At 45.6% G+C, this 72089-nt stretch overlaps 2 protein-coding genes across 3 annotated transcripts; both read left to right on the top strand.

The window, feature by feature from the left end:
* The first annotated feature begins 17868 nt into the window (after positions 1–17868).
* LOC120998211 lies at positions 17869–19523 on the top strand. Its single transcript, XM_040428831.1, has 3 exons — positions 17869–18457; positions 18546–18707; positions 19249–19523. Exons 1-3 carry the CDS (start codon positions 18085–18087, stop codon positions 19521–19523), a joined length of 810 nt encoding a protein of 269 aa, XP_040284765.1. The 5' UTR covers positions 17869–18084.
* Positions 19524–36779: 17256 nt separating this feature from the next.
* SNX19 (sorting nexin 19) lies at positions 36780–68573 on the top strand. Of its 2 annotated transcripts, XM_040432173.1 has the most exons (13): positions 36780–36899; positions 40029–40184; positions 46057–47612; positions 48584–48722; positions 53309–53409; positions 53499–53618; positions 54842–54972; positions 56341–56437; positions 57156–57300; positions 57524–57653; positions 58962–59146; positions 59220–59307; positions 65756–68573. In XM_040432173.1, exons 2-13 carry the CDS (start codon positions 40148–40150, stop codon positions 65817–65819), a joined length of 2793 nt encoding a protein of 930 aa, XP_040288107.1. In that variant the 5' UTR covers positions 36780–36899; positions 40029–40147; the 3' UTR covers positions 65820–68573. The 2 variants fall into 2 exon arrangements, with proteins under 2 accessions (XP_040288107.1, XP_040288116.1); XM_040432182.1 differs by lacking the exon at positions 58962–59146.
* Positions 68574–72089: the final 3516 nt, after the last annotated feature.

The following is a 72089-nucleotide window of genomic DNA, read 5'->3' as shown; positions in this document are numbered from 1 at the left end:
ATATAAACTGGGGAAAAAAGGGGGTGAAGTATTTAGGTCAAGTATTTGAGGAAGATAAACTGAAGGATTTTAATACCCTGGTTAGGGAGTTTGGGATCCCCCAAAAGGATATCTATAAATATTTTCAGCTTAAAGAGGACCTTTCACCGATTCTTACCCTATGAACTAAGTATACAGACATGTGGAGCGGCGCCCGGGGATCTCTCTGCACTTACTATTATCCCCGGGCGCCGCTCCGTTCTCCTGCTATGCCCTCCGGTATCTCCGTTCCCTAAGTTATGGTAGGCGGAGTCTGCCCTAGCGCTGGCCAATCGCATTGCAGAGCTCACAGCCTGGGAGAAAATAACCTCCCAGGCTGTGAGCTCTGCGCTGCAATTGGCCAGCGCTAGGGAAGACTCCGCCTACCATAACTTAGGGACTGGTATCTCCGCCTACTATAACTTAGTGAGCGGAGATACCGGAGGGCATAGCAGGAGAACGGAGCGGCGCCCGGGGATAATAGTAAGTGCAGTGAGATCCCCGGGCACCGCTCTACATATCTGTATAGTTAGTTCATAGGGTAAGAATCGGTGAAAGGTCCTCTTTAAGAACGCTTTGATGACAGTGGTGCATATAGATAAATATAGAAAGGAACAATCAGATAGATTACACAAATTTACCAATGGAGGAGAAAAAAGAGGAATAACTGCAAAAAGATATGGGTTTTTGATGGAGGGGGAAAAAAAACGGATTACATTACTTGCCAGGGGAAAATGGGAAAAAGAACTTCAGTCTTTACGGATAGGGGTTCACATAAGATATCAGTTTTTTATAGTGCATAGGCTACACCGATCTCCTTGGATGTTTAAGAGAATGGGTGTGAGAACTTCAGATAAGTGCCCAAAATGTAGGGGAGAGAATGCAGATCTTATTCACTCTTTTTGGAGATGCCCTAGACTTTTTAGATATTGGAAGGAAATAGCAGAGATAGTATTAGTATTTTTGGAGGTTCAAGTTTTTCAAGACCCAGTAGTCTGTATATTAGGGGCAACTGAACATCTGAAGATAAATAAAGAGATACGATTGGTTTTGGGTAAAGTACTATTTCAGGCTAGACTCCTTATACTTAGGAAATGGGTAAAGGAAGATCCCCCCACAGTGGGACAGTGGCGAGAAGCAGTTGTCAACCTGATTAAAGTGGAACGGGTGACTGAGAGCTATATTAAAAAAATCCGAAAAAATTGACGAAATATGGAAAAAATGGTTATACTAGGGCCGGATGCCTAATTTTTTTTTTTTTCTTTTCCCGTCCCTCTCCCTCTCTCCAAGGGTGGTGGGTGGGTATCTGGGATAAATGAAAAAAGTCATATTTATTAATTTGTAATATGGACTTTAGGATTGTTGAATTGATGTGATTTGTGTATAAGTTTTTATAACATTGAAATAAAGATATAATAAAATAAAATTAAAATTGTGGAATTAGAAAGTGCAACTTGTCCCGCAAAAAAGAAGCCCTTATACGGCCATGTGAACATAAAAATAAAAAAGTTATGGCCTCGGAAAGTAAGGTGATGTAAGGAAAAGTGTCTAACATGTCTAGCAAGATGTACTAAATCTATCTACATCTTGAGCCATGGTGATAAATTTAGCTCATCTTATGCCTGGTTTAGTTATGTCCTAATTATAAATCTCAAATGACGGAAGACGATGTAGACTGTATTCCTGTAGTGAGACGTGACATGAATCTCTGATACACTGACATGACACACTGCCAGACATCTGTGTATCCAGACATAGAGAACACTGACATCAGGTGCTGGAGACCCAAATACAAGAAGAGGATCACAGCAGAGGAGATTACACTCCGTAGCTGCGCAACTTCTGAAACACTGTGGTGAAAAGTAGTGGCTCCTGGTGCTGCTGACACAATCTTATTAGTTACGGCTATTGTCCACAGGCTGCAACTTGTAAACGATTCATCATATCTCAGCTTCTCCTGCAGTCAGTGGTGTGGCCATGGGAGGGGTTGGGGCCACATTGTTACCCGAGCAGTAGACACCCATCTACTAATAGGAGAAGTCAAGGTGGCCAGTTGCTTGGCACAGCTGTTCTGCCTGCCAGAGTTCACCTTCCTGGAGAGCCTGGACACTCCTGGCTCTGTGACCTCATTCTCCATTGACCGGCTGTCTGCTCTGAAGGACAGAGTTTTACAGGTGAGTACTGCGCTCTTTACCAGTTCCGATCTCACTTGTTATGGTGCTGCATCGTGCTATGACCTCATCTTCTGATACCTCCTGGTTTTCTGCAGCCCCATTATAGATAGCATCTCTGAGGGGGATATGTTTGTCTTTCACAGAATCTGAAGTGATCTCAGTTTTCTCCCAAGTAAACACTGACACAATCTCAGAAATCTCCACCACAGGGAGTGGTCGACCACCACCTTAAAGGTGATCACATGACAACTGCACAAAAAATGTACTCCAACCCCCTATGATAAATGTCATGTTAACTTCTCTGCTGCACAATCACTGCAACTGAAAATTAGGGAAAACTCTGCCATGCCAGGGCTGGACTTCCCATATGGCAATTAAGGCAAATGCCAGATAGGCTGGTGCTGGGATCGGGCAGCCTGCTGGGGCGTAGCTAGGCCAAAGCTTTTGCAAAGGGCCTGAAAGTAGTGGTCGTGTTAGTTAACACTGAATTGCCATCCTCTAAATGGTGCATACTGTGGCAGGGCACGTGAAGCAGTGTATTCTGTTTTCATGTCAATTTTGGGCCAATACAGGGGGGCATCATTACTACTGTGGACATTTCACGGCCACACTATTGAGGGCACTACACGAGAACATAAGTACAAGGGCAATATAGCAGGGCATTAAAACTACTGGAGGCACTAAAGGGGAGTATTATAACTACTGGAGGCACTACAGGGAAACATAACTACTGGAGCACTTTAGGGGATCTCATTACTAGTAAGGACACTATGGGGCATCATTCCTACTGGTAGTGATGTGAGGAGACATTACCATTATTAGGCACAATATTTAGAGTGTTACTTATTTTTGGGGAGAATTATCAGGTAGTAACTGTAGGGGGCATTATTAATAATGGGAGCACTCTGGGAGAGAATGTTAGGCACACAAACATTTATCCAGACATGTATAATCTCCAGACCAACATGTTATCGAGACCTATGTAGTGCAGTATGCTGTCCGCCCACTACATAAAGGGCAAAAGTTTCTTTTGAGCTATGTACTGTAATATGTATCGTTCTGCCTAGAGCAGTGGTTCTCAACCTTTCTAAAGCCGTGACCCCTTAATACAGTTCCTCATGTTGTGGTGACCCCCAACCATTACATTTTTTTCCTTGCTACGTCATAACTAATTTTGCTACTGTTATGATGACCCACCAAAAACACGCACAGACACCAATTCACCAAATGTTAATTCAAATACACAAGTATTCATTCATAACCACAGAACTTTAGCATAAATACAAAATATTTGTAAACCAAATAAATAACTTTAAAATAAATAATAAACAACAAATACCCCCTAAAAAATAAATCTGTGGTGCGCACAGTACCCCTCAAATAAATTACACAGTGGTGCTCACAGTACCACCCCCCCAAAAAAATTTAAATAAATCAGTGGTGCTCAGGGTACCCCTCAAATAAATAAATCAGTGGTGCTTCAAGTCCCACCCAAATAAATAAATCAGAAGTGCTCAGGGTCCCCCAAATAAATAAATCAGTGGTGCATCAGGTTTCCCCCAAATAAATAAATCAATGGTGCTCAGGGTCCCCCAAATAAATAAATCAGCGGTGCTTCATGTCCCCCCAAATAAATTAAGCCTTGCTCAGCCAAATAATTAAAATAAAATTAGCCAGGCTCAATTAAATCATTGGTGGCAGTGGTGCTCAGCGGCGGTGTCATTAACGAAAAAACTCGGACCTCAGCAGACAGGCGGCCCGACTTACCCGTCCAGACGTCAGGCTCCTTCAAGCACAGGCAGTGATAGGACATCACTTCCTGTGCGCGAGGATAAGGGGCCGCTGCAGTTGTGCGGGCGACCCACAATAGGAAGCCTCAGGCGACCCCCCGGAAAGGGCCGATCGACCCCCAAAGGGGTCGCGACCCCTAGGTTGAGAACCGCTGGTCTAGAGGTTACATATGGGGATAAGCCCAACCTCTTAGAGACAGTTGCAAGGCCGAGCTGCTATATCTTCCCCATTAGGAGTGGTTTAGACTTGGTAGTGAAGTTAACTGTGACTGAGGCAGTAGAGAGAGAATGCAAGAAAACAAACCTGGGAGAATCCTCAGCCAGTAAGGGAAATTAACTTATGCCAACCTCTAAGGAAGCAAGTGAGACACCTTCTGCACTGTATAGTATAGTAGCCATCAGAAAAGTGTGTGCTACAAAGACTGCGCAGATAACCCGCGTAAAGCTTTTTGACTCCATAACACAATTGTCTGGAGGATTTGAGAGCTCAAGTACCAAGGCATATTTTAGAAGCAGATTGGGCATCTCCTACAGGACTACAGCTCCCAGCTGGACATTGTAGGTCTGTAAGAGGCAGCCCTGAATCATTCAGCAGCATTTCTAGCACTTACAGTCAGGTCCATAAATATTGGGACATCGACACAATTCTAATATTTTTGTCTCTATACACCACCACAATGGATTTGAAATGAAACGAACAAGATGTGCTTCAACTGCAGACTGTCAGCTTTAATTTGAGGGTGTTTACATCCAAATCAGGTGAGCGATATAGGAATTACAACAGTTTGCATATGTGCCTCCCACTTGTTAAGGGACCAAAAGTAAATGGGACAGTATAATAATCATAAATCCAACTTTCACTTTTTAATACTTGGTTGCAAATCCTTTGCAGGCAATTACAGCCTGAAGTCTGGAACGCATAGACATCACCAGACGCTGGGTTTCATCCCTGGTGATGCTCTGCCAGGCCTCTACTGCAACTGTCTTCAGTTCCTGCTTGTTCTTGGGGCATTTTCCCTTCAGTTTTGTCTTCAGCAAGTGAAATACATGCTCAATCGGATTCAGGTCAGGTGATTGACTTGGACATTGCATAACATTCCACTTCTTTCCCTTAAAAAACTCTAGTTGCTTTTGCAGTATGCTTTGAGTCATTGTCCATCTGCACTGTGAAGCGCCGTCCAGTGAGTTCTGAAGCATTTGGCTGAATATGAGCAGATAATATTGCCCGAAACACTTCAGAATTCATCCTGCTGCTTTTGTCAGCAGTCACATCATCAATAAATACAAGGGAACCAGTTCCATTGGCAACCATACATGCCCACGCCATGACACTACCACCACCATGCTTCACTGATGAGGTGGTATGCTTAGGATCATGAGCAGTTCCTTTCCTTCTCCATACTCTTCTCTTCCCATCATTCTGGCACAAGTTGATTTTGGTCTAATCTGTCCATAGGATGTTGTTCCAGAACTGTGAGGGCTTTTTTATATGTCGTTTGGCAAACTCTAATCTGGCCTTCCTGTTTTTGAGGCTCACCAATGGTTTACATCTTGTGGTGAACCCTCTGTATTCACTCTGGTGAAGTCTTCTCTTGATTGTTGACTTTGACACACATACACCTACCTCCTGGAGAGTGTACTTGATCTGGCCAACTGTTGTGAAGGGTGTTTTCTTCACCAGGGAAAGAATTCTTCGGTCATCTACCACAGTTGTTTTCCGTGGTCTTCCGGTTCTTTTGGTGTTGCTGAGCTCACCGGTGCGTTCCTTCTTTTTAAGAATGATCCAAACAGTTGTTTTGGCCATGCCTAATGTTTTTGCCATCTCTCTGATTGGTTTGTTTTGTTTTTTCAGCCTAATGATGGCTTGCTTCACTGTTAGTGACAGCTCTTTGGATCTCATCTTGAGAGTTGACAGCAACAGATTCCAAATGCAAATAGCACACAAAAAAATGAACTCTGGACCTTTTATCTGCTCATTGTAATTCGGATAATGAGGAAATAACACACACCTGGCCATGGGACAGCTGAGAAGCCAATTATCCCATTACTTTTGGTCCCTAAACAAGTGGGAGGCACATATGCAAACTGTTGTAATTCCTACACCGTTCACCTGATTTGGATGTAAATACCCTCAAATTGAAGCTGAAAGTCTGCAAAACACATCCTGTTTGTTTCATTCCAAATCCATTGTGGTGGTGTATAGAGCCAAAAATTTTAAAATTGTGTCGATGTCCCAATATTTATGGACCTGACTGTATATCTATGTAGACTGTCATGTTTCCCTCCGGCCACCAGAGGCCACTGTGACTGAGCAGGAACCTGAGTTGTGCTGGCCAGAGGCTAAGAAAGAGTTAAGAAGTTTTTCCCGAACTGTTCTAGAAGTTGCTGGGGGCTTGCTGAGATAACAGGGAGAGATGGACTGCTGAGAGACAACAGTAAAAAGACTGGAGCAGCAAGAGGCTACAATAGCTGAGTTTTCCCTGACAGCTGTGGAGCAGCATACAGAGGACTGTACTGTACATTGTGTTCCAGAGGAGTGGGACCGTGTCATACTGGGATCAGAGACAAGCCGGATTGTTCCTGCCAGAGCTGGAATTAGATGAAGACCCGCCTCTGCTGTCATCCAACCAAAGAGAGAAAGACAGACAAGCAAGCGACTGGACCTGGAAGCAGACTGCACGTTCCATCACTTACCAGATCAAGGAGAATCTGCAGAACTGTGAGTGGCACCAGTGCTTATCTGTGATAGGTTATAGAGTCAGGGACTTAGTCAGTGCGCTGTAGAAGCGTCCCCTGGGTAGCAGGGCTAGATAGGTAATTGGTAGTGAGAGTAGCTTGTAAGCTGACTGCTGTTTGGTTCATTCTGTGTCTATGCAAAATCTCATTACCATTGTTGTTGAATTATGTACACCTGTTTATACCATTCCTGTCATTGACCCATTGCGCCTCTGGTGAGGTGGTACTGTACTGTTGATCAGATTTTCCAGCAGTTTCATTTTGTTCCTTAATAAAGCCGGTTTTTGCTTCAGTCTCCTTGTCCGCTGTACTGTACTTGAATCCTGCCTTGCGGTCTCTACCTCCTCTGACCGCTACAAGTCTACATTTTGAAAGACGAGATAATGAGAGAGATAAAGCAACAGCAAGAGATGTTGCACCTTTTTGGCTGAAATAGAGATGGAAAGTACAGATACTGGAAGATCAACTCAGAGAACAGAGGGCCTGTTAACTCCAAATTTTCAGCCTCTAGAACTGTAAGAACTGTGGAAATTGCAACACATGTAAGATCTGCCAGTCCAGGTATTATCAGACTTGTGATTACTGCTGTGAGAAAGTCCTGTTCACTTTGTCAGCCTTATTGTCAGTAAAGGATTGTTGTTTTTGTTCCAAATCAAGCACCAACACCTGCATTGCTGCAGTATTGTATTGTCTGCCACCAGTCGGGACCCCTGCCTTGCACCTTAAAACCCACTTGGGCTACTTTCAGACCAGCATTTTTGCTGGCTCCATCATGGATCAGCAAAAACGCTTCTGTTCTGATAATACAACCGTCTGCATCCGTTATGAACGGATCCGGTTGTATTATCTTTAAAATAGCCATGACGGATCTGTCATGAACACCATTGAAAGTCAGTGGGGGACGGATCAGTTTTCTATTGTGTCAGGGAAAACGGATCCGCCACTGTTGACTTACATTGTGAGTCATGACGGATCCTTCTTAGTCCGCACCACATTGCGGACAGAAAAACGCTGCTTGCAGTGTTACTCTATCCGTGATGAGGACGCAACAAAACGGAATGCATTCTGGTGCACTCCATTTCATTCAGTTTTGCCTCTATTGACAATAAATGGGGACAAAACAGAAGCATTTCCCCCCGCTATTGAGATCCTATGACAGATCTCAATAACGGAAAGGGAAAGCGCAGATGTGAAAGTAGCCTTACACCAAGGGCATCCCATCTACCACCAGGCAGGAGTCCTCAAACCAGGGTGTGCCATGAGGGGGAGATAGAGTATGCCCCTCCCCATAAGCGTGAGCATCCCTGGTAGCCACGGCAAAGTAACACCACTGTAAGTACCAGCTCCATTCTCACCGCAGCCACCATTCCCATCCTCTCTGCCCAGTCAAGGACAGATTGGGAACTTAAAGTGGCCCTGGAAAAAAAACTAAAAGTGGTCCCATATTTTATTCAAATCCAAACTGATTAAAGGCATGGAAAGACAAGTAGGCAGGGATAACAGAAATAGGCTGGGCCAGCAAAACCAGTGCAGCACAAAATACAGCCCCAGAACTAATTACCACGGTGTAGCACAAAATACTGCCTCAGCAGTACCACAGTGCAGCACAAAATACTGCCACAGTATTTTGCTATATCACCTTCCTGAGCACAATAATACAGTTGAATTCAGGAAGGAACCGGCATCTGCCGGTCAGGTGCATACTGTATGTACCTGGTGCTCCTAGCATTAAGTAACGTTGAGAACATCAGATTGATATTTACAAAGCTGGCGGCAGTGAGGGGGGCTCAGGCGGCTGCATGGGCGTCAGCCCATCGGGAAATTTCCGTGTAGGGTATATGACCAGTCCGACCCTGCGCCCAATGCCATCCTTGCGGCCCGCTCCTGTGCATCCTAAGTCTTAACGAGATCTCTCTGATGAACGTCACAGCATACAGGTAAATGTATAGGGTTGGATAAAGCGGCATTTTCTGATACCCATGAGCTCACAATCTAATTTCTTGAAATCATATGAGAACACAAGGAGAAACGCCAACTGTAGACCATGTCACTGGTCACCTTCTCACCTATAGACCACAAGGACAGTGAGGGTAGCTCCATATCCTCCCACTGTGCAATCACATGTAGGTGATGGGGATACTAATAAGAAGTGCCGTCTTTATGACTTACACTCTGATAAGGTTGCTTGTGCTTACGGGAGTTACTAGCTTTCCTTGAAGAGATCAAGGTGTATGGAACTTGCCGCTCATAATGATGGCGAAGGATTGTGGCTGATTGAGTGAGATGTCTTGGAGGTAGCTTAGTGTAAGTACTGGCCTTCTAAAAGGAGACCAGCTGTGTGTGAAGACTTAGTGCCAGTGCTCTATGGGAAAGTAATATGTAAAGAGGCATCTCCCAGAGAAAGGAAACCATCTCATTAATGCCACTAGTGGATCCCTATGAGTGAATGTTTGATATTTTGTGGTGATGAATTATTAGTTTCATTACTGCACAGCCACATGGGTTAGTAATAACAGAAACATAATGTTATGTGGAAATTCTTCCCACCCATTGTCATATAATCACAATCTAGATCTTCTTTTTCCACAGAAATGCTGCATGGAACTTGGGGTGGGATTCCGAGTAATATGTTAAACCATAAATGACTTAAGATCTCAGATCAGAACCAAAAAGATCCAAACATAAATCCCACAAATCCATTTGCTAAAAATTGTGCACCAGTAAGGTGACAGCGACCAGTCACAGCCCCCATGGTCTATGTGCATTTATGATAATACAGTATAATGTGAAATATGATACAGTACAATGTAACACTCCTCCTACACTCTGCTCTATGCAGCCAGGCTCAGTTCTACAGAATTGTTGTGTATTTCGGTGGCAGTGATGCTGTTTCTGAGCACTGACTCCATCCCCCTCATGTAACATAGTAACATAGTACATAAGGCCGAAAAAAGACATTTGTCCATCCAGTTCGGCCTGTTATCCTGCAAGTTGATCCAGAGGAAGGCAAAAAAAACCTGTGAGGTAGAAGCCAATTTTCCTCACTTTAGGGGAATAAAAAATTCCTTCCCGACTCCAATCAGGCAATCAGAATAACTCCCTGGATCAACGACCCCTCTCTAGTAGCTATAGCCTGTAATATTATTACGCTCTAGAAACACATCCAGGCCCCTCTTGAATTCCTTTATTGTACTCACCATCACCACCTCCTCAGGCAGAGAGTTCCATAGTCTCACTGCTCTTACCGTAAAGAATCCTCTTCTATGTTTGTGTACAAACCTTCTTTCCTCCAAACGCAGAGGATGTCCCCTCGTCACAGTTAAAGTCCTGGGGATGGGATAGATCTCTGTACTGACCCCTGATATATTTATACATAGTAATTAGATCTCCCCTCAGTCGTCTTTTTTCTAACGTGAATAACCCTAATTTTGATAATCTTTCAGGGTACTGTAGTTGCCCCATTCCAGTTATTACTTTAGTTGCCCTCCTCTGGACCCTCTCCAGCTCTGCTATGTCTGCTTTGTTCACTGGAGCCCAGAACTGTACACAGTACTCCATGTGTGGTCTGACTAGCGATTTGTAAAGTGGTAGGACTATGTTCTTATCACGGGCATCTATGCCCCTTCTGATGCAACCCATTATCTTATTGGCCTTGGCAGCAGCTGCCTGACACTGGTTTTTGCAGCTTAGTTTGCTGTTTATTAAAATTCCTAGATCCTTTTCCATGTCAGTGTTACCGAGTGTTTTACCATTTAGTATGTACGGGTGACTTGCATTATTCCTTCCCATGTGCATAACTTTACATTTGTCAGTGTTAAACCTCATCTGCCACTTATCTGCCCAAGCCTCCAATCTATCCAGATCCCTCTGTCTGCAGAGTGTTCTCGGTGAGCCCTTGTTCCAGACTCCCTCCCCTCGTCAGACCTGTATAATGGTCACATATCTTCTCAGGACTCATCTGTGGAGCAGCTGATGAGCCTGGGACCTGACAACTCAATGTCCATGTCAGATCAGCAATGGGCTCCTTCTCCCTGTCACAGAGAGATGCCATCTCCAAGACACCCATGTGAATCACAGACATGTTAGGTGATAAACCCTAAACCCCAACAGAAAAATGGGTGGTTGAGATCACACTGCTTCTGTCCAATCATCTATATTTCTCAGAGAAAACCTGATCCGAGGTGACAAATAAAATTCATCACTGCGGTCACATAATTTCTGGAAAAATTACATTGAGGATGATGGTGTTTATATCCACTCCCCTTCGCCCAACATATAGAACATCTGTAGTCTTTGTTGCGCCAGTCCCTGTAACTCTCCCAACATCTCCTTGCACAGCTTGGCGGCCTCATCTCTGGTGAATTTGACTGTACACAGGTTCCATGCACTTCTTCTTCATCACCATTATCTGCCACTATCTTCATGAGCTGTGCAGAGAGACGACGTGGAACCTATTGTGGGGTGGAAGAGTGGTCTTCTGCAGATCCTTTGTGAACACTGGCGGACTACTGCATTCATCATTGTCTACTTGTCTGATTTTTCTCCCTTTCTGTGTTTTGCCCACAGATGAACACTTTCATCTAGAGCCTATAGGGTGGTAGTGGTGGGGTCCTCCTTCAGGACTTGCCATAGATCACTGCCACCATAGTTTTAAGCTACAGATGCAGCATTATGATTGGTGATAATTATAGGGTAATTATTTATCATAGATTTATCTTATCATTTATAGTCTCTGTGTCCATGCACAATGCTTTGCTCAACAGCACCACCCTATCTGGAAGATACATATAGGTGTGTTCATCCTGTTCCTCTTGGTTCATGAATAGAATACAAGGACTACAGTGAATACTGACACACAGACTGATATGATGGGATCTGTGTTGGGTGACAACCTGCATTGGCCGTGTCCAGGGTCTGTAATCGGCGTGGGGTGAGTCTGAACAGAATATTCTATGCAGAAATTTCCACCCTTCACATCTGACTCCATTTCTTGCTGCATTTTCAGGGCTCCAGCAGAAGCCACGTCGGTGAGTGGTGCCACCAATCAGCGTATCAGGCCTGTCACATGGTAATTAGAGGCGATCTGTCGCGCTGAATTTGCATTTGCTTCTGCAGAGACCATTGCCGGGGAGACGTGAGGGGTGCAGCTGTCGGGCCTCATTCAGCGACAGATCTGAATCTTCTCTGCTCATAAAATATTTAAGGTTTCTAAGAATGAACATAAGACGCCGCAATTCTGCACTCGTTCTCCCTGCTGAAATTCCCCCCCAATGAGAGGCGGCGGTGAAGAACACAGCGTTTTCATGTGCAATCTTCTGCTGATTTGTCAAAAATACAGAAGGATCAATTTTCCCATCACAGGCTCATTTACATGCGAGCGCTGGCATCCAGCAGGCGCCGTGGTGTTATCACATGTTATTATTCCACCGACTCATGTGACGGCTTTGACAAATTTTAGCTTCTTCCTAGAATTTGCCGCTGCAGCCGCACAGTCACTATGAGTTATACTGACAGATACGGAATGAAAAGAGTTTAAGATGTTTTTGCCTATTGCTAATTTTCTTAAGAGCGAAGCGCGGGGATAGCGATCTGATGATTTATGTCAAATTAGTGCAGGTGACACATTCAGTGGCAATTTACATATGATGCAACTGGGTCATGGCGCTGGGATAAGATTTTAAAATTAAACCTCTTGAAAAACCAAACCTAAAAAATTCACAAAACTGTCTATAATTTGTGGCGTCATCCCGACTGATCATGACATCTCACTGCCAAGCCAGGTCACGGCTGCCCCTGGCATCACCCTCACTCTGCAGCTGAGCCCAATTTTAGAGCTAGCTGTGCCCATCTGCTTATCACCCTGACCAACCTTCATGACTACCCAGGCCAATCCAATTAGGGATCCGCCACGTATTTTGTGTCCACCCAGTGATGTGCTGCTGTTGGTCAGTAAGATAGTGGTATGCCCATTGTGGCTTATAAACTGAAAACCACTTCGTCTTGCCACCAAAAAAACTGAGCTCCCCAACTGCCCCTCTTTTTTCCCCCCCCCCCCCCACTTGCACAACACAAATGGCCACTGATTCTTGGCTCTGAGAATAAAACATTGTTACGAAAATTCCTAAAACGCCCAAACAAGCCCTCAACTTCCATCTGCCAAGCCAATGTATTGATTTCTCATCCTACCCACTCTCAAGCTGCTCTTTCCGCAGCCTGCCTGATTGTGGACACGTGGGATTCAGTCTCCATATGGCCCCCTCTCCCAGCGCTGCATGTCTCAGCACTTCACTAAACTGAACTCCTGTCCCTATGTACTAAAAAGTAATCCCAAACCACAATCGAAGGGCATAAGCCTCCCTGTTCACCTGCGTACTGTCACCCAGGCACTTCTCCCATTTTAATTACTTTTAGATCCCTGACACTCTCCTTGCCATGATTAATGTAAAAAATGAAAATCAGACATCATATAGTACATGTCAGTCTCTAAAAAAAAAAAGGCTAGAATCAGCCCTGTTCCTCACATGGATACAGAGATCTCCCCATTCATTGCTCCAGTTGCTCTGTTATGTTTACTTCAAACTGGCAGCTTGGGACGTGCCCTTTCTGCTGCAGCTCTCTATTTATTACAGCTCAGGAGGTGTGTTCATTTACAAGAGGCGGGTCCTTTCTGCTGCAGCTCTCTATTTATTACAGCTCAGGAGGTGTGTTCATTTACAAGAGGCGGGTCCTTTCTGCTGCAGCTCTCTATTTATTACAGCTCAGGAGGTGTGTTCTTTTACAAGAGGCGGGTCCTTTCTGCTGCAGCTCTCTATTTATTACAGCTCAGGAGGTGTGTTCTTTTACAAGAGGCGGGTCCTTTCTTCTGCAGATCTCTCCTTGTAATTGTCACAGCTCCTTACTATAGATACAAGCTATAGAATGGAAATGAGCATGTGCGCCCACCTCAGCCACAGGACAGAGAAGTAAGGAAAACAAATAGAAGGTGGCACTATACAGATACATTTACTTTATAATGCCTCATTCACACGTCAGTAATTTCCATCAGTGACTGTGAGCCAAAACCAGGATTGGAGACTCCACAGAGATAAGGTATAAGGAAAAGATCGGCACCTGTTCTGTGTTTAGAGCCGCACCTGGTTTTGGCTCAACATCACTGATGGAAATCACTGACCGAACACTGACTGTGTGAATGAGGCATAACTCAGTGGCTACACTAACTTTTCAACTCCTTCAAATAAAACCATCACCATATATTAATCCTTTTATGCACTCTCCAAACCCCAGCCTTATTGATTCAATCGGTTCCTTCCTTTATGTCTTCCAATCTACCTTGGGCTGTCTGACCTTTACAAGGTTCTCCATATTACAAATTTAGTAGAAGAGTTTTAGAGGTGGGGAGCATACCTCTCAACTTTTGAAAAGACGGAAGAGGGACATTATATGCGTCACGCAAAGCGTGCCATGGAAATCTTTTCCTACTAGGCCACGCCTCTAACTCCGCCCAAAATATAACTATACACCTAATCCCACTCAGTCCCCTAAATGCCCCCACATAGTCATTATTCCCCCTTTATGATAAAACACAGTAGTTATGCCAACATTGTGCCCCCTTCACAGGTTATGCCCAGATATGTGCCCCCTCACAGTACTTATGCTAACATGTGCCCCCTTCATAGTAGTGAGACCCAGATATGTGCCTCTGTAATGCCCCCGAGTGGCATTACCACTCCTACGCCCTGCTTCTATCTGTGAATGCTAATATAATGTTATCTTATGCATTTTTTTTCGGGTCCCTTGACACTGTGCATTTATAATAATGTTATATAATTGTTTATGTAATGTGCTTGGTGCACCAGCAGGTGGCAGCAACTATGGCAGAGCTACACTTAGAGAGAATGGAACTCACCATTCCATTTTCCCCTCTTTTCAGAAATTGGCCAGTCCTGTTTGCTAAAAGGAGGAGGTAGGGAGTTCTGGTTGAGACTCCATGTTGGAGCTTCCAGGATTCTAACCTATTACCTGGCATAATCCAGAGTCAGACTACAGAGAGAAGTTTCAGCATTCTGCAGAAGCAGAGATTCCCTTTAAAGAAGACCTTTCATCTGTTTTACTTATAGGAGCTAAATACCCTTACTTGTGCCACCCAGTTTTTTTTAAACCTCGCCCCTCTACCCCTGCTGCGCCCGCCTGAAGTTTTCGTGCTCAGTATGTAAATACTGAGCATCGGTACAGTTTCTCAATGGGCGTCTCCTTCTCCCTGCCTGTAGCGCTGTCCAATCACAGAGGAGAGCGTCACAGCCAGGGAGATTTTTTCTCACTGTCACTCTACATGCAGTCTCTCTGCTGTCGCTCTACATGCAGTCTCTCTGCTGTCGCTCTACATGCAGTCTCTCTGCTGTCGCTCTACATGCAGTCTCTCTGCTGTCGCTCTACATGCAGTCTCTCTGCTGTCGCTCTACATGCAGTCTCTCTGCTGTCGCTCTACATGCAGTCTCTCTGCTGTCGCTCTACATGCAGTCTCTCTGCTGTCGCTCTACATGCAGTCTCTCTGCTGTCGCTCTACATGCAGTCTCTCTGCTGTCGCTCTACATGCAGTCTCTCTGCTGTCGCTCTACATGCAGTCTCTCTGCTGTCGCTCTACATGCAGTCTCTCTGCTGTCGCTCTACATGCAGTCTCTCTGCTGCCGCTTTACATGCAGTCTCTCTGCTGTCGCTCTACATGCAGTCTCTCTGCTGTCGCTCTACATGCAGTCTCTCTCTGCTGCCCCTCTACATGCAGTCTCTCTCAGCTGTCACTCTACATGCAGTCTCTCTCAGCTGTCACTCTACATGCAGTCTCTCTCAGCTGTCACTCTACATGCAGTCTCTCTCAGCTGTCACTCTACATGCAGTCTCTCTCAGCTGTCACTCTACAGTCTCTCTCTCCCTGTCACTCTACATGCAGTCTCTCTGCTGTCACTCTACATGAAGTCTCTCTGCTGTTACTCTATATGCAGTCTCTCTGCTGTCACTCTACAGATACCAGTAGAGTGGAATGAAGAGAAAGAAGCCGCTTTCCAACTGTTAAAAGAAAAACGTACAGAGCCCCCAGTCCTGGGCTACCCTGACTGTAGCCTGCCATTCTGCCTCTATACTGACGCCAGTAAGAAAGGTTTAGGAGCCGTACTATCTCAGACGAAAGACGGAACTGAGAGAGTCATCGCCTATGCCAGCAGGTCTTCACGAGAGGCGGAGCGGAATGACCAGAATTATAGCTCTTTCAAATTGGAGTTCCTAGCCTTGGTATGGGCTGTAACTGAGAAATTTAAGGATTATCTAGTGGCCACGCCTTTCACTGTCTACACTGATAATAATCCGCTGGCTCACTTGAACACTGCGCGTCTGGGAGCTCTGAAGCAAAGATGGGACTCTAGACTGGCAAACTTCTACTTCACCATTAAGTACCGGACTGCCAAAACTAATGACAATGCCGACGCCTTGTCCAGGCTACCTGCCCAGAAGGAACAGATTTCTAAAGATGATCAGTGGGAAGATGTGGAAATGCCAATGTTCTACTCCCGATTTGCCCGGCAGGAAGCTCTACACACTAAGCACCAGGTCTCCAAAGCTACTAGTTCTCCAAAGACCTGTGGTCCCTCACCACCAGTTGAGAAAGAGCTCTACCTCAAACTACAAGCAGAGAGTAGAGTCATCAGAGAACTGTTGGATTATTTTTCCAGTGGGTGCGTACCGGAGAGAATCCGGCAGCGGAGAGCCGACTCGGAGCTAGTTCGCCTCTGGCGACAACAGAAACTGCTCTTCCTACAAAGAGATCGGCTCCTCAGGAGAACGCTTGATCCAGTCACCTGTGAGCTCCTCCATCAGATAGTGGTGCCCCGAATAGATGCTAAGATGGTTATGGACATGTACCATAACAGGTCTGGTTATTTTGGAACCCGAAAAAACAGAAGCCACCATCAGGAGGCATTTCTACTGGATTAGCATGAGAAGTGATATTGAAACCTGGTCCCGGGAGTGTCCCACCTGTGCTGTGGCTAGAGGAGAAAGACATAATCAATGAGCCCCCTTCATTCAATAGTGAGTAGGAGTCCTCTAGAAATTGTGGCTATCGACCACGTGAAACTGGAACCCAGCAGATCCGGGTACACCTATGCTATGACAATCATTGACCACTACAACAAGTTTGTCGTGGATGTACCTGTAAAGGACTTAACTGCTAAAACTACAGCAGCTGCTATGTGGAAAAGCTTCATTTTGCCGTATGGGTGTCCTGACAAAATACTCACTCATCAAGGATCCGCATTCGAGTCGCAGTTGTTCTATGAACTTTGTGCCTTGTACAACTGCAAAAAACTGAGGACCACCGCATATCACCTCAGGGGAATGGGCTGTGCGAGAAGATTAACCAGACACTGATCAATATGCTAAAGGATGCAGCCAGAAGTGGATAAGTCACCCAAACTACCATTGTCTCTAGAAACCAAGACTTTAACAGAGTTACCTTTCATGCTTGACCCCCTTCAGTGGTTTTTCCAGCCTCAAATCCGAGTTTTGATGCCAGTTGCTAAGATTACTCCATCTACAGAACCAAGTCTTATTTCTGAACCCCCCAGACTCTATCTTGGCCCCCGGAGACTCTGAACTGTCCTTGCGGAGATCCCAACGGACCACTAAAAGTCAGCCGCCTGTCCGTTATAGGGACTTTCAGTGCCAGCAGCAGCGGCCAAGGCGAAGACTTTTTGTAAGTGAACCAGTGCTGTGAGAAAGCCATCCATTCGACTACTGGAGCCAGAACAGGGACTGCTTCTAAAGAGTGAGAGAATTGTTGTTTTTTTCCCCGCTTTGTTGCCCTGTTTTACCTCTTGCCCAGAAAAGCACAGATTGTTAAGACTCCATCCATCAGCGAAAAAACTATCTCCAGCTTTTGCACATTGGCTTCATACCTCAAATAAAAATTTTTCCTTTTTGCATTATATGTTCCAGTTTTGCACGTTACAAGCCTGCACCCAAAGAAAGGACTCATATGTGTACCTGAGCTCTTGGTGATTTTTATTGTGACAATTTTTGCACTAAAGTTCTAATGCCTCGTTTCCACTGAGCGGATCGGTTCGGTACGGTTCGGTACGGTACGCTATTTTGGGTGTTTCCATTATGAAAGCGTGCCATAAAACCGAACCGTACCGCGCCATTCAGGGTCCTGCTTCTCATGTGGGTCCATAGAAAATGGAACGGTACGGTTAGGGCGGAGCTACTGGCGTCACACAGTACTTTCCACTGATTGGTGGTCAGAAAACATCAATGCTGACGTCAAAGCAAAGCGCCAAACAATCACCACGTCGCCTTATTAGTCCATATAAAGGAGAAGGATGCCAGCAAACAACAGCAGGGTCTGGTTATCTGAGGAACTATCTACGTTCTTAGCAATCATCGGCGATGGCGTTATTCAGAGTGAGCTTGATGGATCAGTGAGAAATGAAAAGGTCTATAAAGATATTTCGCAGCGGATGGCAGCCGAGGGATTTGAACGGACGTCGGGCCAGTGTAGGGCAAAGCTTAAAAAGCTTAAAGCACAATATAAAAAAATTAAGGACGCCAACAGCCGTAGTGGAAACTGTCCAACTGCTTGGAGGTGGTACGACGCCATGGACGCCATTTACGGTCATCGGCCAGCAAACCAAGGCAGGGAGGGAGGTCTGGACTCTGCAACTGTAATTCTCGAATCCATGGTAGACCCCTTTGGTAAGTTTTTTTTTTTTTAAAACTTCGCTTAGAATATCGCTCTGCTTACCATTTAAAATATAATATCTAACCATATGTTTATTTTCAGAAACAGTTGATGTACTCTCCACTGATGCATCAAACTTATCAGAAGATGGACCTTCAATGTCTTTCAGCAGCAACAGCAGCAGTATTTCCTCAAGCCAACCACAGAGTAGCCAACCACAGAGTAGCCAACTACAGAGTACTCCCAATGCACCAAGGCACAATGGTAAGACATGATGATAAAAAAGAAATTTTTAACTGTGCATTTTCTTAAACTAAAACAGCAGTGGGGCAGATGTGCAGGAGGTACAGTGTTGGAATAGATAAGAAGGGGGAGATCAGCTGTGGGGGAGATGTGCAGGAGGTATAGTGGTGGAAGAGATGAGAAGGGGGGGATTAGCAGGAGGTACAGTGGTGGAAGAGATAAGAAGGGGGGGATTAGCAGGAGGTATAGTGGTGGAAGAGATGAGAAGGGGGGGATTAGCAGGAGGTACAGTTGTGGAAGAGATAAGAAGGGGGGGATTAGCAGGAGGTACAGTGTTGGAAGAGATGAGAAGGGGGGGATTAGCAGCAGGTACAGTGGTGGAAGAGATGAGAAGGGGGTTCAGCAGTGGGCAGATGAGCAGTGCTGTGTATTGGTGTAGCAGATGAGCAGGGGGAACAGAGGTGTGGCAGTGAATCAGTGTGGGGCAGATGAGAAAGGAGCTTACAGTATTGGTTTGGCAGATGTTACCAAAAGCAATATTTAGGTCTTTTGTATATTACAGGTGAAAGGAGAAGGTTACAGTTGGATCTGCGCACAGTCATGGAGGATATGCGGGCAGCAGAAGAAAGGCAGCTGGAAAGAATGGATAACCTTTCTGAGAGGCGGTTTCAAGCAGTACGTCAGGATGCACAGGAAGCTATGCGCCAGGAGGCAGAAATTGCCCGGCAGCAGATGGAGCAGTTGGCTACCTTCAACCAGGCCTTCCTCGGTGTCCTTGGTCAGCTTGTTCAAGTGATTGGAGCCAATCGTCAACCCAGGTCACCACCCAGACATTAGTGCCTTTCATGCAGCACAGGACCTGTACCCATGTTTACGTTTAAAAATATATAATTAGAGTGGGTTTTAAAGGTTAGATTTTTTTTTTTTTTTAATAGGCTCCTTTGAGCCATCAGCGATCACACAAGATTGGACACATTTGCTCCTTGCTGCACATGGCTTTCTTTGTGCTGCTGCTTTGATTCCCTTCTGCCTCCTTTGCGTTATCACCCCCCTTGGACGGTGGAGCCTGGATTTCAACAAAGGGCACCCCCGATCGCTTAATTTCTTCTCATTTTTGCATTGTAGATGTAATTGCGAATATACTTGGCATTTTTGGTTTACCTTTTCCTTTAATTTCCTTTTTAGATGTTTTTTTTCTTGGTCTGAATTTCTCACTTCCTGTTCCTTCTCAGTAAACCAGACAACATCATCTGAGCTGTGTTTAGTCAGTCAGCACAGCTTATTGAACAGCTTACTGAGGAGGAACAGGAAGTTAGAAATTCATACAAAGAAAACAAAAAAAAAACATTTATTGGAAGTGAAATTGAAGAAAAAAACAACAATGCAATAGCTTAGGGATATGCAATTAGTGGATATCCAACTGTTTCAGAACTACAATTCCCATGTGGCATAGCAAGACTCTGACAGTCACAAGCATGACACCCAGAGGCAAAAGCATGATGGGACTTGTAGTTCTGCAAAACAGCTGGATTTCCGCTAATTGCATATCCCTGCACTAGCTTAATAAAAAACAAACCTTTACAAGCTCTTTATTGTAAACAATGTTTCTACATTATCAAAATTTTGCCTTTACAAAATATGTAGGAAGATGATTTTTTTGGTGGAATAAAAAACAAGAACGACTTCTCTGAGTATGTCTGATTTTATTTAGCATTTAGCAAAAAGTAATTAAAGATTTTAATTATTCACGGTAACAACGTTAACGTTAAGGTGCCTCATCAGAGCCTGACGTATTTCACTGCACTCTTCTTCCATATCCTGTGCTGCTATTACTGGTACTGGCTCTTCTGGAGATGTATTCCAATCCTGGTCAAAGTCTTCTCCATGACTTTCACAAAGATTGTGAAGAGCACAGCACGTTAGGACCATGGATTTGGTTAGTTGTATGTCACTGTCATTCCTCTTCATAAGACACCTCCATCTACCCTTAAGTCTTCCAAACGCATTTTCCACTACAACACGTGCCCTGGATGTTTTCTTGTTGTAGATTTGCTGCTCTGTTGTTAGGCGCCCATTGTCTGGAAATGGTTTCAGGAGCCAATTTTGTAAAGGATAGGCAGAGTCCCCAAGCACATAATAGCCAACATTCACCCCACAAATGTTCTTAGTGCTAACAGGGTACAGGCCTCCCTGGCCAACCCAATCCCAAAATGTTGACAATCGGAGAACCCGAGCATCATGCAAACTCCCAGGCTTTCCTACATTCACATTCCAGAATAGTCCCTTGCCATCCACTACTCCCTGGAGGATGATGGAATGCCAGCCTTTTCGGTTGAAGTAGTCAGTGTGGTATTCTTGTGGTGCTATTATTGGTATGTGTGAGCCATCAATAGCACCAACACACTGTGGAAGGCCCCACCTGTTCTCAAAGTACTCAGCCATGTCTTTGAGCTTTTCCCTGTTAGGAAAATGAACAATTTCAGGCGCTAGCAATGTGCACACAGACTTACAGAAGTCCTGCACACACCGGCACACTGATGATTTGCTGACACCAAAAAGATGACCTATACTCCTGTATTCACTGTTGGTAGCCAGCTTCCACAGTGCAATGGCAATTCTTTTCCTTACAGGCAAACAGGCTCTGAAGTTGGTGCTTTTCTTTTCCATCACTGGACGTAGCTTTGCACAAAGGAATGAGAAGGTTTCCTCTGACATCCTTAAATTCTGCACCCACTGTCTGTGGGTGAATCCTGGGACGGTCACATTCCACCACTCATTGGCACGAGGGAAAGCCCAAATCACTGGTCGGCGGCGCTGCTTTGCCAAAAGGAGAAGCATCTGTAAAAAATGCAGTGTGTCAGTGTGTATAGGTCAGTGTGTGTGTCAGTGTGTGTGTGTAGGTCAGTGTATGTGTGTGTATAGGTCAGTGTGTATAGGTCAGTGTGAGTGTGTCAGTGTGTATAGGTCAGGGTGTGTGGGTCAGTGTGTGTGTCAGTGTGTGTATAGGTCAGGGTGTGTGGGTCAGTGAGTGTGTCTGTGTGTCAGTGTGTGTATAGGTCAGTGTGTATCAGTGTGTGTGTGTGTCAGTGTGTGTATAGGTCAGTGTGTGTATAGGTCAGTGTGTGTGTCAGTGTGTGTGTCAGTGTGTGTATAGGTCAGTGTGTGTGTGTCAGTGTGTGTGTGTAGGTCAGTGTGTGTGTAGGTCAGTGTGTGTTTCAGTGTGTCAGTGTATGTGTGTGTGTGTGTTTCAGGTAAGTCAGTCAGTTGTGCTTACCCTATAGCACTGCCGTCTTTGTCTTAGCAGCACAAATGTATACTTCTCCTCCCGGCTACACATCCAAGCTAAAAGTTTTCTTCTCTTTTCGGCTGTGTTTCTCATTGCCGCTCGCAACCTTCTCTCATACAGTGCGGTATGAATTTTGCCTATTACGAACCAAAAGGCTAGCAGAGAAAAGACGAGCTGCTGAATGACCTCCATTGGTTGTTGTTGTTGTTTGGCTGACGCTGAGTGACGCTGCATCACGTTTCTCGTCGCACTAGTGTGACATCATGAGAGGCATTTTTTCTAAAACCTGTATGGCCCCGGCGGTCCGATTTGCAGTGGAAACGCTCACCAGAATAGACCGGACCATTCAAACCCGTTCCATTCTAAACGACCCGAACCGATCCGCTCAGTGGAAACGAGGTATAAGGCTCTGCAACGTTCAAGCACTTTAGCCCATTGTATGGACTCTGTTATGGGTACAACAATGTGACCTCTTATACACTTTTTGAATAGACTTTGGACTTTATATTGTTAGCCATATAGCTAGCATTCTTGCTTCATTGCTCATACGGACTGCCTCTGAGGACGCTGAATACTAATGGTCCCACTTTGTCTTGTGTTAGTTCAGAAAGCCTAGGTATTATATTGTATGATTTGCATATGCCCTTAACCTTGTTTTCTACTCAGACTGGTATGTCCTGTGTCTTTGGGATCATGTGCTATTTCTACACAGGGAGGACCAAGTGGTAAAGTCACAAGCATTCTTAACATCTTTAAAGGGTAACCCCGCTGCTAAAATACAGTATATGTTCCTAAGTGCCCTAAGGCACTGTGCAACATCTTAGAAAAAAAAAACAACAACTCACCATTCCATTCTCCCCTCTTTTCTTGGTCAGAAGTGGGCCAGTCCTATTTTGCTACCAGAAGGAGGTAGGGAGTTCTGGTTGAGACTCCATGTTGGAGCTGCCAGGATTTTAACCTATTCCCTGGCATAATACAGAGTCAGACTACAGAGAGAAGTTGCAGCATCCTGCAGAAGCAGAGATTCCATTTAAGTCTGTTAGTACAGCAGAACCAAAGAGAAACCGATGTAGCAGAGTTGAGATTGTTTGCCTGCCAGAGTTAATAAAAGCTGCCATTGTACTTCATCACAAGGTCTGGACTCAAATATTTCTTCAAATCCCTCAATTGTTCACCCTATTTGTCTGCTTCAGAACCAAAGCCTGGGGTTCCAGCATATCCAGGTAGGAGCACCGCGACACGTGCACAAAAAAAAAATTAGGTGACATTATAGGCCACCCTATACCATTCGGCCACTCCTACACCTGGGTACCAACACAATTTCTTAAAGGGACTCCGTCCCGTTTTTGCTTCATTGCAACTGGCGTCACAAAGCACTTATCTCATCTTAAAAGGGACCCCTTGCGGACCGCTGCTGTTGCACCTCTTCCACAGTACCTATGCCCAGATGTGCTCCCTTCAGAGTACTTATGTCCAGATGTGTGCCCCCTCACAGTAGTTATGCCCAGATATATGCCCCCTCACAATAGTTATGCCCAGATATGTGCCCCCTCACAATAGTTATGCCCTGATATGCACTTACACACCTACTGGCTTTCACACCTTGGCAAGCTATTATTGTGGTTATTAATGGTTGTCTGAGGAATGTTCTGCCATGTTGAATGCACTTATGCACACAAATCATCAAGATACTCTGCTGGCAGCTCCTTTTGCAATTGCCAACCAATGTCGTCCTGAATGAGTTCAATGGGAGACAAGTCTGGAAACACTCCAGGTGATGGTAGCACATTTAGCCCATGCAGGCTGCTCACCGTAGCATGAGCATCATACAGCCTGGCACTGTCCTGTTAAAAAATGGCTCCAGGGACACTTTGGATAATTGGGCGTAGAGCTGGTTCCCTGACCAAATCAATGTAACATGAGCTCTTAGGGTACCTGAAATGAAGACTAGAATGTTCTGGTTACTGTACATTATGCCACCCCACACCCATAATCTCAAGACTAGGGACCGGTGTGATGTTCCCTTATGAAGGCCTCTTTGTGGTGTTGTCCACATGGTCTCCAGACCAATCTATGGCTAACATTGCATCTGAGACAAAAGCAGGACCCATCACTGAAGAGAACTGTAATGGCAGCCACATTGTCCACCACCCAGCTTTCCCAGAAACAGAAATAGGGAGGTAGAACTGTAAATACCAGAATGTGTGAGCTTCTACCCACTGGGGATCATGGATCACAGATCTTATCACAGAGGGATTCATATTATTTCAGTGCGGCTGCAGACAGAACAATACAGAAAGAAGCGACAATGTAAAGCAAATACCAAGATTCCTGCAGGGAGCCGCTGTGTCTGAGGGTCATTGAGGTAGATGAGTGCCTCTTATTCACACCTTTAGTGTTCTGGTCAGTGTTTTGCGTCAGTGCATGTTATTCAAAACCAGGAGTGGATCCTCCACCAAGATACGGTAACATCATGGAAAAATTTGCTCAGGTTTTATGTTTTGGATAACAAGCACTGATGTGTGAATAAAGGCATTTTTAGCTGCGAGGAGAAATCGATTGACATAAAGGAAGTGTTCCTTCCAGACAACCGAATGCCTACGTTTACATGCAGCAATATCCTCCACAGTATAAGGACGAGCGATGGCTGCTGCTGTCACTCCTGCCCATATAAAATGATTGCTCCTGGGCACCAGAGGCGGTTTAGACCACACGATCTGCTGCCCATGAACAAACAATGAGGTGTCTGCACCTCAGATCATTTCACCCCATGAACAAATGTTTCGGTCATTCATTTGGTGATATAGGAATGTTGTTCCAGATAATTGGCCTGAACATCGGGCTTTGTAAATGCAGCTTCTGTCGCCCCCCAAACAGCAATTTTCAGTTTTGGACTTAATATATTTGCTAATGTACGCAGATTCCATATATACCCCTCTTACCTCTGGCTGTGCTGTAATTTCAGTAAAAATCGTACTTTTATGATATGTAAATTACTTCACTACCAGCAAGTAGGGCGGACTTGCTGGTAGCCGCCACATCCTCTGTCTGAAAAGACACCCCCTCCTCCACTTGATTGACAGGGCCAGCGAGCGCTCTCATCCTCCAGATGGCCCTGCCTGCAGCCTCAAATCCCGCGCCGTACCGGTCCTCATTCGGCGCAGGCGCTCTGAGAGAAGGAGCAGTCAAGCGAGCGTCCTTCTCTCAGAGAGCCTGCGCCGAATGAGGACCGGTACGGCGCAGGCGCGGGATTTGAGCTGCAGGCAGGGCCAGCTGGAGGATGAGAGCGCTTGCTGGCCCTGTCAATCAAGTGGAGGAGGGGGTGTTTTTTCAGACAGAGGATGTGGCGGCTACCAGCAAGTCCGCCCAACTTGCTGGTAGTGAAATAATTTACATATCATAAAAGTTGTGTACACGATGGGGGACATTTTTTAAGACTGATGCATTACAACGCTGGTGTCAGATGTGCCTCAGGTATTAAGACGTGCAGGCCCCTTAATAATTGTACCACCTCTGTGCAGGGACGCACCTTTAATGAGGCAAGGTGAGGCGGCGCCATCTAGGGGAAGGTGGGGGGAGGCATGTGAAACAGTAGTTTACAGTGACAGAGCAGTACTCTATGCGCTGTCACTGTGGTGGAAGAACAGCCTCCCTATCAAGACATGCCACAAAGACTATTGAGGAGCGGGCAGCAGTCCCTGCTTCCTCCTGACAGCTACCTGGCTGCACTGCACAGAGCACAGCCAGCGCTCTTCTCCACATCCATAGAGCGCTTTCGTACAGAGCACCGACAGTGAATGACAACCCCTGACCCCACATGATCTTCCTGTAGGGTCACAGGCTATAATTTACTGCCTGTGCCTGCAAGCAGTGACGATCGTGAGGAAGCACTGAAAAACAGCTTAGGCTACTTTCACACTGCCGTTTCTGGGTCCGCTTGTGAGATCTGTTTCAGGGCTCTCACAAGCGGCCCAAAACGGATCAGTTAAGCCCCAATGCATTCTGAATGGATAAGAATCCGTTCAGAATGCATCAATTTGGCGGCATTTGGTCTCCGTTGTGTTTTTTAGATGGTCACTTAAACGCAGCTTGCAGCGTTTGGTGACAGTCTGACTGTGCGGAGCCAAACGGATCAGTCTAGACTTACAATGTAAGTCAATGGGGATGGATCCGTTTTTCACTGACACAATATGGTGCAATTGAAAACGGATCCGTTTTGACTTAGACTTTTTTTTTAATGACTAATGCAAACGGATCCGTTATTAACGGATACACGCGTTTGCATTATTGGTGCGGATCCGTCTGTGCAGATACAAGACGGATCCGCACAAAACGTGAGTGTGAAAGTAGCCTTTCCTGCTCCAGGTTAACCCCCAGGATGCCTGTAAGTGACTATGTGTGTGTGTATATGTACTGTATATAGTGTATACAGTATATATGTGTGTATGTACTAGGGATCGACCGATATTGATTTTTTAGGGCCGATACCGATACCGATAATTTGTGAACTTTCAGGCCGATAGCCGATAATTTATACCGATATTCTGGGAATTTTCATTTTTGAGAAAAAAAAAAAATTCCTACACAAATCTGCTGAAAATTAATATGTTTATTGTTAATGTGTATTTTTTTTGTTTATTGTTAATGTGTATTTTTTTTTTATAAATCTTTTTCATTTATACTTAATATTTTTGTGTTTTTTTTTTTACTAACTTTTAACCCCCTTAGGGACTAGAACCCTTGTCCTATTCCCCCTGATAGATCTCTATCAGGGTGAATAGGATCTCACACTGTCCCTGCTGCTCTGTGCATAGTGCACACAGCAGCATGGAGCTGAACATGGCAGCCAGGGCTTCAATAGCGTCCTGGCTGCCATGGCAACCGATCGGAGCCCCAGGCTTACACAGCTGGGGCTCCGATCGGAGGAGCAGGGGAGAGGGGATCCTGTGGCCACTGCCACCAATGATTAATACTGGGGGGGGGGGGGGGGGGCGCACTGCGCCACCAATGATTAATACTGGGGGGCTTGGGGGGGCGCACTGCGCCACCAATGAAGATAAGTCTATCGATCATTCATATACAGGAGGCGGGAGCTGGCTGCAGAATCACATAGCCGGCTCCCGACCTCTATCAGCGGTAGCTGCGATCCGCGGCACCTGAGGAGTTAACTACCGCGGACCGCAGCTAGTACCGCTCATAGAGGTCGGGAGCCGGCTATGTGATTCTGCAGCCAGCTCCCGCCTCCTCTATATGAATGAATGAAAGGCTTATCTTCATTGGTGGCGCAGCGGCCACAGCCCCGCCCCTCCTCTATGTTCTCTCCTCTCATTGGCGGCAGCGGCAGCAGCAGCACAGGGGGAGGAGACACTGCTTCCTTCTCCCCTGTGCTGCGGAGGGAACACAGAGAGCGCTGTCAGCAGCGCGTTCTGTGTTCCCCATACGTTATCGGTATATCGGCAAAATAGATGCCGATACCGATAACGTTCAAAATCCTCAATATCGGCCGATATCGGCCAAACCGATAATCGGTCGATCCCTAGTATGTACTGTAAATACACTGTATACAGTAAATATGTGTGCATATACTGTACATACTTGTGTATACACTGTATACACCATATAGAGGTGAAACTCAAAAAATTAGAATATTGTGCAAAGTTCATTTATTTCAGTAATGCAACTTAGGCTACTTTCACACCTGCGTTAGGTGCGGATCCGTCTGGTATCTGCACAGACGGATCCGCACCCATAATGCAAACGCTTGTATCCGTTCAGAACGGATCCGTTTGCATTACCATGAACAAAAAAACAAAAAAACTTTATTTTTTTGTTCATGATAATGCAAACGGATCCGTTTTGACTTACACTGAAAGTCAATGGGAGGCGGATCAGTTTTCAATTGCACCATATTGTGTCAGTGAAAACGGATCCGTCCCCATTGACTTACATTGTAAGTCAGGACGGATCCGTTTGGCTCTGCATCGTCAGGCGGACTTCAAAACGCTGAAAGCAGCGTTTTGGTGTCCACCTCCAGAGCGGAATGGAGGCTGAACGGAGGCAAACTGATACATTCTGAACGGATCCTTATCCATTCAGAATGCATTGGGGCTAAACTGATCCGTTTTGGGCCGCTTGTGAGAGCCCTGGAACGGATCTCACAAGCGGACCCAGAAACGCCGGTGTGAAAGTAGCCTTAAAAGGTGAAACTAACATATGAGATAGACTCATGGCAATACATGGCATATTGTGCCCATACCTAAATTTTATTAAACAAAACACACCACAATAATAAATAATACACTGACTAGAGAGTGGAGGTAAACGGAACTGATTTATTAAATAAAGTACCAAATACAACTCACTTAAACTTTTAAGAGCCCAGTCATAAACTCAGACTCCAATAAAAAATAAATATATATAACTAAAACTCAGAGTCCATCCCATCACGGGACGACTATCATTACTTCACCCAACATCAATCACATCTCCAAAACTTACCATATATAAGGGGCGGGCGGGAGGGGCACACAGGATCCGGCTCCACAGGCAGGTTCAAGTTCAAGACAAGCCCCAGCCTGCGGAGCACGGCTAAATATAGCCCCCTCCACATACGCTTAAGCCAATCAGCGGCAATCTCCATGGCTCCGCTAACCTTCCTCAATACCCTGGGCCCACATAGGCTAAAATTCCCACCAATTGCAGGGTGATCACTGGGCAGAAATATTCCTCTGCCCAGTGATCCCACAAAAGCGGGAAACCCTTTTCCCGCCAAAATACCTAACAAATAACCCATCTATCACCATGTACAATTTACCACAGGTCAAATAACCCTAGGCAAATGCCAGTATGGCCATGTGTCCCCCTCCATAATGTCCGGGGGCCCTTCATGGCAATACATGGCATATTGTGCCCATACCTAAATTTTATTAAACAAAACACACCACAATAATAAATAATACACTGACTAGAGAGTGGAGGTAAACGGAACTGATTTATTAAATAAAGTACCAAATACAACTCACTTAAACTTTTAAGAGCCCAGTCATAAACTCAGACTCCAATAAAAAATAAATATATATAACTAAAACTCAGAGTCCATCCCATCACGGGACGACTATCATTACTTCACCCAACCGGCCCAACCCGCCTTAACAAGGCGGCGCGGGCCCCACCCCACCAACCGCTATTTCAATCATAGCCTGAAGGTTGAGGTTGAAAATATCACAACCAATTAATGACAAATGAACACCATCTCTAAAATACAGGCCCGCCTCTCCACTCTCTAGATCCACATGTCTGAACGAAAAACCCCCGGACATAGGCATAAACTTAAACATTGCCCGATTGATCCTCTTCCGCACTTTTTCTTTGAATTTTAACTCCGGTGACAGCAGCCAGCAGCGCCTGCAAATGATCTCCGAAAAAATCAGGCGAGCATCCGGAAACAGCCGATGCAGATCTGAAAATGTCCTTTTCATTCGGAAAACCAAATCCATAGTATCAAAACAACCTATGTCATTACCTCCTAGGTGAATAATGATAACATTGGGGTTAGGAAAAACATCATGCAAATGTGACACTAAATCAACCAAACCTGACCAGCGAAGTCCTCTAACTCCGGCCCAGTATATCCTGACGGCCTCAGCTGAAAACGATAAATTGGATCCATAGCACCTCTCTGCAGCCCTCTTTTCAGCCCAGTGGACAAAAGAATGGCCCAGAATCCATACTGTAGTATCTGTAACTAAAGAATCACATAATTAACAAGTGAGGTCGGACATACAATTTATACCTGCTAGAAGACCACCTGCCGATCCCCTTTATAGCTGACTCATTCAAACCAGCTTGTGCAGCCGCAGTCGCAGCACCTATCCGGAATGAATGGGAAGAAAAAAACTTTGCACTCAACCCTAACTTACCCAAACATTTAGCCAGCACTGCCCTAAACTGAAACTGCGATAAGGGGGATAAATTATCATGCACCAGAAAACAATCCACCAACCCCTCAGGGCGAATCGCCAAATACTGCCCTACTGCCAAAACCGGACAAATCCTCTTATCCTCAATCGCCCCCAATCCAATCCAGCACCCTTTACCTGCCTGATCTGCCTTAGACTTCTCAATAAACAAAGATACGCTAGCTTTCCGTAAAACTACATGCCTCAATGCCAAAACCCCCTTAGCCCACCTAGAACGAGGTAACAGCTCCCCAATCCGCAAAGCCCCAAAGAACAGGACAATAAAAGCAGTACAAAACAATGACACTTCAAACTGAGAGAAACAAACAAACCGTGCAACCTCACATAACCTAACTAGTAACTCTGGGGAAATAGGACACCGCCCATCGGGCAAATGACCCACCGACCTATAACCCTTCAACAACTGCCTAATCAAAAAATACTCAGTAAAAAACCCAGACCCAAACAATTTAAGAAAAAATGACACTCCTGCTAGGATCCGACAAACCGAACTATAAGCTAAACCTTCCTCAAATAAATGCAACACAAACGACAGAGCCAACGCCTCATTCAAAACCCATGGCGATACCGACAAACCTGCCACAAACCGCTCCCAACGTAACCAAGCAGACATATAACCTTGCCATGTGGACACCGCCACTGACCGCCTCAGCAAGTTCAGGGCTAGCTCCAGATTAGCCCCCACAGATGCTCCGGACAAGGACTCCCGAAAGCGTCGGCCGATTGCACCAAACTGCGGAACCGATCCATCTGTAAACGGGACAAAGCATCAGCCACATCATTCTTACAACCCGGGATATGCACAGCTTTAATCCACACATTTCTCCTCAAACACAACAAAACCAAATGCCTCAATAACCTGACAACCAATGGACATTTGGAAGCTAAACAGTTAACCGCATACATCACCCCTTTGTTATCCGTATGTAAACGAATACGCCTATCCTGGAAAAACTCACCCCAAAGCACCAAGGCTACCACCACTGGAAATAATTCTAACAACACTAAATTTGATAACACTGCATTCTCTGCCCAAGACAAATGCCACCTCTCCGCACACCATCTACCGTCCCAAAATGCGCCAAAACCCACACTACCTGCTGCGTCCGTAAACAAATTCAACTGACATGCATCCACAAATTCCTCCTGCCACAACGTCCTCCCATTAAAATCACGCAAAAAACTCAACCAAACCAACAAATCATCCTTTGCTCCCCTGTCTAAAGTTATATGTAAACAAGGATTCCGAAACCCCGCTACCTTCAAAGCCAACTGCCTACAAAAAATCCTACCCATGGGCATAATCCTGCAACAAAACGCCAACAAACCCAATAATGACTGAATTTCTTTAACAGTAACATTCTGACGCAACAAAAAACCTTTAATCAACAAACAAACCTTCCTAACCTTAGCCAATGGCAACCTAAACTCACCCACTTCAGCATCAATCACTATACCTAAAAACTCAATACAACTGGAGGGCAATACTGTCTTCTCCTCAGCCAATGGCACCCCAAAATCCGCACACACTGCCCTGAACACAGCCAAAACCTCCGCACAAACCCCAGAATCAGCCGGACCAACAAACAAAAAGTCATCTAAATAATGAACTATTCCACCCTTCATGGCCTGTGCTGCAACCACCCACTCAAGAAAGGTGGAAAAAGCCTCAAAATAAAAACACGAAATAGAACAGCCCATTGGGAGGCATCTGTCAAAATAAAACAAACCCTGGAAATGAAAACCCAATGAATTAAAAGCAGCCGGATGAATAGGAAGGAGCAGAAATGCCGACTGCACATCCGCCTTCGCCATTAACGCTCCCTTACCAAACATCCGAACCACTGAAACAGCTGTATCAAACGTAGTGTAACACACCTTAGTCAGAGACGGATCAATCTCATCATTCAATGAATCACCAAAGGGATAGGACAGATGATGAATGATCCTAAATTCACCTGGCTCCTTTTTCGGCACCACCCCCAGAGGAGACAAACGAAAATCCTCAAAAGGCGGCACCGAAAAGGGGCCCGCGACCCTTCCAGCAGCAATTTCCTTCCGTAACTTTTCTGCCACGACCCATGGAAACTGCTGAACTGAAGGTAAATTCTTGACCATCACACATCCCTCGCCAGAAAATGGAGGTAACACAAAACCTTCAGCAAAACCACTAGCAACCAGATCAGCTATCTGCCGATTTGGGAACCTGTTTAGCCAGGGTAGCATTCTCGCCAGCTTTACCGGCGTCCATGCTTTTAAAAAGAAACTCTTTTGCCAGCGGCTGAGCGGGCAAATTAGCCTTTTTAAAACATCGCGACATTGGGTGACTTGCACCACAAAACCCACACTCATGTTTGTACTTACAAGAGGCAGGCCATTTGCACTGCGACTCATTGTAGGCAAAACAGAGACCCCTCTTCATAGCGCCGCCCACCGGCACTACTCTCTGACTAACCACCGGCGGCTTCTGAGGCACCAACAGATTCAGCCATAAGCCAACATCCTTGGTGCCCCATTGCAGCTGCGGATAAACCGCCAACTTTTGTCTAAAATTCTCGTCATATTGGAACCATCCAAAACCTCCAAAATTTTTGTATGCTTCCAATACGATATCCACATGCTGAAATAATCCTGAACATTTCTCAGGAAAACGCTCACCTAAAACACCTGCAAAAATACAGAACGCCTGTAACCAGTTATTAAAAGAACGAGGAATCGGACGGCGCCTATCCTCTTCCCCTCTCTCCTCCTTGCGCTCCATTTTAGAAACAAACTCCTTAGAGGCCGGGAGGAGAGAGAGGATATCTACATAATCGCCACTCCAAATTTTTTCTTTAATAATTACAGATAAATGAAAACCTAAAGGGGAGACAGAACAAGGCAACACTTCTTTCAAACAATTCTCAGCAATACCTCCCCTTCCTAATACAGGTAATTGTTGAACTGTAAGTGGCTCAACTATACTGTCAGCCTCCCCCCCCCCCAACCCCTCAGCCATGAGCCAGGCAGCAGCCACATTATTCGGCTCGGCATTAGAAAACTGAGGAAGGGGGGTAGCAGAGGACCGAGGTAATAAACCTTCTAGGGAAGAGAGCACTCTGGACAGGGATGACATAACAGGAGCAAGCTGCGCAGCTGACCACTCACCCGACATAGCAGACGATCCAGGCAGCGGTGCCGCAGCAGCGTTCGGCCATCCAGCCTGCGGTCCTGAAGACGAATCCCTTGCATCCAGAAGTGAGGTGCCCACAGCGTCCACCGGTCCCCCCAACCCCTGCGACCTGGTAACACAGGACCGCAGAGCAGGGTTAGAAACCGGCCTGCGGCATATACTGCTGTCCCCCGGCACAGCTGAACTCTGACCCGGCGCTCCAGCTGATTCCGACGTACCCGCCGTACTCTCGCGACGTCCTCTCGCGAGACTACCACCGGCACTCCTCCGATCCTGCTGCCTTGGTCCCGCACGCTCCACAGAAGCCTGAGAGAACTTCCTCTTCTGTGACCTCAATCTTCGGCTCTTCTCGCGAGAACCCGATGCCACCGCCTCCTCCCTCCGCTCCGGCAGCTCCGACACTTCCCTCCGCTCCACACCAGCAGGGGCGAAAACTGCGTCTTCTCCTCGATCTTGGGCACGCTCCACATCTGTCACCGATGCTTCCACCTCCATCTGGGAAACCGGGGCACGCAGCTGCGCCAGACAATCCTGGATCCACGCCGGGGCACCATCCTCCGCAGCTCTAGACGCCAACTCGATCATCAGGAAATCCATCTTCAAGGTAAGCAGCACACAGGATCCGGCTCCACAGGCAGGTTCAAGTTCAAGACAAGCCCCAGCCTGCGGAGCACGGCTAAATATAGCCCCCTCCACATACGCTTAAGCCAATCAGCGGCAATCTCCATGGCTCCGCTAATCTTCCTCAATACCCTGGGCCCACATAGGCTAAAATTCCCACCAATTGCAGGGTGATCACTGGGCAGAAATATTCCTCTGCCCAGTGATCCCACAAAAGCGGGAAACCCTTTTCCCGCCAAAATACCTAACAAATAACCCATCTATCACCATGTACAATTTACCACAGGTCAAATAACCCTAGGCAAATGCCAGTATGGCCATGTGTCCCCCTCCATAATGTCCGGGGGCCCTTCATTACATGCAAAGCGAGATATTTCAAGCCTTTATTTGTTATAATTTGGATGATTATGGCTTACAGCTTATGAAACCCCAAAGTCACAATCTCAGGTACCCTTTGCTCAGGGGGTATGGATTCATTAGCTGAAGAGAGTGTGACACTTTGAGCCTAGAATATTGAACCTTTTCACAAAATTCTAATTTTAAGCTGCAATAATGCAATTACTTTTAAGTTGCATAACTGAAATAAATGGACTTTTGCACGATATTCTAAGTTTTCGAGTTTTACCTGTATGTATACGTATGTACTGTATGTGCATGTGTACATACCGTATACCATATATATTTGTGTATATACTGTATCTGTATATATATATATATATATATATATATATATATATAAAATTTTATTTAAAGGGATTCTGTCATGACATTTTAGGCCTATAACCTAAACATATGGCCAGGTCCGTCAAAATAGCAGGAATCCGAAACTGTACTTATTAAATCTGCCTGTGGCTCTATTAGCACATAAAACAGGTTTTTATAACCTGTCATTCACCTACCTAAGGTGCCCAAGGGGACGTCGCTTCATACAGGGTGCCCGGCTGCAGCCATCTCCGCCTGGTGCCCAGCGCCGCCTTCCCAGTTGAAATCGCCGCCTTCCTCACCTCAGCCCCGCCTCTGCAATCATCCGGTCCCTCTGCCAGATCCCGCGCGTGCGCACTAGGCATAACCTGAGGGAACGGACAATTGCGGAGGCGGGGCTGAGGTGAGGAAGGCGGCACTATAGACAGGGAGGGCAGCGATTTCTAGTGGGAAGGCGGCGCTGGGCACCAGACGGAGATGGCTGCAGCCGGGCACCCTGTATGAGGCGACGTCCCCTTGGGCACCTTAGGTAGGTGAATAACAGGTTATAAAAACCTGTTTTATGTGCTAATAGAGCCACAGGCACATTTAATAAGTACAATTTCGGATTCATGCTATTTGGACGGACCTGGCCATATGTTTAGGTTATAGGCCTAACATTTACAGGGTGGTTGATTTTTGGGAAATCTCATCCACATAGTGTGGAGCATACCCACAGCATAAACTGACTTGCACTGCGGTTTTTCAATCTGCAGAACCAGTTTATGTTGTGAGTTTTAGGCCACCTGCACATGTTGCAGAATATGTGCCGTTTTTCAGCGCGGATTCCAGTGCAGAAAAACCGCAGTGTAGTACAGTGCCAGCAAAGTGTATTAGATTACACTAATCTCATGTACACATTTTTTTCTTATTTATGTGGAAATTTGCCTGCCATGCGGATTTCCAATGAAGGGTAAGATCTGTGGCAGAACCGTATCTAATCCGCACCAAATCCACAATTATATTGCAGATTTTTGTGCAGAAATGCACATAAATCTGTACAGAAATTTGTGTGGATCTTACGGCTGATTACCCACATGGTGTGCAGGGGCCCTTAGGGTACTTTCACACTAGCGTTATTCTTTTCCGGCATAGAGTTCCGTCAAAAGGGCTCTATGCTGGAAAAGAACTGATCAGGCATATCTGAATGCATTCTGAATGGATAGAAATCCGTTCAGTTAGCATCAGTATTCCTTCCGTTCAGTCATACCGCATGCTGCGGTATTATGTCCGTCCAAAATGCCTGATCAGTCGCCGGAATGGGATCCCATTGACATGCATTAGTGCCGGAACCGGCATTGCAAAACAACTGAAGGACTGCATGCGCTGACGGGAAAAACTGTGAAAAAGACTGCAAGACGGATCCGTCCATCCGCATGACAAGCGGAGAGACGGATCCGTTCTTGCAATGCATTTGTAGACGGATCCGCACCCGTCTACAAATGATGTCAGTTGTCACACTGATCGGCGGATCCGGCAGGCAGCTCCGACGACGGAACTGCCTGCCCGATCACACTAATGCTAGTGTGAAAGTACCCTTAAAGAGTCAGTGAACTTTAAAAAAAAAACTTTTGATATGTCAGTTACATTTCAAAGGTTTGAATGGTGGGGGTCTGAGTTCTAACATTCCCAACAATCACTACAAGCAGGTAAGAGAAGCGCTGACATATCACACTGTCTCATCTCTGTAGCAGACGAAATCAAGATTAGCCCATAGACTTTTTTTGAGTTTATCTCCTGCAGCAACGAGAGAAAGCACGTTATGAAAATTTGGCATGGGAGGGGCGCCATTACAATTTTCGCCTCAGGCAGCAGATAGGCTAGGTGCACCCCTGCCTGTGCCACCCACTTTTTGGAAAAGTGGCAAGTGGAGCTCTAAACCCCCAAACATAGCGACATTTTATGCAATCATGGTGCACGCCAAACTTTGCAACTTTTTGATGCCATTTTCTGGTGTAAAGCCATTTACCTTGAGGAGTCTCCAGGACATATGGGGGTACTGGATCATATTGAGGTGACTGAGAGGGTGCATGGTGGCTTTTTTTTGGGGAACTGCTTCATGGGAAAAATGTAAATATTCAAATTAGATATTAACCAACCAGAAACAACTACAAAAACATGAGCCCGACATCTATACACCCCCATGCATGGGTGTACACTCTACACTGTCAGCTGACTGGCAGACCATCATCATCACGTCGGGCTGTGCTGCTATAGCCGTGTACAGTCAGCTTCCCTCCCCCCTGCAGTGATACCGTCCCGCGCTGTGGCACAGGAAATGCAGGTCACTCCACCCTCCAACCACCAGGTGTCGCTGTCCGTAGAGGAGTGCAGCCGTCATCCTGCAGATCACCGGCGCTCGTGACGTCACTCCCGGGACTGCGACAGCGAGAGACCAAGACATTAGACAACAGGTACAGAGAATGGAAGAGGGAGTGACGGCTGGGAGAGAGAGAGAGAGAGAGACAGACTGTAGAGTGACAGCTGAGAGAGACTGCATGCTGAGTGATTGCATGTAGAGTGACAGCAAGAGAGACTGTAGAGTGACAGCTGAGAGACTGCATGTAGAGTGACAGCAGAGAGACTGCATGTAGACTGACAGCTGATTCACTGCATGTAGTGACAGCATAGACTGAATGTAGAGTGACAGCAAGAGAGACTGTAAAGTGACAGCAAGAGAGACTGCATGTAGAGTGACAGCTGAGAGACTGCATGTAGAGTGACAGCAGAGAGACTGCATGTAGAGTGACAGCAGAGAGACTGTATGTAGAGTGACAGGGAGAGAGAGACTGCATGTAGAGTGACCGCAGAGAGACTGCATGTAGAGTGACAGCAGAGAGACTGCATGTAGAGTGACAGCAGAGAGACTGCATGTAGAGTGACAGCAGAGAGACTGCATGTAGAGTGACAGCAGAGAGAGACTGTAGAGTGACAGCAGAGAGAGACTGTAGAGTGACAGCAGAGAGAGACTGCATGTAGAGTGACAGCAGAGAGACTGCATGTAGAGTGACAGCAGAGAGACTGCATGTAGAGTGACAGCAGAGAGACTGACTGTAGAGTGACAGCAGAGAGAGACTGTAGAGTGACAGCAGAGAGAGACTGTAGAGTGACAGCAGAGAGAGACTGCATGTAGAGTGACAGCAGAGAGACTGCATGTAGAGTGACAGCAGAGAGACTGCATGTAGAGTCACATCATAGAGACAAAAATGCTCCATGTAGAACAACAGAGAGACACTGTAGAGTGAGAGCAAAGAAACAGACTGAAAGAGAGTGCATGTCGAGTGACAGCAGAGAGACTGACTGTAGAGTGACAGCAGAGAGACTGACTGTAGAGTGACAGCAGAGAGAGACTGTAGAGTGACAGCAGAGAGAGACTGTAGAGTGACAGCAGAGAGAGACTGCATGTAGAGTGACAGCAGAGAGACTGCATGTAGAGTGACAGCAGAGAGAAACTTCATGTGGAGTGACAGCAGAGAGAGACTGCATGTAGAGTGACAGCAGAGAGAGACTGCATGTGGAGTGACAGCAGAGAGAGACTGTAGAGTGACAGCAGAGAGAGACTGCATGTAGAGTGACAGCAGAGAGACTGCATGTAGAGTGACAGCAGAGAGACTGCATGTAGAGTGACAGCAGAGAGACTGCATGTAGAGTGACAGCAGAGAGAGACTGCATGTGGAGTGACAGCAGAGAGAGACTGCATGTGGAGTGACAGCAGAGAGACTGAATGTAGAGTGACAGCAGAGAGACTGAATGTAGAGTGACAGCAGAGAGAGACTGCATGTAGAGTGCCAGCAGAGAGACTGCATGTAGAGTGCCAGCAGAGAGACTGCATGTAGAGTGCCAGCAGAGAGACTGCATGTAGAGTGACAGCAGAGAGACTGCATGTAGACTGACAGCTGATTCACTGCATGTAGTGACAGCATAGACTGAATGTAGAGTGACAGCAAGAGAGACTGTAAAGTGACAGCAAGAGAGACTGCATGTAGAGTGACAGCTGAGAGACTGCATGTAGAGTGACAGCAGAGAGACTGCATGTAGAGTGACAGCAGAGAGACTGTATGTAGAGTGACAGGGAGAGAGAGACTGCATGTAGAGTGACCGCAGAGAGACTGCATGTAGAGTGACAGCAGAGAGACTGCATGTAGAGTGACAGCAGAGAGACTGCATGTAGAGTGACAGCAGAGAGACTGCATGTAGAGTGACAGCAGAGAGAGACTGTAGAGTGACAGCAGAGAGAGACTGTAGAGTGACAGCAGAGAGAGACTGCATGTAGAGTGACAGCAGAGAGACTGCATGTAGAGTGACAGCAGAGAGACTGCATGTAGAGTGACAGCAGAGAGACTGACTGTAGAGTGACAGCAGAGAGAGACTGTAGAGTGACAGCAGAGAGAGACTGTAGAGTGACAGCAGAGAGAGACTGCATGTAGAGTGACAGCAGAGAGACTGCATGTAGAGTGACAGCAGAGAGACTGCATGTAGAGTCACATCATAGAGACAAAAATGCTCCATGTAGAACAACAGAGAGACACTGTAGAGTGAGAGCAAAGAAACAGACTGAAAGAGAGTGCATGTCGAGTGACAGCAGAGAGACTGACTGTAGAGTGACAGCAGAGAGACTGACTGTAGAGTGACAGCAGAGAGAGACTGTAGAGTGACAGCAGAGAGAGACTGTAGAGTGACAGCAGAGAGAGACTGCATGTAGAGTGACAGCAGAGAGACTGCATGTAGAGTGACAGCAGAGAGAAACTTCATGTGGAGTGACAGCAGAGAGAGACTGCATGTAGAGTGACAGCAGAGAGAGACTGTAGAGTGACAGCAGAGAGAGACTGTAGAGTGACAGCAGAGAGAGACTGCATGTAGAGTGACAGCAGAGAGACTGCATGTAGAGTGACAGCAGAGAGACTGCATGTAGAGTGACAGCAGAGAGACTGCATGTAGAGTGACAGCAGAGAGAGACTGCATGTGGAGTGACAGCAGAGAGAGACTGCATGTGGAGTGACAGCAGAGAGACTGAATGTAGAGTGACAGCAGAGAGACTGAATGTAGAGTGACAGCAGAGAGAGACTGCATGTAGAGTGCCAGCAGAGAGACTGCATGTAGAGTGACAGCAGAGAGACTGCATGTAGAGTGCCAGCAGAGAGACTGCATGTAGAGTGACAGCAGAGAGACTGCATGTAGAGTGCCAGCAGAGAGACTGCATGTAGAGTGCCAGCAGAGAGAGACTGAATGTAGAGTGACAGCAGAGAGACTGCATGTAGAGTGCCAGCAGAGAGACTGAATGTAGAGTGACATCAGAGAGAGACTGATTGTACAGCTGAGAGACTGCATGTAGATTAACAGCAGAGACTGCATGTAAAATGATTACCAAGAAAGACTGCATGTAGAGTCACATCTTAGAGAAAAAAATGCTCCATGTAGAACAGCAGAGAGACACTGTAGAGTGAGAGCAAAGAAACAGACTGAAAGAGACTGCATGTAGAGTGACAGCAGAGAGAGTGCATGTAGAGTGACAGCAAAGAGAAGTGACTATTTTTCATCCCCAGATACAGAATGACGCGAGTGACAGCCCGTGACATCCAGATATTAAGACAGCAGAGTGACAGCCAGTGACCACCAGTCATCAGCCAGGAGATGTCCTGATGAGAGCCAGGATAGGTCAGTGATGATGTCACATCTGCAGAGAGAGGCTGGAGAGACAGGTGAGTGCAGACTGTATGGGTGACATGTTGGACATATAGCATGATCCTCACTCCGGCACTCCAGGCAGGAAGATGGCGCTGGTGACAACGTAGTGGTCATACTGACATCTCTCAGGGTACGCTCACTTATGATATCACTGGGGTGCAACCAGCCCAATCCATTGTGTGAGTCTGGTTACTCCATGGCCCGTATTTCTATTACCGTGTGACTAGGGTTGCCACTTTCCCAACTAAAAATGCCGGCCAAGTTAAGCCACACCCAGAGCCGGACTGACGTCCCTTGGGACCACCAGAGGAAATGGTTCTGAGCGCCCCCCCTCTTTCTATAGAGGACCTTTCATGTTTTTTTTTTTAGTTTACTTAAAAACCTCTTCTTGCGGGGTACCCGCTGATGCCGCCACCCTGCCTGTTTTTTTCAAATATCACTCGTACGCCCCGCTGTGCCCCCCTGCAGTTTTCCTGCTCAGTATGTTAATCCTAAGTACAGGGAGGAGGAGACCCCAGGGTTTCTCTGGGCTTCTCCTTCCCCCTGGCTGTGATTGGATCGCGGCACAGCCAGGGAGAAGGAGACTCCCATTGAGAAACCCTGGGGTCTCCTCCTCCCTGTACCGAGGCTCAGGATTGAGCGGGAAAACTGCAGGGGGGGAACAGCAGGGCGTAGGAGCGATATTTGAAAAAAACAGACAGGGTGGTGGCATCAGCGGGGGTTACCCCGCAAGGAAAGGTATTTAATTAAACTAAGCAAAAACCATTAAAGGTCCTCTTTAAGGGCCATGTTTGTATTAGGGGTCCACTATTGTCAGAGGTTTGGCCCATCGGAGGATCCTCTAGTGCTCTGGTGGGCCAGTCTCACCCTGGCCACACCACCATGGCTTAACACCGGGTGTTATTTGACACCAATGCTTTTTTGAAAATAAAGCAAATTTGTTGCCTGTGTTTGATGGGTATCTGAGCTCTGACAGTGGGGGACAGGGGGCAGTTGGAAAAAAAAAATTGTGATCTGGACTCCCTATGTCACTACTACTTATGTGTTACTGGTCCAGAATCGGGGTGATAGATTCCCTTTAAAGGGGTTTAACATTGATGGCCTCTGCTCAGGATCAGCAGGGGTCAGACTCCATGCACCCCGGCCGATCAGCTGTGTGAAGGGGAAGCCATTTTCTCTTGCAAAGGTTTTATTATTTTGCCGTAAATTTGTGTTATTTTCTCACAGATCCGCCCTTGGACTGCGACAGATTCGCTCGACTAGATGAAAGAGTCATGTGAAATGTATGGAATAAAATGGTTACAGGGGGCTGAGGTTGTGGCATGTTTATTTAAATTAAGTTTTTTCCATCATGTTTTTTTTTTTTTTGTACATTTTATAGCAGTGGTAGTAATGGAGGTATCTAACAGACGCTTCCATAACTATCACTGGGACTTATTCTCAGTTAGCGGTGTTCTTCCACCCCAGAGCTGACATTAACCCCCCTCCATTACCCCGGTACCCTAAGCCACAGGGGCGCTGGGAAGAGTCGGGTTGTCATCAGGGCTGGAACCATTTTATATGGTGGTTCCGCTCTTGAGGTGGCTGCAGGCTGGTATTTTTAGGGTGAGAAGGGGCCAATAACCATGGACAGTCCCATCCTGATAATGTCAGCTCCCAGCTATTGGTTAATCTATGGCTGTTTATGAAAAAAAAGGCCCCCACCCAAAAAATAAAGAATTAGGGGCCCCCCCTTTTTATATAACCAGCCAAGATTTAACCAACAAGTGGGGGCTGACATTATCAGGATGGAACGGTCCATTGTTATTGGCCCCTTCTCACCCTAAAAATACCAGCCCGCAGCCACCTCAAGAGTAGAACTATCATATAAAGTTTTTTCAGCCCTGACAACAATCCGGCTCTTCCCACCACCCCTGTGGCTTTGGGTCCCGAGGTAATGGAGGGGGGTCAATGTCAGCTCTATGGTGGAAGAACACCGCTGACTGACAATAAGTCCCAGTGATAGTTATGGAAACGTCTGTTAGATACCTCCATTACTACCACTGCTATAAAATGTACAAAGCAAAACATTTATTTAAATAAAAATCCCCCAACTACAGCCCCCTGTAACCATTTTATTCCATATGACACATTTTCATGTGGTCCAGCGAATCCGTCGCAGTCCACGAGCGAATCTGTGAAAAAATTAACAGATAACAAAAATAAGACATCTTCCATAACTACACAAGACTTTGCAGGTTCTGGTGCCTTTTTCCCCATTTTTGCCCCCTCACTAATGTAATGTCCCCCATAGTGGCCCCAGTGGTAATAATGTCCCCCATAGTGGCCCCGAGCATTAGAACTGGCCCCCAGCATTAGAAATGTCCCCCGATAGTGGCCACCAGCATTAGAAATGTCTCCCATAGTGACCCCCAACATTATTAATGTCCCCTATAGTGGCCCCCAGCTTTAATGTTTTGTAGAAAGAAAAAAAAAAGTCTCTACTCTTTTGATTGAAAAATACCTGCCGAAGGACCTGCGCTACTCTTGAGCATGTGGTGATGTCATTAAGCCTTTTTGAATCAAGAGAGAAGAGACTGCCGCTGTGCGTGCAAGTGGATGAGGTGAGTATTTTTTTTAACCCTTAAAAGGCTGTATTGTCCCAGTGTACCCATTTTTAACTACAAGTTCTGTGTAAGCAGCCGTTAAAAACGTCCCCGTTGATTTCAATGAGGTCTGAAAAACATGAAAACTGCCAATTTTTTGACAGCTGCTATTCACTGTCCGGTAAAAAAATAGCCATGTGAATAGAACCATTGACTCTCTTTGGTGTTAAAAAAAAGGCCGTGTTACTTAAACGGCCGTTACACAGCAATTTTTCACTGTTGTGTGGATGTAGCCTTAAGCCACGTTCACATCACCGGTTTGTTTTCCGTTCTTGTGATCCGTCAAAAGAACAGAATATTTTTTTTATTTTATGGATTCTTTATTTTAGACCATCTTTTATGCTTATTTTACAACCGTTTGTGTCAGTTCCATCACAGATCTGTTGTTTTTAACGAAAGAAGAAGTTCTGCGAGGAGGACTTTTTCGCCCGTCAAAAATAACAGATCTGACGGAACTGACACAAACAGTTGCAAAATAGGCATAACAGATGCTCAAAATAAAGAATGCGGGGCATATTTATTAAGACTGGTCTTAATAAAAGCCCATAGCTGGCGGTGGTTCCGCCGAGGTTATGAAGAGGCGCCGGCCTCTCCATAACTTTGGCGCATCCAGCGCTACTTCTAAATGTAAGCTTCCGAGCTGTCTTACATTTAGACTATTTTCCATACCTGAAACAGACCTGTCCTGTCACATTCCCCGCCCACGCCATTTAGACCTGATGTCAGCGGGGTGGGGGTCGCCTAAAATACGCCTAATTTTGGCATATTTCAGAATAGTATATGACCCTCTGCGTTTTTTGTTTGTTTTTCTACATAATATTGCTATGTCATAATGTGGCTCCCAGTTTTGATAATGCCCCCATTAGTGCCCCCCAGTATTAATAATGCCCCCATTAGTGCCCCCCAGTAATATTAATGCCCCCATTAGTGCCCCCAGTATTAATAATACCCTCATTAGTGCCGCCAGTAATAGTTATGCCCCCATAAGGGACCGCCAGAATTAATAATGCTCACCAATATTAATAATGCCCCTATTAGTGCCCCCAATATTAATAATACCCCCTTCTCTGCTTGTGCAAAAAAAAAAAACAACTCACCTCATCCATTTGATCGCACCACATTGAACACTGGCTGGCACTAGTCACTGGAAGCTCAGGATAGGACCTGCGCTCCAGCGTGACGACGTTTGGCAGGTCATGCTGCTTCCAATGCTGTGAAACGTCATCACGCTGGAGCACAGATCCTGACCGCGACGCAATCAAATAGAAGAGGTGAGTTTTTTTTTCAACACAACCACAATGGATGCGCTCATTAGTAATAGTCCACATAGGAAAATACCTGCAATTATGCCAGTAGAAAAAAATTAATGGCAGGGGCACTGAATTCCTGCATACTACTTACTACTCTGATATTCCCCTCATCTTTTTATTATTATCATCATCATCACCCCTTTGATATTCTCCTAATCCATCTAATATTCTTCTCTGTCCTCTGATATTCTCCTCATCCCTCTTTATATTTTCACATCTCTTATGTTCTCCTCACTCCTCCCTCTAATGTTTTCCTCACCTCTCTGATATCCCTTATACCTCTCTAATATCCTCCTCACTCCTGATATTCTCATCACCCCTCTGATACTCTCCACGCCCTCCTGATATTCTTCTTACCCTTCTGATATTCTGCCCACCCAGGAGGTATCCTCATTATCACTCCTTTGATATTCTTCTCATCCATCTAATATTCTCCTCATCCCTCTGATATTTTCACATCTCTTATATTCTCCTCACCCCCCACCCCTAATGTTTTCATCATCTCTCTGATATCCTCCTCACCTTTCTGATATCCTCCACATCCCTCCGATTTATTCCCCTCCTCTTTAATATCCTCCTCACCCCTCTGCTATTCTCCTCAACACTATGGTCCCTCACCCTGGTGATATTCTACTCAACTCTCTGATCTTCTCCTGACGGCGCTTGTTTTTACCAACTCCTTAATATGAAATGATATAACTATACAAAATTTGCATGTAAGTCAGGTATGAAGCGGACTCCCGAGTTGAGTCCGCTCCATACGTGTAATACAGCTGACATCTGGCTGCAATGACCAGGATTGGAGTTAACTCCTATCCTAATCATTTAAGACCTAAGGTGCTGCAGTCAGTCGCGACCGCACCATTTGAAATGCTAGTCAGAGGGAAGAGCTCCTTCTGTCTTCTGGCCAAATCGTGGGGTTCTGATGGGTTGCTATGGTAGCTTGTGGTCTTGTGAAGGCTCCCAGGCCTGCCACAGCAAACTGCCTGATAAGCCAGTAAAAAAAAATAATAATAACATAAACTGCAGTAGTATACTATTGCAGTCTTTGGTATAAGTGACCAAAGGATCATGTCCAAGTTCACTTAAGGGGACTAAGAATGAAAGTAAAAAAAATAAAAATAGAATGAAAAGTTATCAAAAAGTCTTATATATGCTTATATATCCCAAAATGGTGGCAATAAAAACTATAGTATGCCTGTGCTCCTAACAAAGTTACTCTACTGGGAAAAACATCACCCCTCTGATAATCTCCTCACCCCTCTTATATTCTCCTCACCCCCTATGTTAGACTTTTCTCCTCCCCTGATATTGTTTTTACTCCCTCTGATATTCTAGTCATCCCTCTGATATTCTCCTCACCATTCTGATACTCTACTCGCCCTTCTGATACTCTACTCGCCCTTCTGATACTCTACTCGCCCTTCTGATACTCTACTCGCCCTTCTGATACTCTACTCTCCCTTCTGATATTCTCCCCCCTCTGATATTCTCTTTAAGCTTCTGATACTTTTTTCAACCCTGTGATATTCTCCTCAACCCTCTAATATTCTACTCTCTCTTGTGATATTCTCCTCACCCCCCTCTGATATTCTTCTCACCCCCCTCTGATATTCTTCTCACCCCCCTCTGATATTCTTCTCACCCCCCTCTGATATTCTTCTCACCCCCCTCTGATATTCTTCCCACCCCCCTCTGATATTCTTCCCACCCCCCTCTGATATTCTTCCCACCCCCCTCTGATATTCTTCCCACCCCCTCTGATATTCTTTTCACCCCCTATGATATGCTCCTCAATACTTTCTCCACACCTCTCTGATAGTCTTCTCCCCTTTGCTATTCCCCTCACCACTTTGTTATTCTCCTCACCTCTTTAATATTCTCCTCATATCTCTAATATGTTCCTCACCTCTCTAATATTCTTTTCACAGGTGGGGACATGGAGATTATGAAGTGTAAGGCTCCACTGCCCAAAGACAAGAAGTGGAAGTTCCTTATTGTTGGGGTCATTGTAGCCTGGTTGATACTTGTCCATCTCTTGGTGAATGTTTGGCTTCTCCTTCTATTCTCCGGGGTCATAGCTGCCATCGGAGCCTGGTTGGGGCCACCGTTTATACTTGGCAGCACCACCTCCATTCACTTAGAGAGATTTATCACTTTAGAACACAACAGCCAGTGTCCAGATGCTGAGGTGCAGCTGGACAAAGAGATCGGCCTGACCATTCAGAAGATTGTCCGGGACTTTGTGTCCTCCTGGTATCGAAGGCTAAGCCATGAAACTGCATTTGAGGATGAAGTCAGTAGAGTCATGTGGGATTTGTCCATGGAGCTGAAGAGAAAGTTAAACTCTACAGATCGGGAGGATCTAACGAGGAAATTGCTCATTCTGGCTGGTTGTCACCTTCAATGCCATAAATGGGCAAAAGCACGAGTGCAAGGCATCAGTGACCAATCCGAAAGGGAGTCACGATTATGGGAAGCCTACCAGGAGCTGAGTCCTGCCCACCCGGCCATGTCAAGCAGCACAGATGAGGTGGCCCACAGTCGCTGGTTGGTTGATCTCCTGCTGACAGAGCTGGTTCCTCAGCCGCACCTGGAGACTCGAACTGGAAGACATTTAGTGGTGGAGCTCATAGCTTGTAATGTTATCCTTCCTCTTGTGGGAAGAATGTCCGAACCAGATTGGATTAACATTGTGTTGACCAACATATTTTCCAAGCTGCCACTGAAAGTAGAAGAGGAGAAGGGTGATGCTTCTGCTCCACCAACTGTTCCCAGGTCACTTCCTTTGGGGCCAAGTCAGGATTCAGCTCCTCAGCTCATCCTTCCCTCACCACTGTCAGGTACCATGTCCAATTATGAGATGATGGATAACGCTGATCTAGAACATGAGGGGGAGGGAAGGGCTAGAGACACAATGGAAACCATGGATTTTCTGGGCTCATGTAAAGATAAGTTAGATATCTTCTCAGGGCAGTATCTTCACCCTCCAGAACCTTGCAGCCCCTTCTTCCTCTGTGAGGAATCTGAGCTGGAGTCTCCCCTTTCTGACTTTGGACGGGAACTGGACCCTCCATTGATGAACTCATCTGATGACCTCTTATCTGACTGCTGCTTGGACTCACTGACCCCAGCTGAGAGCCCCATTGTCCCTGCTCATGATGAAAGTGGGTTTGCCCTGTCTGAAGAGGCCTGTATGACCATGCATGGGGGGACACCTTCTCGCCCGGAGATCCTGATTGAGCCCACAGGTCTGGATTCAGAATTTATAACTGTACCTCCTAATGACAAAGAAGGGTTGAGTCCAATTGATGCTTCCCCCAATATCACATCCTCCCCCACTGCCCCTATTCATCCATTCAGCTTTATACCCCTCAGTAGCCCTGACGGACCAGTACTAATCCAAAATCTACGAATTACGGGTACCATAACAGCACGTGAGCACAGCGGGACTGGTTCTCATCCCTACACGCTGTACACTATAAAGGTAAAGTGTCACTTCATAATATTGGAGATCTCAGTGCTGCAAAGTAAAGATCAGAATCGGGTGGTGAGGAATAGGATCCATATTTACTATACAGCTTGCTTGATAAAGGGTAATTTGAGGTTACTGAGATTACACCTTCCAGCATTTCTTGATTGGGATTACTCTGGATATTTTTCTTTGGATATTTTTGCTCTGCTGCCGAGTTTGTATGGTTTCCCCCCCCCCCCCCCCCCCCACACACACTCGTAGACATGCTTGCTCGAAATGTCCAACCGTTCTGTCCTAAGGGAGGTTCCCACACATTTTAGATAGGCAATCCTGCCAAAATTGGCGTGTTTGGCCAACATACAAGGGGGGTTTATGGCCATCTTAAAAGTAGCAGATTTGCTGTGGCAGCTCTCGAGGTGACTGGAGCACAAGAAATCATGTGATAGCAGAATTGTGAGTGCAGCTCTGGATGCTACTCCAGGAGAATACATGATGTACTTTGAATGTGAAATGTGTATGAGTAGGGTTACACCTTATAAAGCAACGAATATGCAGGCAATATATGACTATAATATATATCTTCGCTTCACAGTCCCTTTGGTTCAGTGTTTCTTCCCACCCTGGAGACTGTGATTAATTTGAGTTAAAGTCGACAAATGAGATCTAATCGCTAAAACATGTAAAATTAATCAGCATTTGTTGTACTGAACAACTTCAAAGGTCCAGTAATAGCGCTAAGTGCCTGGAAGGGGCTGAGTGTAAACCCACGGGGCGTTGCATCTTCAAAGGAAGCGAGCGGAAGTCGGTCAGGCATTTAATTACTTTGAGAACAATGTGTGTGAGGAAAGTGACCACGGCAGACGTGCGGCGTGAATATTAACATTCGCTGACGCTACACATGTGCAGTCTGCAGGCAGTAAGGGCGCTGGGGGTGGGCTGCATCTGTGAAATTACCACTTCATGAATGTTTCTGTGTCCCACAGTACGACACGGCTCTGGACAGCCAGTCCCTGGGCACGCTTCAGCCAATGGCTTATCACACCGTCAACCGAAGGTACCGCGAGTTCCTCAATTTACAGACTCGCCTGGAGGAAAAAGCTGAGCTACGCAAGTTCATCAAACGTGAGACACTCGTCCAATAATTGTATAACGTGATCCAGACATCTAGCGCAGGGGCAGAGCATTCGGAAAATGGATTGGGGGGGGGGGGGGGGGGGGGCGGCAAATAGCTGACTTTCCTGTATCTATGTCCACTGGTGAGGCTTTAAAGGGCATCTGTCAGCAGATTTGTACCTATGAAACTGCCTGACCTTTTGCATGTGTTTCTGGAAGCTGCAGGCATCTGTGTTGGTCCCATGTTTATATGTGCCCACACCGCTGGGAAAAATGATGTTCTAATGTATGCAAATAAACCTCTAGGAGCAACGGGTTGCCATTACTCCTTGAGGCTCTGCTCTCTCTGCACCTGCAGTGGCCTCTACACTTTCATTGACAGGGCCAGGTAGTGTAAGAGAGAGTCATAACATTTGGCCTTGTAAGTCAAAGTGGAGAGGGAGCGGCAGTAGCAGAGAAAGCGTAGCCTCTAGGAGTAACAGCAACGCCCCCGTTGCTCCTAGAAGCTCATTTGCATGCATTAACACTTAATTCTTCTCAGCAGTGGGAGCATGACAGATGCCCTTTACTGTGGAAAATGACTGAACTAAATATTCCCTACACAATACACTGTAGATGTAGATGCTTCCTGAAAACACATGAGACATAAGAACAGAACTTGCCCGACCCCCCTATAGATGAGCTTACGTAATGTCTGTAGATTGTAGCAAAAGGTATACTAATTGCAAGAGTATCCACTTATAGTAGAGGGTAGGTGAGCTCTGTAATATTATATAATAAGGGTTCTCCAATCCTTTGAGATCTCTGCTTGCTGTCAGTGAAACACGCATTGTTAGTGTGCAGAGGCTGACCTAGCCCTGAGCCCTGAGATTAGTTTTTTTTTTTCTAACAATTGCCCAGACAATCCTCTGTGAGGGAAACAGACTGATACAGGACCATTATTGGGAATGAACAGTTGTACAAATACATGTTCCCGATAGTTGGCCGTCGATCACCTCACTCATCAGGAGAAGTAGTCATTTATGCAGCACTTTAAACATTATTTCTGGGCAGCAGATTGTTCTGTGTAAACAGCGATCTGCTGCCCGGAAACAATAAATTTGGATGAGGATGATGGATTGCAGTAGCCATTGCTCATCCCCGTACAGTGAAGGTTATAGCTGCATGTCCACTGATGAGCAGACAATTATTGGGAAGTAGAGATTCCTTCCCAATATTTGCCTGCTCGGTTGGTGCATGTAAGCGTGGCAATACACAGTTATCTAACTTTCCGGCTCATGCACACGACCGTATGTATGTTGCGGTCCGCAAAAAATACGGATGACGTCCGTGTGCATTCCATATTTTACGTATAGTTGGCCTCTAATAGAACAGGCCTAACTTTGTCCATAATGCGTACAATAATGGGACAAATAAAAAATTTTTGCGGAACGGACATACGGAAACGTAATGCACACAGAGTAACTTCCATTTTTTGAGGGACCCATTCAGGGCTCCAGATGGCGACCAAAATGGTCGCCAATGCGATTTAGAATTTACAAATGGCGACAAGACTTTTTAGTCTTGTCGCCATTTGCGACTAGACCCGCCGCCGCAGCTCTGCCGTTGAATACAGCGACGGGGCACAGGCGATGATAGTTCTCTGTCCCGCCGCCGCCGTTCTTCTCAGCAGCCCAGTGGAGGAGTCTCTCCCTCCCCCCGTGCTGCTGCCGCCGCTGACAGTCAGAAGAGAGACAGGAGGAGGAGGGGAGGGGCTGTGGCCACTGCTCCACCAATGAAGATAACTGACCTGTTAATACAAATACAGGAGGTGGGTGCCAGAATCAAATAGCCGGCACCCGACCTCTATGACAGGGAGCTGCGATCAGCGGCAGTTAACCCTTCAGGTGTGGTACCTGAGGGGTTAACTGCAGCGTATCGCAGCTCCCTGTCATAGAGGTCGGGTGTCGGCTATTTGATTCCGGCACCCACCTCCTGTATTTGTATTAACAGGTCAGTTATCTTAATTGGTGGCGCAGTGCACCCATCCCCCCAACACCCCAGTATAATAAACATTGGTGCGTAGTGCGCCCCCCCAACACCCCAGTATAATAAACATTGGTGGAACAGTGCGCTTCCCCCCCCCCAACACCCCAGTATAATAAACATTGGTGGTGCAGTGCGCCCCCCCCAACACCCCAGTATAATAAACATTGGTGACGCAATTGATCGCATAGCTGCCGGTCTCCTGTTAATTCTTCAGGACCTGTCAAAGGACCTGTGGTGACGTCACTGAGCTCATCACATGGTCCATTACCATGGTGATGGATCATGTGATGTACCATGTGATGAGCACAGTGATGTCACCACAGGTCCTGAAGAAAGAACAGGAGACCGGCAGCTACGCGATCAATTGGAGGAGGTGAGTTCATTATTTTAAATTTTTTTAACCCTCAATTGACCTTCTACTAAGCATTCTGTATTAAAGAATGCTATTATTTTCCCTTATAACCATGTCATAAGGGAAAATAACACAGTGAATAGACTTTCATCCTAGCAACCATGCGTGAAAATCGCACCGCATCCGCACTTGCTTGCGGATGCTTGCGATTTTCACACAGCCCCATTAACTTCTATGCTGCAATGCTGGACAACACATAAGTGATGCTTGAAAATCACCGCTCATGTGCACAGCCCCATAGAAGTGAATGGGTCCGGATTCGGTGCGGGTGCAATGCATTCACCTCAAGCATTGCACCCGCGCAGAAATCTCGCCCACGTGAAAGGGGCCTAAGGGTGAATAGGACAAGGGTTCCAGCCTCTAAGGGGGCTAATAGTAAGTTAAAAAAACAAAAAAACACAAACACTAAGGCTACTTTCACACTTGCGGCAGTGTGATCCGGCAAGCAGTTCCGTCGTCAGAACTGCCCGCTGGATCCGCCGATCTGGATGTGACTGAAAGCATTTGTGAGACGCATCCGGATGCGGATCCATCTCACAAATGCATTGCAAGAACGAATCCATCTCTCCGCTTGTCATGCGGACAGACAGATGCGTCTTGTATCTTTTTACACATTTTTAACGGTCTGCGCATGCACGGATCCCGCATCCCGGTATTTTGAATAATACATTCCAATGGGGAAAAATTCAGGCTTCAGTTTTTTTTTGCCGGAGATAAAACCGTAGCATGCTACGGTTTTATCTTTTGCCTGATCAGTAAAAAATGACTGAACTGAAGACATCCTGATGCATCCTGAACGGATTGCTCTCCATTCAGAATGCATGGGGATATGCCTGATCAGTTCTTTTCCGGTATAGAGCCCCTGTGACGGAACTCTATGCCGGAAAAGAAAAACGCTAGTGTGAAAGTACCCTAAAATATTAAGTTTAAATCCCCCCTTTCCCAATTTTATATATAAACAATAAATAAATAAACATATTACATAGCGCTGCGTCCGAAAAGTCCAAACTATTAAATTATTAAAAAATATCTCCTATGCGGTGAGCGCCGTAACAGAAATAAATAAATAAAAACCATGCGATTCGCCATTTTTTAGTCACCTTGTCACCCCAAAAAATAGGATAGGACTCTTCTTTTATGGGCCGAACGTTTCATAAAATGCGAAATGCATTCGGCTTTTTTTGGTGTGTTTTTTTTTTTGCATGGTATTGAGTATCTCAATACTTTTTTATGGTGACGAAAGCGAATCAAAATTTTGGTATCGAAACAACCCTATGCCGATCTGATCGGCGTAGCGTTGTCACGATACCAAAATTTTGATTCGGTTTCGATTTGGCATCAAAAAATTTAATTTGGCTCCTAGATTTTTCAGTTCAGGAGCCAATGGCTACTAGGTATTTTTTTTTGTCTGGAGCACTGGACCCATTGAAATGAATGGGTCCACATACGGTCCACAAAAAAAAACTGAACGGACGTGGAAAGAAAGTAAGTTTGTGTGCATGAAGACTGGAGGAGCCCTGTGACATCATTATCTACTGCATGGTGGCGCTGTATCACTAGTAATACAGTGGTCCCTCAGGTTACAATGTCAATTGGTTACTGGGCAACCATTGTAAGTTGAAACCATTGTAACTTGAGTCCATAACTCTATGGAAAATTAGTAGTTGGTTCCAAAGTCTCAAAATATCATCCCAAAACAAGAAAAGGTGAAGTTTTAAGAAAAATAAGGAGATAACCAAGACAGATAAAGTAAGTCTATCCATAAAGCATCAGGAATAGATGCTGGAAGCTGTAAATTACTTTCTGTGCTCAGGGCAGGAGCTTCTTCAGGGTCTAGATGTACCAGAAAAATAAAATGAAGTTACAGCCCACCTGGTGTCCAAAGGAGCATATCATCCTGGCATAGACAGGACATGTAGTACCACAGAGAAGCTACTAGACAAGCAATAAAGGTGTTTTACCAGTGAAATGGCCATGTTGATTGGTTGGATCTGAGTCTGAGGCATTGTATGTTGAGTCTAGTTTCGACCTTCGATGGCCCAAAAAAGACCATTGTATGTGAAAACATTGCATCCTAAGGCCATTGTATCTTGAAGGATGAGTGTACTACCTGGTAACTTCCCTTCTGTCCCCTTTTTGACTTTGTTACTTTCAGATATTAAAGGACCCAAGAAGTTTCTTCCGGATTTACCGTTTGGGAACATGGACAGTGATAAAGTGGAGGCACGAAAGAGCCTGCTGGAGTCATTCCTGAGGGTCAGTAGGGTAATAGGGAAGGGGCACTGAGTATGTGGTGGGGTTTTCCCCAGAATAACAAATCCTTTTCTGGATTTGTTTGTTTCCAGCAACTGTCCGCAGTGCCGGAGATCGCAAGCAGCGAGGAGGTGCAAGAATTCCTGGCACTTAACACTGACGCTCGGATTGCATTTGTGAAGAAGCCATTCCTGGTGTCCCGGATAGACAAGGTGCGTGACATACTGTATTTTTCGCCCTATAAGACGCACCTAGGTTTTAGAGGAGGACAATAAGAAAAAAATATATATATATTTTGAATCAAAAGGTGTGCTTTTGGTGGGTTTTGAACTAATGGTGGTCTGTGGATGACACTATTATGGGGGATGTGTGGATGGCACTGTTATGTGTGGATCTGTGGATGACACTGTTATGGGGGGGATCTGTGGGTGACACTGCTATGGGGGGGATCTGTGGGTGACACTGCTATGACACTGCTCTGTGGATGACACATATATAGCATCTTATGCTATATATGTGTCATCCACAGATCCCCCCCGCCCATAACAGTGTCATCCACAGATTCCCCCCCCCCCCCTTCCCATAACAGTGTCATCCACAGATCCCCCCCCATAACAGTGTCCCTGTGTAAAATAGTGAATGACCCCCAATACAGGGGGTGGAGGCTGGCATCTCGTGTTGTTATGGCAGTGGGACCCGGTGCAGTCACTGTATTCTATTATACCGGGCCCCGCTCACTGCAGTATTAATAGGTAACGTGTAGGCATAGGCGCAGTTTTAAACTATAGTAATCCTCTGCAGCATAGAGAAATCCATGCAGTACGGTACTCACTTGAAACTCCTGTAGGCAAGCCGGGCGGGCGGCGGCAGCGTAAGGTCATTGAGAACGTCATGCGCCTACTCCTCCCACTTTATGAATGAAGCAGGCATGTGACGTAGTGAATGACGTTACGCTGCCTCCGCCCGCCCGGCCTGCCTACAGGAGTTTCAAGTGACTACCGTACTACATGGATTTTTCTATGCTGCAGAGGATCACTATAGTTTAAAACAGCGCCCATGCCTACACGTTACCTATTAATACTGCAGTGAGTGGGGCCCAGTGTAATAGAATACAGTGACTGCACCGGGCCCCGCTGCCATTACAACACCAGATGCCGGCCCCCACCCTTCTCCCTCCCTGCTGATACATCGCCGACCACGATGCTGCACAGCGCGGCCGGCGGTGTATCAGTGTAAATGGCAGTATTTGCCCCATAAGACGCACTGCCATTTCCCCCCACATTGGGGGGGGGGGTGCGTCTTATAGGGCGAAAAATACGGTATACACCGTGAAGGCTTTGGACTCATGTGGATGTATGATCCTGTGTACAGAAAATTACTGTGCTCCTAAAAGCCGTCTTGAGATCACAGCTATCCCTCCTTTTTCTTGCGGCAGATTGTAGTAAACGCCATTGTGGACACCCTGAAGACGGCATTCCCACGCTCTGAACCCCAGAGTCCAACTGATGAACTAAGCGAGAATGAAGTGGAAGGGAAGAGTCAGAATGACACCAAGAAGAGCTCAAAGTGAGTGGTCTGAGGTGCTTGTAGATGGACTTGCACTTCATGCACTTCCCTTTTGACTTCTATTCAGTAGTGGATAGTACAAGCTGTGGCCTTGACATAAATTTCCTCATATAGTTCTTGGAACAGTACGCAGTACCCCGCAGATCTGTTTGCAGAATATAGACACAGTTTACAGCAGCCTATACTCTCTCCATGGAAGGCTCAGTATTATCCTGGGACCTGGAGGAAAATGGCGCAGAATATGGGGCTTCAGTGCTCATCACATGCTCAACTCAGGTTCAGAGGTTTATTATGGAATTGTTGGATTTATGACTGCCTGATGTGTCACCAAGCATCTCCGGTTTGGGGAAGGGCTGTACATATACACGAGGCTGGTTTTGTGCTAGGTAGAGTAAATATTGCTGGAAATCTGCTGTTATTGCCATGTATGATGTCCCTTTGTCCTAGTAGGGCATATGGTCAGAGGGTTATCTTGATGAGACCCTTGTATATAACAAACTCTGGTGCAGGTATATATCTTGTCTCTGGCATTTATGGAAGTTTTTGTAATTATGGTCCTGAACCTGGTAATATGTGTCCTTATAGCACCCTCTGCAGGGACACAGTCACCGATCATGTCATATCAGTCTTTATGTAGCGCTATGATATTATAGGCCACAATTCTAGAAAAAAAACCATGGCACAGTGCTGTCTGGTGCCTGTGGGATGATATGACCCAGAGCTTAGCCTGGCAGCAGGGGTGCTGTTGGACTGCTGGGTCACTCTCCCTACAGACGCTGTGCATTCCTACACTAAGGTTGTAGCTGGTGTAGATATGACGTTCTGGTGCATGGAGGGCCAGAGATGTGCCTTGTCTATTAAAAGGCCTGCTCCACCTAACCTTTTACAAAGAAGATCATGACCAGTTTTGATAAATTACACCTATTGTCTCCTTTTATACAGTTGTGGCATAATAGTTATATAGGCCTCTTGATTTTTCATCTCAGTGGCTTTTGACGCTAATGGATGAATGACCCCAACATACAGTAGCAGATGAGCTCATGTCCTACATTTCTACTGTCAACATTGTGTTCACAATGATTCAGATGTTTGACATTTCCACCCAAAAAATCATGAAATGTTGCAGAAATGTAAAGGTCCCAATGGGTGCAGCTCTCGTCGTGACTTTTCCTGTTTTTTGTTTGAAGTGACGTTTAGTTTGTCGTAAACGTCCCCAACTCTATAAAGCTTCAGAGCAGACAGACGCTTTGGAGGGTCAGATTTCCATTTATCACTTGCACATTGCGCCATTTTCGCTAAAGTCACTTTAAGAATGTTACATCACTTCGTTACTTTGCTGCCTCTCACATTAATATCTGTCGTTGTCAGGTCTCGCCTCCGTTTCCCTTCAAGTAAAATTGCCCCGGTGCTGAGTTCAGCTGATGTGCAGGAAAAGATTGTATACTCTGTACGAGACGGCAGCACGGTGAGTGCAGGTTACAGTATATTACCATGGGAGTCCTGTTATATGTGTGACCCAGACAGACCTGTGCGTAAGGAGGAGCCTGGGTCACTCCGGGCGGATACATGCTTTTTTTTTTTTTTGCTGTATGGAATCGCATAGTGGACTACACTGTCTGGTATAGAGGATCCATTTTTTTCACGTACCAGTGCAGGCAGTGCTCTATGAGCTAAGCACAGCAGCAGCACCAATCTCTCTTCTGTCCTGGACACCAGACTGATGGCTGTGATGATCTGCACTGATATATGTAAGACAGAATAGGAGGATGGGTGTATAGTAACCGCCTCCTTGGCTTTCCTTAAGTATTTTCGGCCTGCTTTTTTTTGGGGGGGGTTTGCATGTGGGCCTATTCATTTCTGTGGAGCCACAAAAAAAAAGCAGAGATCGCATGGATGTCATCCGCGTGCTGTCCACATCTGTGCAGCCATGCCTCAAATTATAGAACATATCCTATCCTTGTCTGTTTTGTGGAAAAGAATAGGCATTTTTTTCAGTGGGGCCGTGGAAAATGCGGGTTGCAAGTGGACCACAAAACGGATACGGTCATGTGAATGCTTCCTAAGATAAAGAAGAATCTCACAGCCAATCAGATCAGGAAGGTTCTGTGAAATAATTCACTGCATTGTGGGTCATTAATGTCGGCTCATACAGATGGCATCTGATACTGTTTGTTTTGCCCCAGGTATCTGACAATTTGGGAATTAGTGGGATGGAGTCCTTCATCCAGAAGCAGGAGAAGCTGCTGGCAGAGATGTCCGAGTCTCAGGAGAGGTCGTCAATGGGCAGCACACAGTCGCAGCTTTTCACCATCAATCCCCAGGCAGCAGGTAGGAAGGAACGGAGTGGTAATGTGATGACCGTCCAGTACAGATGTATTCCCACTTTAAAAAGACTCCCTAATGTGGAAGACACCCAGTTAACACAGACCTGAGGGGCACAACCTGATTTCAGTGTTGTGGTGGTTCAGGCATTTCACCCGCTGTACTGAAGAAGTGAGACAAGATGGTGGTGGTTTGTAGTACACATTGATGGCTTGTACTTGTTGCACAGGTCTGGAGGGTAATCTTTCGGCCGTTGCGCTGGAAGTTCTGTGGCTGCTGATGAGAGAGCAATGGAGCTGGCTGTGTACAGACACAATGCAGAAGGTCACCCACCTCGTATGCGACAGCCTCATCCAGAGGTGAGAGCCTGTCCTATGTTCTTCATTTTACTGGATCTTTATATTTTCTGAGTTTGCTCTGTCTCATGAATGGACAATCATGATGCACCATATGGGGGAGTTGTTTCCAAATTCGAAGGGAAATCACGTGATAGGCAGACTCTTCATAGAATACTCAGTGCTCTTGTTTGGAGGCCCACCTGCTTTCATTCATCTCCCAGAGAAGGGTCTTACATACAAACAGGAAGAATGACACCCAAGTAAAAGGGCTGGTCTTCGATTTAGTCTCTAAGATATTTGTTTGCTGTCAGCTATTTACATCCTGAGGGTGAAAACTGACCCAATTTATCTCACTGCTGGGTTTTGTCACAATGTATCAGTTTAGGCAATAGCCTGTTAGCTAAACAGTCTGGATGCTAGGGAGAGGAATTTGTGCTACTGTATTTAGCTTGACTTGATACAGGTGTAAAACCCTGATATAAGCAGTGACATTTTCCATACTGTAAAACAGCGCTCCAGCTGTGGTTAAACTACAACTCCCAACATGCTCTATTCACCTTTATAGGAGTTCAGACAAAGCCCAAGCAACTGGTGCTGGGAGTCATAGTTTCACCACAGCTGGAGTACCGGAGATTGATGATCCTTGCCCTATAGCAGGGATCAGCAAACTTCTGCACTCCTGTTGCTGTGAAACTACAACTCCCAGCGTCCACACCTATTCGGCTGTTCTTGTAATTCCTGTAGAAGTGAAAGGAGGATTCTGGGAGTTGTAGTTTCAGAACAGCTGGAGTGCTGGAGGTTGCTAATCCCTGCTCTAAAATCAAGTAGAGATGAGGGATTTCTACATCTATACATATAAAGTCTAGGAGAAAGTTACTTAAGGGCGTTCCAGTTCTGTAGTGTCTTCACGGCCATAGTTTTCTTCTAGGCCAGTAGGTGGTGCGCTTTGCACCTCATTAGTATGAGCTGAATGTGCATTTCTCTTACTTCTCTCCGTCGAATCAATAACTCCCCATGAAGTATTAAAGTACAATTTGTCACGTCTCCTGTCTCCTGCTAATGTGTAGACGTTGAATAGTCCTGACAAGTCTTACAGCGATTCCCTTTATGTTCCTCTGTTCAATGTAAATCTCAGAACCGGCTCCTACTTTCACAGTGTGAATAGTCTGAGAATCAATCCTGCTCTCCTCACCCCATTTACCTCCACAACCATGTGAAAGATGTGGCTGCTGGTAACAAAAGCAGATCCTGGGGATTCAGCACAACAAGACATTTTGACTTGGATTTTCTTGTTTCATGTAGTGTGTAACTTCTCTTGTTGGTCGTTAGGTGGCTGGAGGTGCAGGTGGTGAATTTCACGTGTGTGCAGCGCTGGGTGCTTTACCTCCGTTTACTTCAACAAGCTATTTGGCCTGGGGGGGCGCTGCGCACTCAGCCCCGACCAGTAAGAACACAGGAACAGAAAGAGGCAGCACGCAGACATGCCCTTCAAAGCCTGATAGATATTTTACCAGGTGTGTACCAATTCCCACTTCCATCCCAGTCTTCCCTGTTCGCTTATTTGTTAATCCCGTGTTCTCTCCACAGATTTAGCACAAGAGATATTAGGGGTGGAGAAGTGTCAGCTCGTCTGGCAGGCGGTACTGGACTCACTGCAGCACCCCCAAATAAACAGGTAAAGAAACCTGTAATGATATGAAGACAGCACCATACAAGTAACAATGTGCAGCACTGTGATGTCATCATATATACTGTAGGTCAGCGTAACGAATACCAGTGTACAGCACCACGGCACAAGAGGGTGGGATATATAATAATAATTTACAGTGCTACAGCATATGAGGGAAGCGTAAATGAAGCCGCAGTTCAAAAGGAGGGCATGAGTGCTGGGAGAGTCAACAGCAACTTGTAAGTGTAGAACTACAAGTCCCAGCTGTATAATGACACTGCTAATAAAAATAACTCGGATAACCCCTTTAAAGGGCTGGTCAGCTTTTGTAATATTGATAACCTAACCTCAAGATAGTTCATAAATATCAGATCAGTGACTGACAACATCCCCGCCAATCAGCTGTTTGAAGAGAACACTGCTCTCGTACGAGCGCTGTGTTCTCTTCTCTGTTTACGTGCTTGCCGTTGACATTACAGTAGTGAGCAGGTCTAATTACAGCACCGCCGTCCACCCTCACTTCAGTGGGATGGCTCTTTCCTGTTCAAGTGAATAGGACAGAGCTGTCCTATTAAAATGAATCAGGATGGTGAAGTTGTACTTACATCTGCTCGCCACTGCAATGTGGACGACGAGCAGATAAACAGAAAAGAGAACACATCATACGAGCACAGCATTCTCCTCAAACAGCTGATCGGCGGGGCTGTTGGCAGTCACTGGTCTGATATTTATGAACTATCTTGAGGTTAGGTCATCAATATTACAAAAGCTGACTACCCCTTTAAATAGTGCCATTAAAAAATGGCTGATCGGTGGGGGTGTCTGCAGTAGTTTCCGCGCCGATCTGACATTATCAAAAATCTTTGTGGGATGAAATTGAAAATAACCCACAATTTTGCCAAGTGTTTAGGGGTTTTGATATTACAGCATTCACTGCGCGCTAAAAATGCTAAGACATCCCTACTCTGCGGGACAATACGATTTTATGATATTTTGTTGTACTATTTTTAAAAATTAAAACCTTTAAAAAAAAAAAGGTATGTAGACTTTTTTTACCAGGGCGAACTGTAGTTTTTGTTGATGCCATTTTTGGAGTACGTACAGCTTTTTGATCCCATATTACATTTTTTTTGGAGCAAAAGTTGAACAAAAAAACTGCGATTAGTGGATTTCTTTTTGTTATACTGTTCACCGTGCAGAAAAATATTTTTAGATTTTAATGGTTAAGGTTTGGTCACACACCTGTTATGTTTATTTTTTTAGATTGTTTTTTTTTTTTATGTGTAAGATTGGGAAACATGAGTGAATAGAATTTTTTATATTTTTATGTTTTTTGTTTTTTTTTTACTTTTTTTCTTTTTACTTTCTCCACAGTAACCCCTAGTCCCCGGGCTGGGGGACTTCCGATCGCTTGATTGCGGTCTATGAGATTCTGAGATGCTGCCTGCGGAGCTGTGCCTCGCACATGGCTTTACAGGCAGTTAAAGGATTTCTGTCACATCATTTTCACCTATATAACTAACAACATTGCCCACAGAAGATTGCCAACACATTCCAAACATACCTGTGTGTACTTTGTGTCTTTATCCCATATCCAGAAAAAGTGCTTTTATTCTACTGGAAAACAGCTCCCAAGTGCCCAGCTGGGCGCGGTAGGCAGTTCCAAGTGCCCAAAGCAAACCGGACTCAGCAGTGCTGCAGACTAAAAAAAATACCTAGGAGCCATTGGCTACTGAACGGAAAATTTTTGTCGCCAAATTTAAATACATATAATTATAATTAAAAAAGACTTGGAAGAGAAGATGAGACAGTAGTGAAACAATTCTACATACAGCATACTTCCTGCTAGAACTAGGAAACATATAGGAGACTACAGCAACATATACCTCTTCCATCCATTGACATCTTCTGTCATGTAGACGTTCTCTTTCCTCTTCTCCTTTGTTTGACCCAGACCGCCATGACAGATTTTGTCAGCCGGATCTAGGCTCTGCAGAGTTTGTTAAAAACATGTTAGATTTCTTAATTTTTCTATAAGCATCCCCACATTTTCACCACAACCTCCCCACCCTGGTTTCCCAACAATGTCATTTCTGCTGTCCCTCCCAGGCCTGTGCCCACTGTGCTCCCCAATGCCCCTGCTGAAAAAATAGTGACTCCAGTAGACATAGTGTCTCTATGGTGCCTCCAGCAATTATAATGCCCCCTAGAGTGTTCTCCCCCAGTAATAATAATGTCCGCTAAAATGCCTAGAGTAATAATAATAAAACCCTATATTGTGCTCCCAGCAATAATGCCTATATAGTGTCCCCAAAAATAATGTCCTCTATTATGTCCCTGTAATAGAAATGCCCCTACAGTGCCTCCAGCATTTAATATCTCCTATTTTACCCCAGGTAAAAATGTCACTGTAGTGCCACCTAAATGTCCCCTATAGTGCCCCTAGTAGTAATGCCCATGTACAAAAAAAATACCGCTATAGTACCCCAGGATTAAAATGCCCCCCCCCAGTGCATCCAGTAATGCCCCATATAGTGCCCTCATTAAAAAATGCCCTGGTAATGCGGCCCCCTATAGGGCCTCAGTGTTAAAAGTCCCCAGTGCCACCAGTAATGGCCCTTATACTGTCCCCTGTATTAAAAATTCCTCTAGAGTGCCCCAATTATGCTGCCAGTTATGTCCCCCAAAGTGCCTCTCCATTAGTAATGTCCCCCACAGCGCCCTCCACTAGTAATGTCCCCCACAGTGCCCTTTCAAGAGTAAAGCTCCCCACAGTTCCCTTCCAGCAGATATATCCCCCACAGTGCCCCTCCAGTAGTAATGTCCCCCAAAGTTCCCCTCCATTACTAATGTCCCCCAAAGTTCCCCTCCATTAGTAATGTCCCCTACAAAGCCCCTTCAATAGTAATGTCGCCCACAGTGCCCCTCCAGTAGTAACGTCCCTCCAGTAGTAATGTCCCTTACAGTACTCCTCCAGTAGTAACGTCCCTCACAGTGCTCCTCCAGTAGCAACTTCCCTCACAGAGCTCCTCCAGTAGTAACATCCCTCACAGCTCCCCTCCAGCAGTAACGTCCCTCACAGCTCCCCTCCAGGAGTAACGTCCCTCACAGCTCCCCTCCAGGAGTAACGTCCCTCACAGCTCCCCTCCAGTAGTAACGTCCCTCACAGCTCCCCTCCAGTAGTAACGTCCCTCACTGCGCCCCTCCAGTAGTAACGTCCCTCACAGCTCCCCTCCAGTAGTAACGTCCCTCACAGTGCTCCCCTCCAGTAGTAACGTCCCTCACAGTGCTCCCCTCCAGTAGTAACGTCCCTCACAGTGCTCCCCTCCAGTAGTAACGTCCCTCACAGTGCTCCCCTCCAGTAGTAGCGTCCCTCACAGTGCTCCCCTCCAGTAGTAGCGTCCCTCACAGTGCTCCCCTCCAGTAGTAACGTCCCTCACAGTGCTCCTCCAGTAGTAACGCCCCTCACAGCTGCCCTTCTGATAATAGAGGACAGTAGTAACGTCCCTCACAGCTGCCCTTCAGTAGTAACGTCCCTCACAGCTGCCCTTCAGTAGTAACGTCCCTCACAGCTGCCCTTCAGTAGTAACGTCCCTCACAGCTGCCCTTCAGTAGTAACGTCCCTCACAGCTGCCCTTCAGTAGTAACGTCCCTCACAGCTCCCCTCCAGTAGTAACGTCCCTCACAGTGCTTCTCCAGTAGTAACGTTCTTTACAGTTCCCCTCCTGTAGTAACATCCCTCACAGTTCCCCTCCTGTAGTAACGTCCCCCACAGTGCCCCTCCTGTAGTAACGTCCCCCACAGTGCCCCTCCTGTAGTAACGTCCCCCACAGTGCCCCTCCTGTAGTATTGTCCCCCACAGTGCCCCTCCTGTAGTATTGTCCCCCACAGTGCCCCTCCTGTAGTATTGTCCCCCACAGTGCCCCTCCTGTAGTATTGTCCCCCACAGTGCCCCTCATGTAGTATTGTCCCCCACAGTGCCCCTCCAGTAGTGTCCCTCATAGTGCTCCCATTGAGTAATGCCCTAAATTGCCCCTTCAGTATTATGTCCCCAATGACCCCTGCAGTGCTGTCCCTCCTGTTAGTAAAGGCCCCCAAGTTGGCAGTGAAAAAAACAACAACTAATACTCACCTGTATCCCACGTTCGCCGGTGTTCACGATGCCGGCCACAACACCTCTTCTGGTCTACGACCACATCGCTTAACTGTGTCCCGGCGCAGGCAGGCATAATTATGTCATCACACATACGCCGGCCGTGATGAAGTCATCACGCACGCCTGCTCGGGTATTTACTACTTAATAGGCTTTAGACCTTCTAATCGTCGGCGGGGCAGAGAACTATCATCTCCTGTGCCCTGCCGTAGTATTGAACTGCAGAGCTGCAGCTGCGGGTCTAGTCACAAATGGCGACAAGACTAAAAAGTTTTGTCGCCATTTGTAAATTCTAAGTCGCATTGGCGGAGGACTGCTTAGGGCTCAAGCCGTAGTTTCAGTCTGCACCAGATCCGCATTTTTTGCAGATCACCAGACCCATTCATCTCAGCAGAATAAAAGCTCTTTTTCTGGACATGGAATAAAGACACAAAGTGCACACAGGTATGTTTGGAATGTGTTAGCAATCTTTTGTGGGCAATTCTGTTAGTTATATTGGTAAAAATGACGTGACAGATTCTCTTTAACAGTGACAGACCTGGGAACGTTCAGCTGGCTCCAGGCTGTCATGGTAACTGATCGGAGCCCTGCAACATTGCTGCAGGGGCTCCAATCGAAAGGCAGAGGGAACCCCCCCCCTCCTCTGCCTAACGCCACAGATGCCACAATCACAGTTGACCACGGTTGGCAGCTGCTGTGTATAAAGCAGGCTTACGCAAAATGACGTACATGTATGGGATGATGCATTAAGGGGATAATAATGTACAGTGCAGCAGTACATGAGGATAGAAGATATAATGTACAGTGCAGCAGTACATGAGGATAGAAGATATAATGTACAGCACCATGGTGTATGTATGTGTATATATATATATATATATATATTGTACAGCTCTGCACATCAGGGCAGCCTAAATATTAGTAATGCACCTTGAGGCAGTAGACTAAGACAGCATATAGTATAATAATGTACAGAACCACACCATATATACAGGACGGCATATACAGTAAAAATATAATAATGTACAGCACCATGGTGTGTGTGTGTATATAAGTATATATATAGCTCTGCAGCACCTACGGGCAGCCTACCGTAAATATTAGTAATGCACATTGAGGTGGCACACGAAGACAGCGTATAGTATAATAATGTACAGAACCGCATATACAGTAAAAAAATGATGTACTGTACCAATGCATTTGAGGGTGACAGATGTATGTCAGAAGTGGCCTGCAGCACATGAAGGAAGCGTAAATAATAGTAATATAAGGCACTGCTGCAGATTAGGGTAGCATATACTATAATAATGTACAGGGCCGCAGCACATGAGGGCAACATAAATAATAACTTACAGTGCCCACAGCACATGAGGGCAGCATACATAATAATAATCTACAGTGCTGCGTCACATGAGGGTAGCATATATAATAAAAATTTATATTGCCACAGCACGAAATTAGCATATATATAATAATAATGTACAGTGGCCCAGCACATGAGGGCAGCGTAATAATAATGTACAGTGCTGCGTAACATGAGGGCAGCACATATCGTAATAATGTAAAATAGGGCAGCACATATAGTTATATTGTACAGCACTGCAACACATGAGGGCGGAACATATAGTAATAATGTACAGCGCTGCAGCACATGAGGGCAGCATAAATAATAATAATGTACAGTGTCCGCAGCACATTGGGGCAGAATAAATAATAATAATGTACATTGCTGCCACACATGAGGACAGCATATATAGTAATAATCTACAGTGCCCGCAGCACATGAGGGCAGCATAAATATTAATAATGTACAGCACTGCGACACATGAGGACAGCATATTAAGTAATAATGTACAGTGTCCATAGCACAAGAGAACAGTATAAATAACAATAATGTAAAGTGCCCACAGCACATGAAGGCCGCATATATAATAATAATGTACAGCGCTGTGACACATGAAGGTAGCATATATAATAATAATGTGTAGCGCCGCAGCACGAGATGAACACATATATATAATAATAATGTACAGTGCCCGCAGCACTTGAGGGCAGCATAAATATTAATAATGTACAGTGCCGCAGCACATGAAGGTAGTATAAATAATAATAATAATGTACAGTGCCGCAGCACATGAGAGTGGCATGTTTAATAATAGTTAGTTCTGTGGCACATAAGGGTTGTATTGTGCCATGGGAGGTGACTGTGCCGAACAAAAACAGTAGATATAACTATTGTTAGATAACGTTCTGCCTCCAGGTGGCGCTATTACTATCACTGATGGTTTCTTCTCTCCCCAGGCATCTGCTGTACTGTATATGGGACATTGTGCTGGAGAGTGTGACGTCTGTTCACCCCTCGTAAGATGATGTCAGCACTGTGGGATCTGTTTTGGGAGGATTGATGGATACCATCCCTGAGCAAAATCTTCAGTACACGATTAGGAAAAGAGTGGAGGATGCAGGGCATCTAACCGTACTTCATGCAGAACATCAGACAAGGCTGCTTCTGGGATGCTTGGCTTTACACCTGTCGCATTGTTTGTGACCGGTAGCCCCTCTCCCACATTACTCTCACCTTTTATGTGGTTCTGAATGTTGATCATTTTCCTCTGTTTCTTCTCATTCTGCAATATTGTGGTTGTGAGAGGTCCAGATGTCCCTGGATCTACAGAGGAGGAAACTTTATCACACAGCCGACACTGGAGATTTGCACAGCACTACTTTACACAACACCACTTTGAGAAGGTGACGTCATAGGTCTTTACACTGGTTTTAAGGAGCAACACCCCAAAAAAAGTAATGGAGTCTCCCTTTCCTGCGAAACACTCTGTTCTGCTGTTTCTTAGGACTGTTCTGTTTCTGGGAAAGTTGGGTGTATAACCAGACTTTTATACAGAAAATCAGCCTAGCCATATATACATACTTCTCCCCTTAGTAAAGGCATATCAATCAGGGCATTTATAGGACCCACACCTATCTGGAGAGCAGGGCCCTGGAATACCCCTTTTAACTAGTGCTGTTCATGACCCTACTAATGCAGGGTGACAAAGTCTGTGAGATATGTGATGGTTTCTGTATTGGTTCTCACTCGGCTTTCCTAGAAACACATACGAAACAGCTTGGTGGAATTTTATATAACTTTACAAGAAGACAACGACTAAAAAAAATTACACGGGGGGGTTTATTTATTTTATGAAGGGGTTAAAATTTTGCACTAAATGCACGTTCCCTGAGTTGGAGGGGGGTCACAGGTTAATTTCTGCAGTGGGACCAGGATGCAGCGTGTCATCACCATATATTGTGGTAAAGACACCCTTTATAGTGCCCAGTTGTGTGCGACTTAGGGTGGCAGTGTATGCCACCATTGCTGTGCTCTGATTTGTGCAGGTGTCTCTTATTGTTTTGTGTCCTTGCTTCATGTAGCGTTTTATCATTCTGACTGGTTTTACACATTATTTTAATTTAGTAAATTGTGTTAAGTCTGAATCCTGGGTGACTCCTCCTCTCTGTCCGACCGCAGATCCTGGATTTCGGGCAGATTATCGGGAACAACTGTTCCTTCGAACGCTCGTTCCCGATAACCTAGCCATGTAAATGTGCCGCTGATCACCCGATGAACGAGCGAAACGCTCGTTCATCGGGTGATCCTGTCGTTCATGCAAGCACTACCGATCATAGTTTCTGGGCAGCAGATTGTGTGGTCTGAACAGCGATCTGCTGCTCAGAAACCATGAACAGTGCTCAGGTAAAGGGGCCTTTTATAAGTGGTCAGCTGCACAGAGGCTACAGTGTGATAATGAGGGTTATAGTGCCTCAGATGAAGTCAATTTTTCATTATTATTTTTTTATGCCAATAATTGAATCTTCTGTATGCCCAGGGTGTGACATATAATGTTTCTAGTGCATTGTATGCTGCGTTCTTCACTATCTCGCTGGATCATTTCCCGTAGTCCACCGAATGTCTGTCTTTGGGAATGTGCAGCAATAATCCCCCAGTCCTTTCTCTGAGTTGTTCAGTAAACAGCCCCCGACCGACCCAAGCTGACACGTATTTACCTTTCATTTACCTTTAACAAACATTGCTGGATCAGGAGGAGACTTAAGACATTAATAAGTTAAGTGGCATAATCCCTTACACGGAGAGAGGATTAGATGAGAGTCAATAAAGAAGTAATGAGGACTCAACCACTGCAGACAGAAATGAAACCAGAGGCAAACAGAACAATGAGTGAGTTAAAAAAAAGTTCTGTTATGTCTTGATGTGCTATGAAACCCTGGGTAGATCTAGACTTAAACAGGACCTTTCATCACTCCAGACATGTCTGTTTTAACAGCTTCATGCATATCCCCTGTAATATCAATTCTGGAGCCTCTATTATCACTCTATGATGGGCCATTCCTTTAGTATTCCTGCTAGAAGTTCTGAATTAATTACTGTCAGTTAGGAGTGAAGGTCCAAATGGGTGTTACCAGTGCACAGTTTTACACTATCCGATCAGTGCTGCCGGGTGTCCGTCTGTTAAACCTACAAAAATTGCCAGTCCGCATAATTGTCATCAATTATTAAGCATGAAAATAACAGAAAGCGTTTAAATTCAACAGTGCAGGTAAGATGTCGAGTTCACTGGAGGGGACCCCATGGGCAATATAGTATATCAATAAATTGTCAAAATACCAGGATAAAGTGCAAGTGCAAATACTGGCTACAATAACGTTGAAAGAACTGTAAGGTTACCCATAGTGTATCTCCGCCCAGGATGGCGCCAGCCCCGATGCCCGGCGATCCTTCGTCCGGGGATCCGACTGTGAAGGGACACAAACCCCAACTAGGAACACCCAGCTGGGCCTTCATTGCAAACTGCTAGTAATTCATGCATAACTTCTAGCAGGAATAATAAAGGAATGGCACATCATAGAGTCATAAGAATAGAGGCTCCAGAATTGTTTTCACTCAGTGAATGCAAGTAGTTACTAAAACAGCCATGTCAGGAGAGACAGGTCATGTTTAAAGGGAACCTGTCTCCTCGATTTTGGGTATAGAGCTGAGGACATGGGTTGCTAGATGGCCGCTAGCACATCTGCAATACCCAGTCCCCATAGCTCTGTGTGCTTTTATTGTGTACAAAAAAAACGATTTGATACATATGCAAATTACCGAGATGAGTCAGAGCTTGAAAATATGACTCTTCTCTGGTCACAGAAGTAAGATATGCATAATACTTGTTGAATTCGTCTGCAAATGAAATTAAAAGTGTCATTTATATGTTTAGGGTAACACAATGAACATTTAGAAATGCTCAGTAAGGGTAGCATAGTAGAGGTGAGAGGTTCCCTTTAAGAAAGCTAATCTCTGTGTTTTGCCGTTTCTATTACCGGACAGGAAACATAATAGGGGAGATATATCAAGACTGGCGTACCCACCCTTTATCTCCCTGCTCTGGCATGAGATGCTCCTAATTTATTAAGAGGCAGATGCCTCCTGATATAATAGGCACATGTCTGCCCTGCTTTATGCCAGATACTGAAATCTATGCCACCTACAGGCTGGTGTAGCCTTCAGTTATAACTTCCGCCACTTTCTGGCGAAAGTTATAGTAAATAAGGCGGGACTTTGTGAAGCCCCACCCCTCTTCTCAACTGCAATGCCAAGGAAAGCCGCTATACAATGTGCATCGCTGTACTTGGTGTAGTATGAAGAGGTCGCAGTGCTCTGCTGATCAGTGGAGAGTCGGACCCGACTGATATCATCTTGAAGAAAGGTTATCAGTATTTAACTCCCAGAAAACCTATTTAATGCCCTAATGCATCTTAGATACAAACCTTTTCCTGTTTTGTGTCTACAGGTCTTAGGCCTCTTTCACATGAGCGATATGCAATGTGTCAGGGTCTGTTCAATAAAAAAACTGATAGTTAGGGTACTTTCACACTAGCGTTTTTCTTTTCCGGCATAGAGTTCCGTCCTAGGGGCTCTATACCGGAAAAGAACGGATCAGGTATATCCCCATGCATTCTGAATGGAGAGCAATCCGTTCAGGATGCATCAGGATGTCTTCAGTTCAGTCTTTTTGACTGATCAGGACGGAGATAATACCGCAGCATGCTACGGTTTTATCTCCGGCCAAAAATCCGGAACACTTGCCTGAATGCATTTTTTTTCCATAGGAATGTATTAGTGCCGGATCCGGCATTCAAAATACTGCAATGCCGGACCCGTCCTTCCAGTCTGCGCATGCGCAAACCGGTAAAAATGTGGAAAAAAAAAATAGAAACGGACAGACAGATCCGTTCTTGCAATGCATTTGTCACCCAAATCCGTCTACAAATGCTGTCTATATGCATGCAGATTGCTGGATCACTGCTTGCCGGATAACTCTGCCGCAAGTGTGAAAGTAGTCTTATGTGTGCAAGTTGAATCAGTTTTGTCTGTGATTGCGTTCAGTGTTTCAGTTTTTTTTTTTTTCATGAGGATTGCATCCGCATGAAGAATAACACATATATCATCTTCTAGTAAATATCAGTGAAAAAAATGCGCTGCCATACGTGTGTTGCCAGTTTCTTCACTGACCCTTTGACTTGAATAGACCATTCCTGTGTGAAAAACGGATAAAGATGCAATGAGTCAGGGTTCATCTGGATGCTGTCCATTCACAAAATAGAACACATCTGGACGGAAAGCTCGCTCATGTGAAATTAACCTTATGCAGAGCTGTGTGTCTTCATGGTTAACAGCTGCCAATGTACGCTGTGTAGCCTGATAACGCAGGTGTGCTGCTGTACTCCCTCACATGACTGCAGGGTCTGACTACACAGTTTGTTTTGTAGTCTGTAACCATGGAGATACAGCTCCATATAGGAGCTATAGACATAAAACAGGAGATTTTCAATTAATATTGTTTTCAAAGTAGCCTGCTTACTCTGTAATATGCATTGGGGCAGCTTATGGTTGTGTATTCTTTGCTGAACAGCCTGTGTGCTGAGAATATTTGAATCCTACTACACTTACTTTCTGGTTTCTAAATCTTAAGGGGTACTTTCACACTAGCGTTATTCTTTTCCGGCACTGAGTTCCGTCCTAGGGGCTCAATACCGGAAAAGAACTGATCAGTTTTATCCTAATGTATTCTGAATGGAGAGCAATCCGTTCAGGATGTCTTCAGTTCAGTCTTTTTGACTTTTCAGGACGGAGATAATACCGCAGCTTGCTTCGGTTTTATCTCCGTCCAAAATTCCGGAATGCCGGATCCGCATGCTCAGACCGCAAAATATGTGAAAAAAATAAATGCCGGATCCGTTTTTTCGGAGGACACCGGAGAGACGGATCCGGCATTTCAATGCACTTTTCATACGGATCAGGATTTTGATCTGTCTGACAAATGCCATCAGTTTGCATGCGTTTTGACGGATCCGGCAGGCACTTCCGGCGACTGAGCTGCCTGCCGGAATGCTCTGTCGCAAGTGTGAAAGTACCCTATGCTGACCATACACATTAGATAGAAGCTGGTGATGGTTGAGCAAACAAACATCTGGTGAACAATAATTTCACAGACGCGGCCATACACCGTTAAGGCCTCATGCACACGATCGTTGTGTGTTTTGTGATCCGCAAATCGCGGATCCGCAAAACACGGATGGCGTCCTTATGCGTTCTGCAATATGCGGAACGGCACAGACAGCCTTTAATATAACTGCCTATTCTTGTCCGCAAAGCACGGACAAGAATAGGACAGGTTATATTTTTTTTTGCGGACCACAGAACGGAGCAACGGATGCGGACAGCACACAGAGTGCTGTCCGCATCTTTTGCGGCCTTATTGAAGTGAATGGGTCCGCATCCGAGCCACCAAAACTGCGTCTCGGTTGCGGACCAAAACAACGGCCATGTGCATGAGGCTTAACTCTGTATTGGCTGTTACAGTTGATCAAACTGCCCACACATGTTCAATGAAACTGCACAATGGATGAAATATCTTTCAGTCGACAATCGGATGAAAATATTAAACAATTTGACTTCTTTTCTGGTCTATCATCAGTCGGTCGTTTGTAGTTTCATCTGATGAATGATCATTTTGGTTAAAATCTTCCCATTTTGATCAACTTTAGAAATATGTGCATGGGTGCCTTAAGTTAATGATTCCGGGCAAATTGGTACAGCAACATGCAAACCAGGTCTACGAAAATCACAAGTAGTCAAAACTTTGTAACTTTACCAGGGTACAAATAGTCATGTTACCAATGTAATATTGCTCGATTTATGCATGACTATGTCAGCATTAAGCCCTACCCTTCTCAAACATGACGCATATCATCATATATTACAGTACATTTACACTGCATATTCTATACACCGAAATCTACTTATATTCATATCTGGAGTCTCATTTTGACGTGTTGAGACAATCTTTAAAGGCTATGTATACCTTTGAGGCAATTTTATTTTTTAATGATTGCGTTTTACAAATTTTGGGCTTGAAATCATTTTTTCAGTTGTTCTTTATTAAAAAATATTAAGCCGTTCTGTCACAAAGGGTTAACCCTTATCTCTAATTTAATAATAGGTCATAAACACTTATTTAAGCCACATTCTTATCAGTAAGATAAGAACTGAGCTATAATGAGTGTTTATAATGTCAGA

Source organism: Bufo bufo, chromosome 1, assembly GCF_905171765.1.
Source record: "Bufo bufo chromosome 1, aBufBuf1.1, whole genome shotgun sequence".
NCBI classification, from domain to species: Eukaryota; Metazoa; Chordata; class Amphibia; order Anura; family Bufonidae; genus Bufo; species Bufo bufo.
This window is presented reverse-complemented; position numbering and strand designations above follow the sequence as displayed.

Coding starts and splice junctions, on each gene's coding strand:
- SNX19 (XM_040432173.1), top strand. CDS start 40,148: ATGATGTCACATCTGCAGAGAGAGGCTGGAGAGACAG. Junction 47,613..48,583: donor ACACGCTGTACACTATAAAG/GTAAAGTGTCAC, acceptor TGTGTCCCACAG/TACGACACGGCTCTGGACAG. Junction 53,619..54,841: donor TGGTGTCCCGGATAGACAAG/GTGCGTGACATA, acceptor TTCTTGCGGCAG/ATTGTAGTAAACGCCATTGT.
- LOC120998211 (XM_040428831.1), top strand. CDS start 18,085: ATGCCAGCAAACAACAGCAGGGTCTGGTTATCTGAGGAACTATCTACG. Junction 18,458..18,545: donor ATCCATGGTAGACCCCTTTG/GTAAGTTTTTTT, acceptor GTTTATTTTCAG/AAACAGTTGATGTACTCTCC. Junction 18,708..19,248: donor CAATGCACCAAGGCACAATG/GTAAGACATGAT, acceptor TGTATATTACAG/GTGAAAGGAGAAGGTTACAG.